Source organism: Amphibalanus amphitrite, unplaced genomic scaffold (assembly GCF_019059575.1).
Source record: "Amphibalanus amphitrite isolate SeventyFive unplaced genomic scaffold, NRLGWU_Aamphi_draft 001490F_arrow, whole genome shotgun sequence".
NCBI classification, from domain to species: domain Eukaryota; kingdom Metazoa; phylum Arthropoda; class Thecostraca; order Balanomorpha; family Balanidae; genus Amphibalanus; species Amphibalanus amphitrite.
The window spans coordinates 95,102-156,158 of record NW_024882983.1 but is presented as its reverse complement, the minus strand read 5'-3'; the positions used below and the strand labels follow the sequence as shown (position 1 = coordinate 156,158).

The 61,057-nt window shown below is 53.4% G+C and overlaps 1 protein-coding gene across 2 annotated transcripts; it reads left to right on the top strand.

The window, feature by feature from the left end:
* The first annotated feature begins 5,123 nt into the window (after positions 1–5,123).
* LOC122373410 (FERM, ARHGEF and pleckstrin domain-containing protein 1-like) lies at positions 5,124–55,474 on the top strand. 2 transcript variants are annotated; one of them, XM_043351430.1, is made up of 19 exons: positions 5,124–5,363; positions 11,315–11,651; positions 25,028–25,132; positions 28,635–28,857; positions 34,743–34,954; positions 35,678–35,833; positions 37,244–37,404; positions 37,829–37,903; positions 38,210–38,334; positions 38,818–39,003; positions 41,824–42,122; positions 42,489–42,622; positions 43,258–43,420; positions 43,840–43,942; positions 44,368–44,630; positions 45,353–45,504; positions 46,316–46,449; positions 47,768–48,039; positions 54,395–55,474. In XM_043351430.1, the coding sequence occupies exons 2-19, from the start codon at positions 11,493–11,495 to the stop codon at positions 54,587–54,589; spliced, it is 3,117 nt and encodes a 1,038-aa protein (XP_043207365.1). In that variant the 5' UTR covers positions 5,124–5,363; positions 11,315–11,492; the 3' UTR covers positions 54,590–55,474. The 2 variants fall into 2 exon arrangements, with proteins under 2 accessions (XP_043207365.1, XP_043207364.1); XM_043351429.1 differs by lacking the exon at positions 5,124–5,363 and adding an exon at positions 8,470–8,598.
* Positions 55,475–61,057: the final 5,583 nt, after the last annotated feature.

The window sequence follows — 61,057 nt, the reverse complement described above, 5'->3', positions numbered from 1 at the left end:
GAGACGAGAGGAGAGAGAGAGGAGAGAGAGAGAGAGAGAGAGCGAGAGAGAGAGAGGAGAGGAGAGAGAGAGAGAGGGAGAGAGAGAGAGAGAGAGAGAGAGAGAGAAGACCAGGGGCCATCGGTGAGGCGGCGTACCCGCGCGGGAGCTCCACGCCAGGTACTGGGAGCGGGCTCGCCTTTTCCTCGTAGTGACCCATCAAGGCTGGGCGGCGGCGGTACTAGTTTCGCAAGGGACAGACATGGAGCGACTCGGGACTCGTCTCAGTCCGGCCGCTACCCAGCCGCCCGCCGCGCCTGGCCGGGCTGCTGCTTCGCCGGCCGGGTGGCGCAGGCGGCCCTCCCGGCTCCCGCCCGTCTGGGATGCGCTCCCCAACCGCAGGGCGTCGGCGGCGCCCAAGAGGCACAAGAATAACGGCGGTGCTGCGGGCGGCTTGTGGGGTGACGGTACCGCGCTCCTTCCCCGGCTCCTCGCCGTCCGTCCCCTCTCCCCGATGCCGTTTTCTTCCAGGGGAGGCGCCCCGGCCGCCGTGCCGGGGCGTAGCGCAGTCTGTGCTTTAAGTACAGCAAGATATTCACCCAGGCTAGATTAAGGTCACAACAACCTAGGATTAAGGGTGGCTACAGACTTTAGACTTAATGCAGACTTAACATGAAGGTATTATATATGCAACTAAATGACACACATGGTATTTGTTCTAACCTTCTCAACAGAAAGTGAACATGTCAGGACAGCACCCCTCGATGACCATTATACTCAAGGGGTGTAGGCACTGATTCCCCAGGGGTGAAGTGATAGGAGCACAAACATGAGTCACTAGTTGGCTCTGTGTCTTTCCTCCTGCAGGAAAAAAATATATGTGTGATGCCCAATGTGAGGTAACTGCATATTATAAAGCTGGAAATATTGTACAAAGTTATGACAACACAAGCAAACTATGCATGTTACTGCTCTTGTTATTGCTATATTGATATGAGACCTCACAAGACACAAAAATATGCATGGTAAAAAAGGGAGCAACAATACATTTCAAATGTAGCTTGTCATTAAAATGATCATGAATTTCACTACATCAAAAGTGAATGAAATTAAGTGATAATCAAAGACTGGAAAAGAAGATCAGCATAACTACATAATATGTCTTGTTTCCAAAGCTAAAGTATGACCCTCAATGTTGCAAAAGTTGGTTGACTTTAACAATAACTTTGAATAAAAAAACAACATATGGTAAACAGTCACACTTCAAGGAAATCGCAAGATCCATCCAACCTTTGACATGCCCTGTTTGGAATGCTGTTAACATGCTATGATCTTCACAGAATAGGTAAAATCAACTCAAAATATTACATTCTTTTATTACAAATCATATCTTCCCATGAACTTCATTATTGTGACTGCAGAGCTCATTCAGTCAATCAGAGACTGTGCAGAGACTTCATCATTCAAACAATCAGAGAATCAATGTGCAGAGACTAACACTTTAAAATCTAGTGACATTTCACAAACATCTTTTATGCTACAAGCTTATGCTTACCAAACACTTTTTCATGACTCAAATATGGTGGTGTTTATTTTAAGTGAAAACATTCATCCAGCACTAAGCAGATTATTTCTAAGCTCCACAAAGTCCCAATTTCTGTTATATTTCGCTTGGAGTCACTTCATAGTTTGAACTCAAAGTGCCTTGTGGATTTACCTCAGTTATGTAGGTAAATCCACAAGGATTGATGGGCTTTACCTCAGTTATGTAGCTGCTCCCTCAATTTAAGTTTCTCGTTAAATTTCATTGAGGCGTTGCAAGATGGGCTGTAGCCAAATTCACTTCCCTGTTTGGCTGATGCTCATAATACCTGGACATTTTTAATTCCAATTTTTGTAGCTGTTAACAATTGATGAAGGCCCAAGTACCTAGACAACAATGACGTTACAGAGGAAACCCCTGGCTGTGTTTCACGGGCGCGCTGGCGCTGCCAGCGCAATCTGTGAGCTAGCGACAACCTCTGGTAGTGTTGGAGGTATAGGCTTGTTGATGTCTCTATGGAAATCAAAAGTGGCTGGCAAGTGTCGCGAAACACCACCCTTATTTTTGCACAATAATGGTGTGATAACTGTTGCTGCAAGAAAATATAAGGTGAAGTGAAGACGTGAAGTAAAATCAGGTCAGACATTAATATATACCCAAAAATAGCAGTGTATGGAGTACCTATATTCACATTACCAATAATATGATGCACAACAGGCCATAGAAAAACAGGTGAATAGGTATGGAATTGTAACCCAATTTCAATATCAACATGGCACTTGGCATTAACAGTAAAACACAAAGTTTTTTATGTTAAATCAACAGAGAAAACTCCTGAACATAAACAAAATGATCAGAATGTATAATAAGGATAAAAGTATAAATAAAAATCGACGAATCAGCCCATCATCACCCTTACACATTCACCACTCCCCATTCCACGCACAGATTGTTTACCCCTTGGCTTACCCCGTGTTCGCAGTCTCCCGGACGACGAAGATTCTAAACGCCGTCCGACCAATCACGTTCAAGATCAGCGGGGCTTGGCCGCGGTTCTCGAACGTCATTGGCCAGATTACGCAGAATCTTAGTCGTCAGCAAAACTTTGAACACGGGGTTATATTTTTCGCTATGGTAACAAAAGCGCCAGAATTGACTACCAGAATTGGATCCGAAGGTCAAATGGGTCACGTGACTGTGCAGTTCAGATGGACAACACCTGGGTTGTAGGTTGAATGTTCGTGGATTTTAGGTTTTAGGTTGGTAGGCTTGTAGATTGTACGTCGGTAGGTTCAAGGTTGGGCATTATCAGAGCAGACATAGCGCAGAGGTTTTCAAACTGAGGAGAGGCGCTGTAGGCTTGTAGGTTTTAGGTTTGTATTAGCAGAGCAGACATCACAAGGCTTTCCAACCAAGGAGGCACTGTAGGTTTGTAGGTCAGTTAGTTTTGTTTAGGTTTTGTTAGAAAGAAGCACCCCCGGGATAGCCCCTCTCCTCAGTTGGAAAACCTTCGTTTGACGTCTGCTCTACTAATACCTAAGGTACCTAGTAGGTCAGTGGGCAAGGTTAGGTCAAGTAAAGGTTACACTATGTTTTCTATTTTCACCATACCTCATCTACACATTTACCCAATTTCATTACCTACTTGCATCAATTTTAAACCCATTTTATTTTTAGTAAAACACAGTTCAGCATTTTAAAATCCTAAAATAAATGCATTTCATTTTGCAAGGTCACGCAGATTATCAATAGGTACTACCTACAGTAAGACTGGCAATAACCTCTTCACACTTCACCATGGCCAAAAGCCTTAACCCGGCGGCCGCTGGGCCTCCGCGCCACCCGCCGGCCGCTGGGGGGGGGGGGCATAAAGTTGCCCCCCTTTACTTCTGCGACGATATCGTCGCAACGCGAAGAGATAGAGAAGCGAAACTTTGCACACATCTTCCTGAATACCTAGCCGAGGTTGTGTCCAAATTTGGTGTCGATCCCATTTGAAATGACGTCACAGTGACGTCATAAGTGAAATTATAGATTTGCGACTCTCATATTCCTCACGATACATCACATATATGGGACCGAATATAAAGGGCCGATAATTGGTCAGAAACTAGATGGAAGTGTAGTAAGATGTTTTAGGATGACAGCAGGTGCTGTCTAGTTCATTTACAGTCGAGTTTCATGCTCAGCGTCATCAGAAACGGTCCATCTCGGAAAACGACAAAACTTTATGACGTCACTGTGACGTCATCTTAGGTGTTACAACCACCAAACTTTCCTCAAACATTGCCTAGGTATTCATTTGAAGCTATGCCAAGTTTCACGTTCGTAGCTCATCAGGTTCCGGAGATATTTCACAAAACGTAAAGGGGGGGCAACTTTATGCCCCCCCCAGCGGCTCGTGGGCTAAAAAACTGTCATAGGCATTCAAAACTAGCCATGCATATAAAGTATACACCTTACAGCGGTACTTCACTTTCATTATTTGCATAGCTCTGCATATCTGCAAATAATTTTTTCTGCATACCAGAAAAAATAATGTCCTATGATGATTTCAACACAAAAACAACAAAGAAAATGCGACAATAGTGGTAAACAAGCCAACATGTGGCTTATGGTTCGCACATGCGACAAATGAAGCGCTGTGAACCGACTACATAATGATCAATTAGCCTAATTTAAGCCGACGTATGGTTCGGCATCCCCTCTAGCAAGCATACAACAAACAAATTAAATGTCACGTGCAAGAAAACCATCAATACATGCATGCAAAATACATAAGAAACTCACATACGGCCAGCGATGTGTCAAGCTGGGATAAGAGAGCTCTACCGCGCATGCGCAAGGCGTTCCCTAGCCAGCTGAGTCACTAACCGGAAATACAATACCAAGTGATGAAATAAGACAATCAATGCTATTTTGGATTTTTAAAAAGATTTCGGACATCTAGCATGGCTAAGTTCTAGGACCAGGAGTGAAAAATATTCATCAGGAAATAGAACTCGAAATAAAACTGATTGAAAACCTGAAATGCTTTCAGAAAATTCACGGTAACGCGGCTATGGCAGGAAGGAAGAATGGAGAAAATAATGAAACAGTTCAAAACATTTATTTTGTTAATTTTACATGCATTTGCCAAGTAACAATTAAGCATTTAAAATTGCCCGATAATTGGCCTATATTTACTGCTCTATCAAATGGAAACTTTTGCGCGCGTTCGACATCCGGATAATCAGGGATACCTCTCTATATACCGTGGGACAACTTTCCCGAATCATCGGGATCATTCGGTGTTTTAGGCTGACACCGCGCACAATGGGCATTTCAATGGGTAAAACAGGTTTTTTTGAAGCAAAAGCAATGTAAAATGTGACAAATTGCATCGATGGTCCCTGCAAAAACAAAAAAATTATCGGTACTCCCGGAAAATTATCTGCGATTGTCCGGATGTCGAACGCTAGGCCAATCGTAGTAGTTTCTTTGTTTGTAATTCACATTAAATTATGTTTTAAAAAATGTGAAAAATACATGCATTAAATTACAGCAAATATACGAAATACTTCGATACACAAACAACATCGCAATTTACAAATATGATTTTATTTATTCACAGCCTTGATAGTTGTTTGTAGACGTTTCCAGCGCACACAATATTTGCCTCACAGAAGTTATTTCATTTTGATTTGTTTATTATTATTGTTTGTATAATGTTTCCTGGTGGGAGGGTTCTCATTATTTGAAAATATACACAGGCTTAATTTGTGAATTATCAGAGACTCACCTTGATGCTCGAGTCTCTTGCCTGGTCATTCAGAGTCATTCAAACAGTTGCTGTGTTACGGTAAGGCTTTTCATTTTTGTGTGGAATGCCAAGTGGTCGTGTTTTTTTTAAGGTTGAATTGTAGAAATTCAATTTCTACAATTGAAATTCAATTTCTACAATAGTCTGTCCATTCAATCCATCCATTCAAGATTCAAGCTAAATCTAATAACAAACAATTGAAAAGAAATTGATCATAAATAGGTATTACACATTTTTTAAAAATATAGTTTGAACCTTTTGATTGGTAGGATTGACAAGGACAGAGCCCCCGCTAGGCGAAGCCTGTTGTGTTGACCCTGCCCTCTGCCTCCCGACCATGCAATTCAACAGAATTTAGAGTCCAAAGGTTAATTTGCTCACATAGCCACGCACGGTCTGTCCCCTCACTGACTGCCTGGCTACAGCCTACCACCAACCGCAACCATACCTGTCGGCCCATAAACGTCAAGCGCTCGTCGCGCAGCGCTCGTCACGCTTCAAACCCAGACTGTTGTAACTGGGAATGCGTGCTTCCACCATGCAGAGTCCAATGCTCTACCGACTGAGCTACGGGACCAGCAAAGGTATGATTTTAGCTAGTAAAAAGACTGAAATAGAAAATGCAGCAATGTGAAACTCCTTTTCCTTGTTTGGTGAATGTTGACATGACCTGTCATCTTCATCTCTGTTATTATTCAATGTCATCATCATTGGGACCTTGCAATCTGGTTCAGACACCCCTTGGCCCTTCCCTCCTGTTATCTCAAGTTTGCCTATTCTTTTATCTATTCATTTGTTCATTTATATTTATTCAATATGGAGATGGAGACAGGAGACAGGAGAGTGAGACAAGGCAGAGGTGGAGACAGAGGCTTCTGTTCGTCCTGGTCCTGCTGGACGATAGTCCATAGCCCAAAGCTCCTCGATCAGGATTAGGTCTGGATGGTAGCTGGCAAGACTTCCTTCCTTCAGAAGTCTGGCAGTTTTGATTCGCACCACCACTGGGCCTTGGCAGAGTGATGAGCTGGCATGCAATCTTGCATGCAAATGTGTGCTGAGCTGTCATAGATCATGCATCGACTAAGAAACGAGCCGCCGGAAGCTCCTGTACGTAACGAGTCTCAGCTCTTTCAAAAGCATCTCATGGTCCTGCCTGGAGATGGGATAGCCCATGCGCATAAGCCGTTTGGCCAACTTGATCACCAACTGGCCCCTCTTCCGGGCCGCCTTCTTCAATGCGATTTCTGTCACTGTCGAAATGTTGTTTGGTCACTGTTGAACTGGTGGGCGAACCCCATCTGCAACCATCAGCAACGGTGCCAGCAGCCGTATGCTTATCCCTTTTACGCTGGACTGTGCAGGCAGATGGCCCAACTGACCAGTAATGACATGCTGTGTCATTTAGACCTGAAGCATGCTGACTGAGATTCAGCTCCCCGAAATATAAAATTCTGACATTCATTTTTCGACTTCATTATCCTTAGAGGAAGAAACGATTAGGAACCGGAAAGTATATATTGCCATAGGTAGAGGTCACTTTTGCCGGACCCTGTAGACCAGGAATTACGCGATCGGAGGGTAGAGGGCAGTGTCAACGCAACAAGCCGTGCTTAGCGGAGGCTCTGTCGTTGTGAATCTTTCCATTTAAAAGGCTCGAAGTAAGCTTATAAAAAGGTATCTATGATACTTTTACACCAAGCAATCTTAAGCAGCACCTGCACCGCCGACAAAGTACACTGTACGTTGGCTACGTCGCTGTGCCTAGCTAGTTGTATAGCCTTTACCATGCATGATTTTAGACCTTGCATGACACTGTTCTTGGTGGACTAGTGGCATGCTGTCTCCCATATGTCTTGGCTCATTGAATATAAAACAACATTAATAATCTCGCTTGCAGTGCAGACACTGCTTATGTGGTGGGGCAAGGCTGCTGGCCATTTAGAAAAAAAAAGTTTTAGTGTGACCATTTGCTATACTAGGCCGCTAAGTAAAAAAGAGAACACAAATCAAGCCCTTATGTTTCAATGGATGAAATACGGATTAACGGAACTGCAGCCCACGCTAAGCCGAGCTTGATTGCTCGGTCCCTAATAGTATGCCTTCCAATCGGGCAATTTCGGGTATCTAGCCAATTTTGATGACCAGTTGAGTGTGCCCGTTCAAAGCCGAACACCGTCCTTTTCAACTGACCTCAACTGGCCACGGCTGCTCCCAGCAACCGCTGACCATCTCAGGCGTGAGTCTCGTGTACCGAGCGGCGGAGTGACTCGAACCTGCGGACTATCACCACCGGGAGTCGTATGCTATACCAAGTGAACTAAGGGAGGACGGATTTTTTTAAAACATTTGTATATGAAGTTAGGGACAGTCACATAATCTTGCTCCAGTTTTTAGTGACCGGGTTAGTGTCAGTTGTAGCGTCTTGTTCCATGTTCCAGTTGTTGCGCTACAAACCAATACGGTAAGCGTCGTTCTTTCTGTCGATAGCCTTCGCTCGGGAGTTGTATCCATGTAGCAGCGGCAGGTGACAAGTGACACGCCCACCTCATCGCCAAGTGCCAACAATACCCCTACCAACATTACCAATAGAGCGCGACACTCCCTTCGATCATGACGCTCATATTGCTCATACGCCAGCCAATCAGGCTATCCGTCGTATCCCATCAGGCATCATCCCGTTCGGCCAGTGGCCCCGTCCTGGCTGGTAGGCAGGGCTGCGGAGTCGATGGATTTTCGGCGACTCCGGCTTTCAAAAACCAGCTCCGACTCCGGCTTTCAAAAACCAGCTCCGACTCCGACTCCGGCCAGAATTGTCGACTCCGACCGACTCCAACTCCCGACTCCGACTCCGCAGACCTAGCAGGGCTGCGGAGTCGACAGATTTTCGGTGACTCCGACTCCGACTCCGGCTCGGGTTTCTAAAATCGACTCCGACTCCGACTCCGGTCACAACTGTCGACTCCGACCGACTCCGACTCCGACTCCGCAGCCCTGCTGGTAGGCGTCGGGCGGAGAGCGCCGCCGGCCTCCGCCTGTCGGCGCGGCCGATCGGGCCTCCGTGCCGCCCCGGCCGGCCAGCGGCGGCGGCGGCGGCGTCTGGGTGACGTCAGCCGCGCCGGTACGGCCGCACGTGCCGTGCCGTGCCGGCCGTAGTCGGCCCGAGTGGCGGCGCGGCGGCGGACGGATCTCGCCGGCGCAGTGGTGGAGTAGATACTAGTGATCTCAGTGTGGAGGGACCGATCGCGGCTGCTGGTAGACTGCTGTCGCTCTACAGGTGGGAAACGACGGTCTGGATGAGAGGGAGCAGCTGCCTTCCTGGTTATGTTGTGTAGGAGAGGAAGAGGGGCGAGACCTGTCGGTCTGTGCTGTGGGTTGTGTTGGAGAGTCCCGCATTTGTTGTTCTGGATGAAAAGCACGCCATGCAGCATATGCTCTTGTGTATGCGGGACGCGGGTGTGGTGCTCAAAGGAAGCTAGCTCTGGGTTGTAGGTTTCTCTTCGCTGAAGGTTTTATGTGGTTTCATCTCCGTTTAAGGATTTGTCCCTCTATCTCCGCTGCCTCCAGTCACTCCGTCCCTGTCGCCTGTTGCTCGATCTCGGCCACCGCCAGCCACTCTGTCTCCGCCTCTGCCGGGGCGCCGTGCGGTGCATTGTGCCTTCCCCGCCTCCGTAAATAGGCACAGCGGCAGGGACCACATGTGGCATCCGCGCCTTCCGCGCCGACTGTCTGCGGGACGGCCTGGGAGTAGTCTGTCGGCAGATTGCCAGCCCGACCCATTCGGACCATCAGCGCAGCATTTGTCTCCGGCTGAACATCATGTAAAGCGTGACACGCGGCCGACACCGCCGGCAGCGATAAATCTCCGCCGCGGCTCATGGTCTCGCCAGATAAAGATGCTTTGCATTATATTTACATAGAATGGTCTCAGAAGTTGAGTCTGTCTCGTACTTTGGACTGGGCTGCACGGTGTTGGGCGTTGTTTGTGGGACCGTGTCTCGGCAGGCGGTGGTTCCGTGTTGGGTGCCAGGGGCGTGCCCGTCGCCCCGGTCCAGGTGGGCAGGTGGGCGCGCCGCCGGCTGGAATCCAGCCCGGTGCAGTGGTCCAGTGACGTCACAGCGGCACCTGTGTGACGTCACAGGGTGGAGTCGGCAGCGGAGGCGAAGCGCCGGCTCCGTCACTCGTCAGACTACATTTGCCGCTGCTGAACGAACGGCCACCTTCGCTCTGAACGAACGGCTGGGCAGCTCACTTCCCGACACTTGAGGTGCAGTGAGGACGTGCAGGAAGTATTTGCAGGAAGTGAACGTTTGGCAATCAATGCAGTGTCGTTGGTATTTTGTGACTTAACGCTGCTTTCTTGGATGAGTCCCGAAGCCCTACTGATCCGCATGTGAGGCCAGTGCAGAGCCCTTGATCTTCAGCTGGTATCAGTACGTAATACCATGTCGCGTCCCGCCCTATTTTGTACGGTGTCATGAACAAGCCAGTGCACCGCGTAGCAGCTCGTCCACCATCGTGAATCCATTCCTCAAGTCAGTCAGCTCGCTGTCGGGTAGTCAGGCGATGGGGTGTCAGCTCGCAGCTGACTTCCGGCAGGTCGTCCCCCTGGATCGATAGGTTATTGGGTGCCGCCCCCCTCCCCGGGCCGCGGAGCGCCGTGCGGTAATGTGACCCTACCTCCCCCCGGTGTTACTCGACGTCTGTTTATTGTTCCTGGTATTGTCGCTGGACCGTAGGCTCCTGTCGGACCCGCCGACGTGCCGTACGCGCCAAATCGATGCCAGTTCGAGTCTTTCCTCGAATATGTAGTGGCGAGTGCCATCGTCCAGCCGACTACGTTCCATGGTCGACAATGAGCTCCGGGCTGTTTGGAAGCTGAGTGGAGTGATCACCGGCTAGGAGTCGACCAGCATCACCTCGCGATTTGCTCAGCGATAGACAGCCCTGGTCTGGTGAGGTGGCGGTGTCGCCTTCATGTCAAAACCATCCAGCACACCTGGCAAGCGCGGCGGCGCAAACTTGCCAGGGTCCTGGGTGCGACCGCGGCGGTTTGTAACGAGCCGAGAGACAACCTCCGACGGATAGCACGAGCCATCCTCTTGTCCACTGTCACCGTTGTCTCGGACAAACGACGGTGCTCCTTGAAACCTCAAGGCCCAGCCCGTGGTGGCACTCACCACTATATGACGGCACGCGCCTCAGAAACACTCCTCCATGCAATGTGCATGTTCTGATGATACTTGCTGAAAGCATGCCAGCTCGCCTGGTTCAGATTACATATAATGCTAATGGTATTCCTGTCAGGCGGCTGGCGACAGCAGCGTGGTATGTAGAGCGATTGTCGAGCGGTGGCCTGGTTTCTGGGAGGTGACATCGCAACACGCTTCCAAGGGGCCCTCCACGCTTTTGAAAAACCCATCCTGACTAAACAGGGAGGAAGTTGTCATCTGTACACCGCATCAGTCCGTGTTCGCTGTCCGGTCTTCGACCGGACAGCGATAGGTCAGATGAAGGTGTGTTGGCGGCAATAGCTGTGTGAATGAGCTCGCGCGCACTGGTCGGTGTTCATGGCCTTTGGCCGACCTGCCCGCTGTCCAGATATGTCGTGAATGCGCTGTTCGCATGATTGGATTCATAGAATCAGGTGCCAGCTTTGTCGGGTGACCTCTGGCGTTCGCCTGATAGGCCTTCTTCGTCCGCCGTGAACACGAATTGCTTGTTCAGCTTCTGACCAGTCGTCTGCTACGTGTCCGTCATACAGTGCGTAGGTATGGATGCCGTTCACCTAGAAGCGCCGGCGAACTGTCGTTGCCTCACCCGGTTGCACGACATTGGTAATCCGACATTCTGTCCAACGTTCCTATCACGACCGTAACCTATCTTTTGACCTTCGCTGTAACATCTCCTCTGACCTTCACTCTTGCCACCATCTGACCTTTGCTCCAGCGTCGTCTCTGACCACCGTTCTGACCTGCGCCCTCTCCCGGCAGGTGATGCTGTGTCTCGCCCGCTCCGGTAACCAGCAGTGACAATTGGTGATCGCGACCGCCCGCCGGTGACCTGTGAGCGCGGTGCTGGTGACCGATGGTGACCGTACGCGATCGGTGGCGACCTGTGTGCACCACTGGTGCTGGTCGGTAGCCGGGGGCCGCTGTTGGTGATAGGATTATGTCTCTACACGGGGAGCCGCCGCCGCCGCCGCCGCCGGCCCCTGCCGCCGGGTCGGCAGGCCGGGAGCGCACGCCGCCTGCCACCCCCGGCTCCAGCAAGCTGATGACGGCGCGGGTGCTGCTGCTGGACGACCTGGTGGTGCCGTTTCACATACAGGTGAGTCGCGACGGAGGATGTCGCCCCGGACCAGTCGGATGATCGGTGGGTGGGGGGCCTTTACCTGTCTGTTTATACTGTGTAGTTTGTGTGGCAGATGGAAGGGGTTATAAGCATCCTTCATTGAGGTCGGACTGAGTGCCATAGCCGGCTGGCAGTGACTGCAACTGGCAGCACCCCGACATCGATCCTTCAACGACCCATTCCGTCCCAATCGACGAACCGGCCGCCACGTGCCCGGCCGGTAGCTCCTATTAATACCTGACACGCCCGGTGCCATGCCGGAGGACGGAAAATTGAACCCTTTCTCGATGGTGGTTCAGGCAGCGGCCAAGCTCGTTCCGGCCGCTCCGCTGCAGCTTGTGTACTCGGGCGCTGCGCCCGTACATTTGCGGAGGATTGACGGTATTAATCCAGCTCGCTGCTGATGGTGTACGCATGGCGTCTTTGGCAGCGTCTCTGATGGTGTCTGCGTGCAGTGAGAGCATCGAACGTTGGCGGCAGACTCGGTGTGCGTGTAGCCTTGGGACCGATGGATTCGGGTTCACTGTCCTATGTTGTCTGAAGACGTGTTCGCGGCCCTGGTGGCGCAGTCGGTTAAAGGGACAGTATCATCGAAAAAAAATCAATGTATGGAGCTGATTTTTTTTTACTAGCATTTCTTATTTTTCTGAATCAGAAAAACATAGTTTGAGGACCGAACTTGGTGAAAAATATTGCAACCACATTTCATTTTCATGATTCATTTTCATGAGCGAACCAACAAGCATGGCCGCCAGTTTGGAAGCATGCAAAATTACTACAGAACTGGCGCAAATAATACATTATTGACGCTACGCTTACGCGGTCGTTCTTCTGATTGAGTTGTCCTTAGGGAGAGGTAGCCTTAGGTATTGCCTATAAAAATATCACGTGACAATTGGAGGGAGTGACAATTGGACGTGACAATTGACTTTGGGATAAAATATCACGTGACAATCACGTGATAAACGTCATACATTGGAGGGAGATTGTGATTCAAGCTGGAGGAATTCCTTTGTTGAGCCGCTAGAATCCGAAGGAAACAGCGGAAATTGCCTACGACTATTTAATGAATTTAACGGTGATGAATAAGTGCGAAAAACGTTTTGGCTTTATAAAATGTGATGAAATGACCAGGGTAAAAGTTTTATTACTGGCGGTCAATTCAAAACGGCGCAAACATTTAAACAGTGAAGATAGTGAAGCACGATTCAAAGTGTAGTACCCCTTTCGTACTTTGAGCGGCGATAGCGGGATAACGGTGTGGAGCTTCGAGGATCGGTCTTCAGTTCCCGGACCAGAAAGGTGGGGCCTATGCAATGTCAAATTTCATCAAAATGGTGATACTGTCCCTTTAAGGCGTCGACCCGCGGTGCGGGCGGTGCCGGGTTCGGGTTCGATTCCCGGTTCCGCCCGTTCCGCGGGCGTCGTCCCCGGCTGTGTCACCAGGTGTGGGGTAGGCTCCCACTTCAGCCGTAGCCTGGGGGGTAGGGGAACAAGGGCCAGGAGGAGGAGGAGGAGCCGTCCTGTAAATGGGATACAAGTGCCCGTTGGAGGGAGGCCTGAATAAAAAAAAAAAAATGCCATGGTGCCCGTGCTGTCCAGGTCATGAGCTACTAGCATGGGAGACCGTCTGTTACGAACCACTGCACGGTAGGCGATCGGGCCGGTCTAGCCTCGCGAAACCTCAAAGACACTTTTTTCCGAAAATTGCAAAACAACGCATACTAGTCGGCAGAAAATTCATCAAAGATTACGATTGGTGCATTTGCATGGCTCAGGAGACATTTTTTCGTGGACAAAAGTATCGTTAAAGACAGCGTTCCGTAACACTTCATAAGGGGGATAATCACAGCCGATGTTTACGCTCTTTGAATGTTTTGCGGAACTATGAAATTGCTAGGTGTTGAGCATCCATTTTGCATGGAAAGTGAAATTTAGATGTTTAGACGATTCCGCCATAGAAAGCAAGTAGACAAAATCAGTTCAAAATGTCTTATAATTAGGTTAACTTTTTATATTTTTTTTTTTTTAACCACTGAACATTACGTTCACTGAATTAACCGAGCCCAGCAAAAAAAGTTTTACGAGGATGAACTGAAAATCATGCTGTATCGCATGCACTAAGACACTATCTATTACGGGAGCCAGTGAAAAGTTGCAGCCACTTGCAGCCCTGGCATCCAGACACTTTTTTCTTCTAAGGGTTGGCCGTGGCTTGGTGCACTTGAGCACAAGTGGTAAATGCCCCAAAGGGTGTTTTCGCGATAGCTAAAAACACCCAGGCAATAGAGAGCTGCAACCTGGCATACCTGACCTTTGATGCACGCTGCATCTTGTGACACCAACCGCACTTTCAAGTCAGGTCAGGTCACTGACCTATGACGTCATAAATGAACCTCTGCACGATCCTCAGATGTCGCAACCTTGCAACGCTCTCAGTGCCAGAGTAACTTTCACAGGAAGGTGAGACTTGCAAGACTTATTGTCCTTCAGAGGTCTTACAACTTGCATATCTCAGATTTTTCATAAATGTCACATAAAGTCAGGTAGTTCACGTGACCTCACCTATAAGTCAATGGGGAAATATGAAAACTGTTATTTTGGCGCCAGGAATGATATTCAATTGTCTCAAGTAGATGGAATCGTTACTTCATGCACTCCTTGCAAGATCTGATGCTGTATTTTTGCATTGTTGACCTTGCATGACGTCATTTATGACGTCACTAGGGTTATATGAGGTTTTCGTCAATAACTCCCGATCAAATTGAGCTAGAGAGTCGACAAGGTCACCAATGGACTTCGGAAGACCTGCCGAATCGAATGATATGCGATATGACCTCCTTCGACCAACTTCGTGATTTGAAGACCTCTGACCTGACCTTGACTCGAGGTCAAGGTCAGGTTGACCTTACGGTGGCCTCACCTGAACAAAAGTATACTATTCGACGCGCCTGAGCAAGGCGAACACGACGATGTCAAAATCGTGGTTCTGCGGCCATTTTTTGCGAAGTTATTTGCCAAAAACCAAACCCGCTGCTTGGGTCACGTTATGAAATGGGGCCTTGCCGGGCGAGATTTACGCTGTGTCATGATATGTATGAATTGGTAGGGCATAATCGTTTGAATAAAAAATTGGTTTGGAAGCAATTTTCCATGGAAGTACACACCATTTCAATGTCCTACCCAGCTCATATCGTCATAAATTTCGACCTACCTTCAAAAGTATTCATGCGTTATTCGAGCAGCAATAAGGCAAATTGCAAGCTCGCCACAGAGCACACATCCTATAAGAGCTAGTCCTTATTTAAAACATATGCTCATTGGATATTCAAGAAGGTTGCTTCTAAATATTGTGGTTCTAGCTTCAAAATCATGGATGTTATGAATGCCGATAGGTTTCGCGAGGCTACACCGGCCGGATCGCCCACTGTGCACTGTGGGCCGGCAGACAGCAGCTGCAACTGTCCCGGATCCTGACATGGCTCTGGGTGACGGTGACAGAGTACATGGTGGCTGTCTTAGACAGGACGGGGGTGGAGCAGTGTGGTAACTGCTGTTTGCCTGTCTGTGATGGAATGAGATGGAATTTCCCTTCCTGTCCCGTTCAGAGGTGTCTCTTAGATTCGCATTCCACCCTTTCCTTGCTGTGTAGATGTCCACCTCCATGCATTTCCCATTTGGAGGTTTTTCACCTATTCCGTTTTATGTTCGTCTCTGTGGCCACTTTTTTTCTGTCTGGTGGTCCGGCTCCCTCGCTATTCTTTCTGTCCAGTAGCCCACCTGCCTCTCTGTTCTTTCTGGATTTCCGCCTCCCTTCCTCGCTCGGTCGGGGCCGGTTTCCACGCCGAGGTCATCGGACGCGGCCCGGAGATGGCCCGGTCGGTGGCCATTACCACTGTCGGAAGTTACCTCGCTGGTCCAGATGAGCGCGGAGCGGTCAGCGGCGCCCCCGGTGCCAGCCCCCGCCCCGCCCGGTGCCAGGGGCGGCTGGCTGGCCGCGTCCCGTGACCGGTCGGCCGACCTGCCAACCGCCGTTCGTCACTGTCTCCTGGCGGCCGGCAATCCGGCCCAACGACCCGCCCGCCGGCGGCCCGGCCAAACGGCTGACCTGTAAGCAATCCGGCCACAGCGCGCCGGCCAACTAGCCCTCCAGACGGGCGGGCGCGACGGTGGAACGACCGGCCGCCGCCGCCCGGAACTCGACTCGGCCGTGGCGTGTTGCGTGTGAATTTCGTACGGTGGGCGGTCGCAGCGGGCCGTCTCGGCCGGTCGCCGTCGCGTCGTATCCGCATTGTGACGCTATCGAGCGGCCCAGCGAGCAGATAGCGTCCCTGGCCGATACCGGCGAGGTAGCGCCGAGAACGGCAGAGCGTGTGTGGTCGGTATTTAACGTCCGATAGCGGCCCGGCTCACTGGGGTGATACAGACGGAATGAAGCTGGTGGTGACAGCGATAGCGCAGGCATCTTGTCCATTTAACTGATGACCTTGTACTTCGCACCTTCTGTTTGCTCAAAGGACGGAATGTTTTGGATGTTTAGAGGGATTAAATCGTGCGGCATAGCTTTAGATCTACTGAAAATTCCTAAAAGTTGAGTACCTCGTGCTATATGTTTTTGTTTAACTAATAGTCCTTTTTCAGCCTCTATTTCTAATGGGTAGGTGTAATTACTGCATGCCTCTCAGCTTCAGAGGGCTTTCACCAAGTTATTCAGCTGCGGCAGTGTTTAACTGGGCGACTCCAGGCGGTATGCCCCGCTGGCCGCTAATCCAAGCGTACTGGGGACCGCCACGATCTAACCCAAGGAGCTTTGATCTCCTCTGAGAGGGGAACGCTCGGCATAAGCGCGATATAGTGGTGGCGCGGCTGGGTGAGTTTCGTGGCGCTCCTGAGATGCCCGTCAGTGCGCCGCTGACGTCATGCACACGTCATCACGTGAGGTCAGACTGATGACTGATCGGCACCTGCCGCATAAGCAAGGCAACCGGGTATGCCAGCCGTGACCTGCCCGTCGTCGGTTATTTGAGCTCTGTCGTCGGTAAGACGCTCGAATTATTTGGGGCAAACACATTCACTCTGGTCTTCAGTTTGGCCTCTTTCGACTACCGTCGACCCTCGTTTGCCTGCTGTTCACATTCCTTCCGTCTATGCTTCCTGGCTGCTGACTGCCTCCCACTCCAGTCCGTCCTCTGCCCACTTTCCCCTTGTCCTCTAGTCGTCGGTCATCTGCCCTTCGTGCTTGCCCGCTTCCCTTTACCGTCTGCCGTCTGTTGTCTCCTATCAATTCAGTGTCTGATCGGGCCGGGGTAAGGTAATTTTATTGATGCTTACAATAGTTTGTAGAAAGCGAACGGGACTTGGGTTGGGCTTGAAAAATGGGTCTCAGAAGAAGCACTTGCAAAACGACCGTTTTAAAGTTTGGAATCTTATTTTAAATTTAAGGTATACCTTACTTGCATCATCGTATTTTTCCCTGGTTTGGAAGCGGATTAAGCCAGTGGAAATGTATGCTCCTTTGCACAGGCTTTCTAGTTTGGCTAGACAGACGTATCTACGCTGAAGAGAGTTGTTCGAATCTGAATTTACCATCAGATCATCGAAGCTGGTCAGTGTTCCGGTCGATGCACTTTTCTCGTCCGACATATGCCGCTCTCCGCCGATCAGCCAACAGTGACGGATGTCATGTCTCAGCGGGCAGCGTCCGTGCCGGTGACCGAACCGGGAGCCGTAGAGCGTGTCGACGCGAGCGTGCAGGGTGCCCATCAGTGACCGGCCGGGACCGCCTCCGGGCCGGACAAGAGTTCCTCCGGGCCGGACAGGAGCTCCTCCGGGGCCGGACAGGAGCTGAGATGAGATGAGATGATGAGAGATGATGCTCCTCCGGGGCTGGACAGGAGCTCCTCCGGGACCGGGCTGGAACTCCTCCGGGCTGGGCTGGAGCTCCTCCGGGATCGGACAGAAGCTCCTCCGGGGCAGGGCTGGAACTCCGGGACCGGGCTGGAGCTCCTCCGGGCCGGACAGGAGCTCCTCTGGGCCGGGCAAGAGGAGCGCCTTCGGGGCTACCCGGCGTTGAAGAGCACGGTACTCACCAAAACTATCCGGAGAGCGCTAATCAAACCTATCCGGAATGTGCTCATCCGGAATGTCCGAATGAGCTGTCCGGACTGGAACTGACCGTTGACAGTTATCTGAGAGCTAACTAAAGCTGCCCGCAGAATGCTGTCTGGGGCAGTCCGAAGAGTGGAATCCCGGGTTACCCACAGCTTCAGAAAGTACGAACTACCGGGTCTGTCCAGGGAGTGACAACCGGTGTTACATTTGTACTGCGAGTTTGCAGACCGGCGCCCTAAGAAGTAAGAACTCTGCACCGCGGCGCCCATGTCTGCTACGCTTTTGGGGCACGCTGTGCAATCGGCTCATAGCACCGTTTTGTGACACGCTCAGGCGGCAGAATGGGTGTCATGCAACCAGTTCGCAGAAGGGTACACCCAGCTACACCTCAAGGAAAAACTGTCTGGGCGGCGAGCGTTTCAGATGTCAGGTCGGCTTTATGTTTTGAACGGTGGGCGGTGGCCGACTAGTGGTACGGGGATACATTTGTGCCGCCCTCGGCTGAGAGGTACTCCCTTCCTCCCACCTGTATGCTGCATTGGCACGGTCCGCCCGGGTCGGAGACCTAAGATCAACACTGCGGCCGCGGCGGCAGTAGTCATTTGTCGTCGAGTCGAGTCGCGAGCCCGTGTCCTACGGACGGAGCGCGTGGGCGGCGGCGGCGGCGGGGGCGGGGGCGGGGGCGGCGAGTGTTGACGTTGGTCCGGCTCCAGCCTACTCCAGCGGCGGCGGCGGCGGCCGGTGTCTGCCAGCGGTGCCCTGTTGACGCACGCCGCCGGTCTGTTACACGCGGCTCGGACTGCTCCGGCCGTGGGGAGGGAGGGAGGCGCCGCGCCGGTGGTGACGCCTGCAGACACCTCGGCTGAGGGAGAGTGACGGATGACGCGCGAGAGTGGCCGCGCGGTATGGCACGGTGTGGGCTATGTGTGGTATTACGGCTTACTCCGGTGTGAGACGGGAAGCGACCCGAGTCGGGTGGCACCGCTCGTCAATGCTGGTGGTGCTTGGCCGCCGCAGGATGGGCTGCCTCCAATGTGCTAGGAAGCAGGGGATCAGCTCGTGGGACTGTGCTCTGTCTATTATGACCTCATGCCCTGAGGACGTTGGTTCCCTAGCCTTCTGGCGCGGGAATTTACCTTTGAATCCTGTCATCGGCAGCCTCCGCTGTCCTGAGGGTGGCTGGCTTTGGCTCTCGGACCAAGCGGTCCTGCCTGGCTCGTTTGTTAGATGACAGCCGGGAATGACGACCCGTCTGTCTTTATCATCCCCTTCCCCTGCCTGGTTCATCTGTCTGTCCCTCCCCTGTCTGCTGACACTACATAGTTCCCAATCCCATATACCGATCGCCCATTCCGCCCGCCAATAGTATCTCCCGTTTATTTGTCTGTCGCTGTGCTGTTTTCTCTGGTTCGCCAGTCCAGTCAGTATCTACTGCTGTTCGCTCGTCCAGCCATCCATAACTCGACTATAGCTCCGTCCCAACCGCCCCTTCACACCCGTCTCGATAAGGTCGACATCATATCCCACATCCGCGAGGTCACGTATCAGAATGACTTGAACTCGACCTTATCAATGGAGCTGCCCAAATGTCCCCTATAACCAGGAGATGACCCTCTGATTTGTCCGCTTCCTGGGCGTTTATTGCTCACTTTCCACTCTCTTTCTTCGTTCTTTGTTCATCTGTTCATCTGCTATGTATGCCCTTATTGTTTGCGCCTTATTAGCGGTCCCTATTGAGTCCCAATATCCGTTCTCGGAGCCCTCTCATTCAGTCATTCTGTCGGCACACTAGTGATGTGTTTATCATTCTTCGCCTCGCTCGTCTGTCAGTTACTCCCGTTCGCATTCCCGTCATGTCCGACATGCCGTATTTTCGCCCCGTCTGCGCCGCCGCCCTAGCCGACGCATCCGCCCGTTGTGGTCTGTGTGTCAGTGGGTATATTTATGTATTACTCGCCTGCTGGGCTGGAGCGGTTGCCACCCCAGGAAGCTGAATTGCGGTGTCATGATGATCCTCCAAGTGGGCGTTGTGTCGCCTGTTGACACTGAGGGCGGCGGCGCCTCCACGGCTGCCTTGTTTGATGCTGGGTTTGGGTAGGATGTGGAGAGATGAGATGTGGTTGTCTCACCAGATGCTTTCGCCGTACGGTGCCACCGTGGACGCCGGCTGCTTTGTTGGATGATTGGTTGGTGTGGGATGTGGAGAAATGTGGCGTTGACCAGATGCTGTCCTTGTATGGTGCTGGTGCCGGCTGCTTTGTGGGATGATTGGTTGGCGTGGGATGTGGAGAAATGTGACGACTATCCCACCGGGTGCTCTCCCCGTATGGTAGTAAGACCGGCGGGAGGTGACGGCCCGTCCCGCTAGGCGCCGCGGCGGCCCTCTGAGCTCCGTCGTCTGTCGCCGCCGCCCACACTCACACCCCGGTCAGGTGATGGATCACCGGCGTGCTCAGAGCGGTGGTGTGACGTGTTGGAGAGGCGGGCGGCCGGCCGGCGCGGGTGTCGTCACCCGCCCCCGCCCCCGCCCCCGCCCCCGCCGGTGATGGCGGCGGGCCGGGGCCGAAGGTGACTCTGACACTGTGACGGTGCCGCGTACAGAGGGCACCCGGGTCATAGAGATGGGCGCCCTCGGCACGATAGATCGGCTTGCGCTCTGTTGGCGTGACATGGACGGACGTAAGGGCCCCGAGGCACTTGGGTTTAAATAGTAAATGCTTTGTTGAAGGATCGCCCCGATCTATCGATCGTTACCGGCCCCTGTGTATTAATCACTGCCTGGAATTTCTGTCCATGACACGTGTCCCGCTTCAGCGGTGATGGGAAACACCTCGCACAAATGTGATGGGCCCGTGCAGAGATTGCCAATCCATTCAAGACGCGTGTTTCTATTTTGCACTGAGCTTTGTAGTGAATACGTTTGGCCGTTTGATGGAATACAGGGGCATTCCACGTCAAATCAAACACCGAAATCCGTCATCCCCTTCGATTTTTCTGAAAATTTGTAGGCAGACTGGGCATGGTTCAAAACTGAGTTACGTATAATATTTTCGAAATTTGATAACGTATCGCCGAGATATAGGTCATCGAATATAGCCAAAAATGCCACACATCATTTTTTTAAAATGCTTATAACTCTGGTTCCTTTTCTGGTATCAAAATGATATTAACAGGGTCTTGTAGGCAATTGATAAGGCTTTGATTTTTAATTATAAAATTAAATTGAAGTGACCTTGAAATGCATTTGACCTTGAATTAAAAAGAAAAAAAAAATAAATAGCAAAAAACACGCCACCTTCGATTTGAGTAATTTTTACATATTATGTCCGTCACAATGTTCCTAACCATCTGTGAAAAAATTGGAGTGGGCCATTCATAACTTTCGCGGCAAACGCCGTTTTCATGCATCAACATCACGCAACCGCGCGTGACCTTGAAAGACAGAGTCAAGACATGCTTGCTTGTGTACACTTTCTGAAATGAATGATTGCTGATTAGTGATATCCCAAACTCTGCGAGAATGGAAATGCATAGTCATCGTAGTCAAGCATTCACGTTCCATTGTAAAAGTGTCTCAGGCAAACGTAATTTTGCGGTGAATTTTGAGCCGTGTGGAAATGCATCATGAAATAAATTCAACGAAAACATTATCACGCAACGATATCTTCACGTCTTTTGATCTTCACTATACGAAAGAACATACATTTTTGAGTATGTATGGGGAATTTCTAGTTAATCCGATAATAAATATGGCAGTTAGAGACTAGAGTCCTGCTAAGAGTAGCATGTCGCCGGCTGAGGCGGGATCGGCCGACGCGGGAAACGCAGCAGTCACAATTTTGTGTTTACACGTTCATATTTCATTTGTTTACCAACCTATTTTCAGAATTCTTTCACCATAAGATTGCCTGTACATTTCTTAGTATTCTCACAAAATTTGACGCGAATCGAACGTAATCAGCGGTAAGGAGCGCGATGTAAAGACGGAACCGTTCCGTTCCGTCCCGGCACAGTCTACAATTCAGGCGGCGCGTAGCGGTCGGCGCCGGCTGCCGAGTCGCCGCGGCGACAGGATGTTCACTTACACCGCTATTACTAGAACAGTTGTGAACCGATTTTCTTATTGCTTGCACGATGAGATGTGCAATTCAATTCTGGACAGGTAGCCATAAGTAATTTCGCATCAATATTATGAGATATTGGCGAAAAACAGGAGGGGTGGGGCGAAATTCACTCTTCCCCCTCCACTGCGCGTGCTAACATACGTTTGCATATGTGCCATTTTCTTCAAAACTTATGAATGGCCCACTCTAATTTTTTCACAGGTTGTTAAGAATATGGTAGGCAATAAACTATATGAAAATGAGCCAAATCGAAGGTGGCGTGTTTTTTGCTATTTCAATTTTTGTGCTTAAGAACAGAGTTAAGCAAATTTCAAGGTCATATATTTAAGTCGATGCAATTCTAAACAAATGCTTAAGAAATTACCTAAACAGTAAGGTTTATTTCATTCAAATCAAACAAGTACAACCAAAGTTATGGTCGTTCAAAAATACAAAGATGCAACATTTTGTAAAAATTTGATGCCCTATATTTAGAAGACCTGTGGTCAGAATGTGCAAAAAACATCAATGTAATGTCCGGGGCGACACAGGAACTCGCTCACAAATTTATAATGAAATCGCTGATGGTAAGGTGCAAAACAGCCGATTTTTGTTCGATTTGACGTGGAATGCCCCTACAGCCACAGTGGTTTTCCGTTTATATTCACTTCGGGTAAAGGCTGAAGCGCTTGCAAAACTAGTTTTGTGCTGACCTTTAAACAATGAGGCTATTCATGCTGCATATTTTGATCGTTTTTCCGTTACTCCTGGTATGAATCGGTTTCTTTGCAGTTTAACCGGTTATTTGCAGTTGGTCGTACTGCTAGCTCCATGGTACTCATTGCCATTGTAACTTGATTATAATCGATAACGATAATATTACGGCGTTTTGCAAATGTTTCTTGCCGTTCCAAATTGCCTGCCGTCTCACGCAGCCGTCCATTGTCGCTCTCAGGACTCTCCGGGCAGGGGAGATGCCCCCTCATCCCACCGCTCTCCGTCACCCCTGCCGCCGACGTCGTTCTGTCACGCCGTCAGTCTGCCGTCGCGGCCGATGTTCAGTTCAGCTGCGTTAATTCGGCCCAAGGCTGCATACTCACCACTCAGCAGCGGACAATTGCGAAACAAGGGGCGGCGGCCGCGTTGTGGCGCCGCCGCTGCTATAAAACTGTGCTCGAGAAACTACAGCGGTCGACTGCAAGGCCCATATGTAAGATCAAAGGCAGGCCGTGGTCTATGCTACTGACCTCTGAGGATCGTGTATTTGCGCGGCATCTCTGGCGTCTCTGTCGAGGCACGTCCGACCTGCCTGTTGTCGACTGGGCCGGATGTGTTAGTGTCTGCCTGACCAGGCCTGCTACCAAACAACTCTGGACGACCATTGATTACTCTGTAGTGCAGTGCTGGAACTCCCGTGTATCCGGGCTCGGGGTCGTGCACTGTGGAGAGTCCGCTCTGTCAGCTCCCGCTCGGCGTCGTCGTCGGCCGTCGGCCGGCTCTCCGGCCGGACGACCTCTGCCGTACCGCCGCAGGCACGTGCCCCCCCCCCCCCCCCCACCCCGACCGACCGACCGACCGACCGCTGACGTCACGCGGCGGGAAATGCCGGTCGGCGGCCGCGGTCGGTCGGAATGTCATCTCACGTGCCCGGACCGCACACACCGGCCGCCGGTCGGCTACTCAGAGATGCGGGGGCACGTCCCGGGTCGCCCCCCCCGCTACTGGTGACACCTTCAGCGACCCCCCAGTGGCACTCCAGAGTTGGAAAGTGACACAGGTCACGGACTGACCCCACGTATCGGTGCACCCCTCTGGCGTGTGCGGTCACGCTCGTCGGTAAGCGGCGGCGGAACTGGGCGCCTGGAGGGCCTCGTACCACCGCAAGCCGTGGCACCGACCAAAAATAATCCGCTAACTTTCCGATGATTGCCGGCAAGTTAAGAATTCAGCGCCTAAGTGCCGGCCGCCGGCTGCGACTGCGACTGCGGTGCGGTGTGGTGCGATAGCGACCCGCTATGATGGGTAGCGCGGTGTCAGGACACATCCCCTTGGTATTAACTAGTCTGGGGAACTCGAAAGGCCATCTCGCCGCGATGGGAACTACCCACCATGATGGGTAGCGCGGTGCCATGACATATTTTATTTATCATTTCATTTAGACAACCTCAAAGAAGTGGGCATTACGTCCTCTTGGGTATCAGTCGGGACTCTGGGCAAAGCTGGATGACCCTTGCGCTCGGTTCAGCCATCGATGAGTCAGCCGTGGCATGGATCAGGGACTTTGACTCCTCAGTGCGGACCGGCGCCGTGACGACAGACAGGAAACCGGCCGTACGGACTTCGGCGGGCCGTGGTGGCATTGGCATTACTTCATTTTCGGGTTTTGGCCGTAAGATCCCAGTGGATTGAGATGATTCTCAATGGAGGAATGATTGGAAGGTGGACCTGCGTCCTGCACCACTGATGACAGCGATGACCTCTGGCGTCCGGGCGCCCAAAACCCCGTCAGAAGCGCGTCAGTGACGGCAGCCTGGCAATGAATCCACGCCCGGTTGACCCGTGGGTACTCTGTGCCCGCGATGCGTTGATTCCCCCGTTTCGTATTGGAATCCTCCCACTCTAGCCCCGCCGCCGACACCTGCCCTCCGCGCCATAACCAGCGCACTCCCTGACCCGGCCCTGCGGTGTCGCTCAATCGCCCTCCGTCCCAGGGGCGTCCTCTGCACCGACCGGCCGCGTTAAATTCAGCCCGCTCTGGTGTGTGAGGTGCGGCGTCACACGGCCGGCCCATATCGGCCCCGTGGTGAGCCTAACTGATGAATATTCACCCGACCGCGCCATTGAGTTTCTGACGCCAGCGGGCCGCGGGAGTGGCCCGGCGCTCCTCCCTCTATACAACGGAAACGGGGCCTGACCTTGACCGGTAACCGGAACCTACCGCATTGCCGTGCTCCGTGAGTGTGACTCGTGGTCGTCACCCGTGATCGTAACTCGTGATCGTGATCCGTTAATGTAACCGTGACGCGCTGCCGTGACCTGTCTTCCACTGTTACGCGTTGCTGTGACCATGATCGTGACCCTTGACCCGTGACCGTTACCATGACCTGTGACCTAACCACGCTTCTTCATCCATTCCAGCTCAAGTCTCCTGGTCGCACTCTCTTCGACATGGTGTGCAAGCACCTGAACCTGCTGGAGACGGACTACTTCGGCCTGGAATACGTCGACACACAGGGCGTCAAGGTGGGCTCCCCTCCCCTTCCTCCCGGGTCGGTCAGTCGGCTCGTGCCGGCCGCTGCAGAGGGGGCCGGCCCGGAAATGAGCGCCGACCGCAGCGGGTCGGCACACAGCTGAGTTATTGCCGCCCACCGGACGGACGGGTAGAGTGGCGGGGGAGAGGGGAGAGTAGCGGAGGAGAGGAGAGGGGCTGAGGAAGGGAGAGTGAGGGATCACGGGAAAATATCGGAGTACAGGGGAGAATATTAAAGACCGGAGGGCGTGGGAGAATATTGAAGGATATTGGAGAGCGCTGAAGGACAGGATAGAGCTCCTACCATGGGTCACTGGAGAACTGCAAAAGGGAAATAACGCAGAGGGGATGAGAAAACTAGGGTACAGAGGAGAGTGTCGAAGCACAGGTGACGAGAATGTATCGCAGTGCGGAAGGGAACACCCAGAAGGCAGGGCTGGTATGTGTCAGTCGCGTATCACTACATCAGGGCCGGGCCGTCGCCAGGCGTCGACTGCGCACCGGTGAATCAGGGCGGACCCGGGGCGGGCTGAGACGGCGCAGGGTTTTTACTCGACCAGTTGGTGGGTCGATCACCGCTCGGCACCAAGTCAAACACGCGGCTCCGCCCGACTGACTGAAACACGCGTCACCGAATCCTATGCAAACATTCAAAACACAGACCCCTCAAACACAACACAGACCCCTCCCTCTCAAACACAACACAGACCCCCCAGACACACATCCCACTCAAAGCGTACACCGTGTCAGTACGGCTGTTGCTGACGGAACGCTTCACTCGGTTAGCGTTGCACTCGTAGACAGCCCAGCCACGGCTGCACCACAGGCTGGTTTGCGGCGCTCGACGGCGGGGTCGTCGCCCGCGCCGGCCCGCCCGGTAGGCGGCACATCTGCCGGTCTCGTCAGGCGACTACCGTTCCATCCGCGGCGCTCGACCGGGCTGTGTCGAGTCACCGCGCTGCGGACGACGGCTGTTTGTTTGTGTGGGCGGCGGCGGGGGCGGCGGCTGTGGCGAGAGGGACGCGTCGCCCGGCTGTCGGAAGACCACACCGGTCCGATCTGTTCCCGAGTTGGTACAGGGTGGCACCTAGAACTGCGTCGTGCGTGTAATGTTAGTTCCCCGAGGGCCCGGTCAGCTGGACGCCATTGCTTAGAAGCTGCATGCGTCAGAGCATGGCAGGGTGGCATGCGAGGGTGAAAGGGGGTCGGGGGATAGGTGTGCGAAACAGCTGATGTGACAGGGTATGGGAAGGTGACATGCGAGGATGACCAAGGGGATGGGAGGGTGAAACAGCTGATATATCAGGGTATGGGAGGGCTGTCGTTGCTTGTTGTGATGCGCTTCCAACGGCTTGGTGTTGCCGGCATTTCAAGGTGGTTCGCTGGGTTCACGTCCCGACAGGCGGGTGCGGTCAGTTTTGCCTTTATTCATGATTAATTACCTTTAGTTATATAAGATTGGAAGTAGAGATGCCCCAAATTTGCAATTTCATTACCCGCCCCGCCCCGCAGCTACCCCTTGCCCAACCACAACTACCCGCAAGCTGATTTTGGCTGAGCCGAACCCGCAAAAAACCCGCAATCTTAAAAACATACTTTTGCAAGAAAAAAATACAGCTGAGTCAATGCTAGAGCTATATAAACCTTACTTGCTTCATTGCTGTGCAGAAAAAGACAGCCAAACAAATAGTAAGGACTTGAAATTGCTATGCTAAGTCCTCAGGAAGTGCACACTGGATAGTGGAAAATGAATAATGCATCAATACATTTGAAATTCCTTTCTGAAGAGTTCAGTAAAATCTTTCTCTCACCTTACCCTTCAGCATTGGCTGAGGATCAAAATTTCACTCTGGCTCCCTCTCAATGTTAGGCCTCTCACTCTGGAATGATATTGTTATCAAAATGAAAGTTGATATAAAAAGATATGCGATTTCCAGTTAAAAATAAATAGTGACACAGTGAATAATGAGTATCCAGTCGATCTACACATCCAGTCGATGTACACATAAAACAAATCTTGCAAAATCCCAGCAAAAACCAACTATAATAACATATATGGCCTTGCAACTAACCACCAATGAACCACGCATTTCTGGAAACATGCGTCAGAAGCGTCACCAACAGCTGATTGCGAGGAATGTTACAGCGACTAAATTATTGCGGCCGTAGTTAGTCGAACTTGTTGCGAAAACACTGTTGTATAATGCATATTCATGTGCCATTCTGATTAAATTATTTTACACAACAGCTAAAGTTTTACAATTCAGAGGTTAATCACCGGTTAAGAAATAAAGAGACAGTAAATGCTAAATTAAATGTAATGATTTTATAGATGGTCTTGGTAATGCTCTCCGGCTGGTCATCTGTCGGCATACAAATGATAAGGACGTAAACAGACAAAAGAAATAAATGCGACCAGCTACGTGGTTTTGTAACATGTATAACTGCTATTTTGAGGCATTCAAAAACCAAGACAGAAAAACTGATTGAAAATTATTGCGTCATCAATGACAGCTTTCCTTCGCCTCAGAGACCAAAATTGACGCAGTCAAATGCCAATCCTTGTCAGAATGTCGGAAGTGCGCCAGTATTGTATTGCGTTATGTTTGGGCCGGCCAGTCCATATTTTGATTTTTTGTAAGGGTAATTGGTGTGTTATTTTCGTAATATAGGGTGGAACAGAACATAGAGTAGGATAGGTAATCAATGAATTTGCATCAAATTTTGTTTAGCTGATAGCTCTTTTTTTATGCCGACCAGACGCAAATAAAGTAACATGTGGCATTTGCTCTGATTTTCAACATCTCATTTAAGTCTGGGTTCTTCCATAATGTATATCTAGTGCACACTGCACAGTGCACATAGACTTCAGTTCAGCTTCCTATAAGTTTGCTTTCAGGGTCTTTTATGTTTTATGGAATGCTTTCATCAGCATTTATTTATGCTTATTAGTAGTTTATTGCTCGTACCCTGGTTTGGTCATTGCCAGACTGTGGATGCTATTGCTGGTTGTTTTCAGTTTTGCATTTGAAATGTGCTTCCTTGGTATATTTTTATATTTGGTTCTGTTTTAAAAGTTGTTTTGATGAATATTGTATTGTTAACCTGAGCAAATGCACTTGGCATTGTGTTTTGCATCTAAAAAAAATAAAAAATTATAGGTTCTTAAGTCTGACCGCCAAATACCCGCCACACGACAAGTTTTGCTTCTCGAACCCGCCAAAAACCCTGCGGGTTTTGAAAACCCGCAGAAAGCGGGTTCGCGGGTTCAAAAAGGGCATCTCTAATTGGAAGTCAGACAAACGGCGTGTCGCTTTATGTGTAAGAAAACCAGCTGTCCGTCTGTTTGACGTCTGCCATCTGCCCATGTCCGTCTGTATACCGCTAGTTCCGTGAGTCGACCGGTATTTGTTATGTGTTCTGTTCGTATGTTATGTTCGTTACAACATGCGAATGCTCGTCTGATATGTTTGACGTCCGCCCTTCCACCCCCAGTACTGGCTGGACCTGGAGCGACCGATGGGACGTCAGGTGGACCTCGCGCCGCACCAGCCCATCCTCTGGTTCTGCGTCAAATTCTACACACCCGACCCAGCACAACTAGAAGATGAATTCACCCGCTACCTGTTCGCACTACAAGTCAAACGCGATCTCGCGCAGGGGCACCTGCAATGCAATGACAACACGGCAGCTCTCATGGCCAGCTACATCTGCCAGGGTGAGTGTGTGTCTCTCGGACCGACGATGACCAGTCCGCCGTCCTCTCGGACGGTTCGCGGAACGGGTCCGGCTCCCCAGAGATCCGCGCACTAAGTGCTCCTCCGGTAATGTCGTTACCTGTGACGGCCGCGAGACACACGCGGCCTCAGCGGACACGCGTCGCAGGAGGGGGCGGACACGACGACGATGAGAGATGACCGCACGAGGCGCAGGTGTTTGTGGACTGAGGTGCTTGGTGAGGCTGAGAAGATGGCTTAGTGAGTTCATGTTTGCCTTCAAATTTGAATTGTAGCTCTAACCTTACGAAGAAACCGCCTGTTTTCAATTCAACCAGTTTTCGACATTGGTCGGGGTGCAACACTTATGTCAGCAACGGACAGATTCTATGCGTCCGCGAGATATTCTGCCCTAGTCTGACTGGCAGCAGCTGACTACATGACGAGTGAGAACTATCCGTCTCGTCTGACGCTCCATCACGTAGCCCCACGGTGACGTCTAAATAAGCAGCGGCCGTCCGCGCCGGTCAGTCAACGCTGCCCACTCGCCAAAACCCACACAGGGCGGCGTTATAGACTGCCCGGCTGACGCACTCCCCAGACTGGAACTACTAGAGCACACTGGCCTCTGTGTGTGAGGTACCCGAGCCAAAACCACCGGTACCGCCGGCGTTAGCGGCGCCCCTCGGCCAGTGCTAGCAAACCCCACCGGCGAGGACCGCGCCGGCGGCGTGCGGGCCGTGCAGCTGCCCAGCGGCGATCGCCGGCCGCGCTGTGATAACCTCAATCAATATGAGCCGTTAATAAACACCGTGATGGATTGACGGAGCGCTTCGTGCTCAAAGGGCGTGCCATCGGCCTCGGGGGCTTCATGGTTTGTTTTTAGACCCAGCGCCCTGTTATGCTTAGCCGACTGGTCTGTCGTTTCTGGCCGGCTTATGGAGCCCCATTGGCCACCCGATTCTCAAAACATAGCAAAGTAGGTGTTCTTGTTACCTGATATGTCTTGGTATTATTTCGCCGGGCTTCCTTCGGCTTAGCTGACTACAAGGCTAGCGTTGCACAGCGCTCACACCGTGTGAGTGGCGGTATTTTGTTGGGAAAGTTTGGCCAGTGGGGTCTGTCTGGTGAGGTTCGGCTGGCTCGGTGTGAGTCGGCCGCTCGGACCGCCCCGGGACGGTCAGCACGCGACGGCCGGCGCCGCGGCGCGCCCCTCTGCACGCCGTGCGCGGCTCTGCACGCCACCCGTCAGCGGCGTCTGCCTGCTGTCGGTGCTCGCTCCGGTCGGCGGCGGCGGTGACAGGCGAGCGTCCAACGCCAGCGGACGGCCGCGCGTCACAGAGCGCCTCTGTGTGCTAGCGCCGCGACTGACTGCGACTGACTGCGACTGGGACTGTGACTGGGTGTCTGAGCGGCGCCAAGGCTGTTCGTCGGGCACAGGCGGCGGCGCTGACAGAGCCGCTCAGTTCTCGTCCTCTCCCGTCCCGCTCTGGTCTGGCGCCGGCTGTGGGCCGGCCGTCCTACCGAGGCCGAGTGCTACTCGGGCGGACCGGGGCGCTTATACGGTCCCTGGCGTGGTCGGCTCGTCCCGGCGTCCCCGGGGGAAATGAGCGCAGATCGTCGGTGGTTCGCGGAGTCCCCCTGTGCCGCGCCGACCGGCAACTGACCGACGGACGCCGGACGCCCACCCTACGTCGGCTGTCGGGTGAGGTCGCATACCAATGGTCAATGGCTACTGACTACTGACAGTGCTGACCACTGACTACCGAATACAGGCCACTGGCCACTGACTACTGACCACGGACTGCCGACTGCAGACCACCGATCACTGACTAGAGGCTACTGACTACTGACTACTTACTACTGACAACCTTCCAACAACCACTGAGACACCTCCTTGTCGACCGGCCATCAACGAGTAACGACTTCCAACAATGGCTAATGCACTATCTAACGACTGCTGTCTATGTATAATTCACTATCTATTGACATATCTACCTAGTTGTGTCGCTTCTTAATGACAGACTCGCCCTGCTGGACTGGGGAAAGCCGCATTCCACTCTGCAGTCGAAAGGACACCCGAACTCGTGGTAGGATCATGAGTGCATGCCACAGCAATCGACGTGCTCGTACAATCCGTCGTTCTCTTTGTTCTGCGCTCTACTCAGGCACTTTTTACATCGTGTTCTTGCTGTTGAAATTTAGACCACTTGTGTGGGTCTACCAGTGGCCCACTCCGTTACGGAACTGGCTCTCTGCCGCCGCCCCGCCGCCCCCGCCCCCGCTGCGGCGTGGTCGGACGGTGACATTATGCCATCAGACGACCAGTCAGCCCAATTACTGGCTAGACGGATGAGCGGCCGCCGCCCCCAGGCCGCCCTTGTCACCCCTCGGCTCGCCGCTCGGGGTGGGGGACATTAGTGGTACGGGAGGACCGAGAGGTACTGTGGCGAGGTAGTGTCATCAGCTGTTGTCATCGGCTAGGTGTCACCGTCTACCTACAGACTTGTGGCATCGGCTAGTGTCATCGGCTAGTGTCATCGGCTGGTGTCATTGACTAGCGTCATCGGTAGTGTCAGCGACTATTGTCACCGCCTGCACTCGGTAGTATGATCGATATCATCAACTGCCAGCAGCAGCACAGCTTACTCTGCCCACACTGCAGTATCGACTCACTAGTTTTGCCGTCGATTTCCTCCGAGACGAATTCCCTCAGGCATTATACGCTGTGCGTTGATGATACTGAGGCTGGTGGAGAGACCGAGTCCCATGCTGGACGGAAGGGACGTCCATGTTAGTAACCGTCGCCGCCGCCGACCGCACCTGGGCCCATGTTTACGGCAGACGGACGCTGCACCAGCTCGCGAATGGGCTGGTGCGCGCTGCGTGGCGATTCGGTGACAGTGAGCCTGGGACAATTGGTGCGCCAGGCCGGTGACTCAGTGTTAGGCGGGCGGGACGGGACGGGACTCCACCCTCGTCATGTCATATGTCGTAGGTACACGTCACCTCTGATGAAGTTGATGACTGATTAGGATTCCACCCACAGCCTCCCTCTGGTCATGATGAGAGGGGTGTAAGGATGACCCCTGGCTCGACTCGCAGCCCGGTGTTCCACGCCCAGGTTTTAGTGTGACGGTACGGGCCCCGCCCACCGTCAGTAACTGCCGGCTCTCGGTGTTCGTCGGAGTCGAGAGGACCGGCCGGGTCGATGGTGCGCCGTCCGTCCGCACACCGTCCTCTGCCCACCGTCTGCCGCTCTCTGTCCGGACCCTCGTCCACCGCTTACCACCCGCTACCCTTCTTTACCTGCCACCGCCCACTGTCATCCGTCCCCGTATGCGCCGTCCACCACCCGCCCTCCTCTGCCCACCGCACACCGTCCTCTGCCCACCGTCTGCCGCTCTCTGTCCAGATCTCCGTCCCTCCGCCCGCCGTCCTCATACGCTGTCCACCTGTCCTCTGCCAACCGTCCGTCGTCCAGGTCTCCGTCCACCTGCTATCGCTGGTCGTCCTTATATGGCGCCCACAGTCCACCGCTCTCGTCTACCGTTATCCGTCCACCGCTCACCGCCTGCTACCATACCTCTCTGTAACCATCCGCTGCCCTCATATACATACACCTCCCACCGCCTGTCGCCCTTTTCCCACCGCCCGCCGCTCGCTTCCCATCGTCCACCGCTATTTCCTGCCACCCACCGCCCTCTACCTGCCTCCCACCACTCTCCACTCTCTCCACTCTCCACCCGCCGGCTTCTATGAGCCGTTGCACGAAGCCCGCGGCGGTAAGCGGACCGGCTGGCGCTTTGTCGGCACGGCGGTATCTTACGCGGTCGGTGGCCTCAGTGCCGGCACTCGGAAACTCCGGTACAGCTGTAAAAGCACAGTGGAGGGGCGGGGTGCGCTAAGAAATAGCCGGAGTCAGCGGGAATGAGCGTTTCTCAGGGATCAAGGACACCCTGCGAGCATATTTGCGTTGATTTTAGATGACTCGGATAATTATCCCGGAATTCGGTACACAACTGTCAACATAGAAATGCTTGTCTGGCTTACAGATATCGCTGATGCTAATGTTCGTACAAAATATCTTGCTCATGTGACAGTGACATGAGTCTCGCCAATCGTATGATGGGGATAATATTTCTTAAATTTGCAGGAAAGGCCTGCAGATCTCGGGAATATATTTTGCCTGATCTGCATCAAGATTACTTTACTCTGCATACCCCTTTACTCTACTCTATGCCGTTGGCCTTGGGGCACCGCCTCGCGCGTGACCTCACCGCCGGCGCCGTCGGCCGCGATATTCGGCGAACAGACAGACAGACGAACGATCTCACAGACCGACGGCCCGACGAGTGGCGTGACGGCCAGTCTGATTAGGTGTGCGTCAGGAGTGGCACCGACGTCGGCCCCAGAGTGCTGATGGACCCCCGCCTCCTCTCCCGGGGGGCCAGCGGCGGGCGCTCGTATGCCGCTGATGGACCCAGCTCTCCTACCGGGGGCAGAGTGCCGAGCGGTGCACTTCGGTACTCTATCTCGCTATCGCGGAATTATGCTGGTGTGGGTCGTTTGGTGGTGGTGTCGGTGATGGTTGTCGGTCGGCTGCTCTCGTAGACTCCCCTCTCCCGCCCTCTGGAGGTGTCGGTCGGTCGGTCGCTCGGTCTGCGGCCCTCTGACGCCGGTGCGTGTCAGACCAGCACCAACACCCCGAAATAGCGCCGGTCGGGGAGCCGCCTGGACCTGGAGTCTCGCCAGACCCATGTATCGACACCGCGCCGGCCGGCTCCGAGCGCCGTGTCGCCGCCGCGGCCGCCCACGGGACGATATTGCACGCGCTACGAACCCCACCCGGGCAGTGACGGATGCTGGTCGGCCGACGACCGGCGGCTCTCACGGCAATAACGGACGAGAGGGGCGATAAAGGCGAGCCGGCGGCATCGTATTGGTGAGATACACCGGCGCGGCGGTGGTCGGCGTTTGTCAACGGACGAATTAAAATGTGAGGACGAGCCGACAGACTGACCCTTGTTGAGCGTCACTGTCTTCCGAGGACGCCCTGGTCCCGTCTTTGAGAGGCGGTGGTTGGATTCCTGCCCGCCGGTAGCATGTCGAGCCGTCTGATGTCGTTCCAGGCCACCTGGTGTGGGTGGGTCACAGACGTCTGTCGGGCGGTGGGTGGGCGGACGGCGGTGACGGTGTCTGAGGGACAGTTTCCTCCGCCGGCCGCTATCGGCCCGCCCGGCCTCTCATGACCGCCGGCCACGGACGGCGACTGTCGCGCCCAGATAACCGCCGAGTTATGGCGTGATAAGTCGGAGCGGGCTGTGACGGCCGGCCCACCGGGACCCGGGGCCGGTGGCACCGCGGTGTGCGGCGTGGTAACACCGCCGGTAATGGAGACGGGGGTAACGAGAAACCCGGAGAAACGTGAGGAACTGGTGACAGCTAGACTTGAAACATCACTCTTTCCTGACTCTCTGCGTTTGTTGCGACATTTTTACATTGCAGGTCGTCCTTGACGGCGACACAACACCGTTACGCGTGAATAATTCTGCCAAATATGGGATATCTGAGGACATTTACTCGTATGCATTTTGAAGAAGGAATGCCTAATGTTTATACTAAGCATGTTTCATGGTTAGAAGGTGAAAGTACCTCATGCTTGTGATATATTACAGGGATAGACGTCTTTCTTTTTAATGTCTCTTTTTAATTTCTTACAATAGTGAGTCGTTACGGTTTCCGAGGGCATGCTGTCATCTGGTAGATGACGTCAAATATGCCAAATTTTACGCAGAATTAGCCGTTTCCCAGAAGCCCACGTGGTACTGTTTTCAGTGACGGTCGTTTCCTTTAATCTGACCTCTGTCCTTTGCTCTGCCGACAGCCGAGTACGGCGACTTCTCTGGCCACGAGTCGGCGGACGCGTCCTACCTGCGGGCGTGTCGCGTGATGCCCGGCCAGGACGCCGACATGGAGCGTCGGATCATGGAGTCGCACCGGCGGCTGGTCGGTCAGACGCCGGCCGAGGCCGACCTCAACCTGCTGGAGACGGCGCGGCGCTGCGAGCTCTACGGCATGAAGATGCACCCGGCCAAGGTGAGAGCTCTACGGCATGAAGATGCACCCCGCCAAGGTGAGAGCTCTGCGGCATGAAAATGCACCCCGCCAAGGTGAGAGCTCTACGGCATGAAGATGCACCCGGCCAAGGTGAGGCGACCCAGGAATGCTTAGTCGATCCATTGCTGCGGGTGGGGATGGGACGGTGGCAGCCATGGAAGGTTTCAGGGTTTAGGCTTCGTGACGCCGTCCGGCCAGCTGCGATCGGGCGCCGGTAGAAGGGGCCACTGTGAGGATCTGTTCAATCACGAGCCCGATGCTCGCGCTATGGGCAGCAGATCAATGGCTGCTCTCTAGCGGAGTGTCGACTTCTTTTACAATGAGTCCAGTTTGGTGTCATAAAGCTGGCGGTTATGACCACATTTCATTAGCTAACATCATTTCGATATGGTGTCATCATAATGCATGATGTCATGCAAATATGCAGGCACTCCAGTAGCTCTTTGATTCGATAGCTTTAACAGCTTACGGAACAAAGAACTGCTGACCCAAGGCCCTTGGACCGCTGACTGCGATTTGCATTGTCAGCATGAGTCTTGTGCACGTTCATAATACCAGTGACTCTACAATCACCGCTTCTTGCTGCTTTTCCAAGCTCCCACATTCACATTGTTTGCGTTACGACGTTCATTCCCGTGTCATCATACGTATTTTATTTTACCGCCGCCATTCTATATCGACAACCGCCTTTTTCCATTGCAGGACCACGAGGGTGTGCCCCTGAACCTGGCCGTGGCGCATATGGGCATCGTTGTGTTCCAGAACTACTACAAGATCAGCACCTTCTCCTGGGCCAAGATCAGGAAGCTGTCCTTCAAGCGGCGCCGGTTCCTCATCAAACTCCATCCTGAGGGACATGTGAGTGACTTGGTGAAGGAGCGGGGAAGTGGTCAGGAGGAGCATGGTTACACCTACGTGTTTCCACCGAGCTTGATGCAATTAGGTGCCATGAGTCCATGAGTTAGTTCGTAAATAGAATAGGTGTAGTTTGATGTAACTATGCTTTGATTAGGACAAAACAATACCAAACGTAGGCTAGTATTCGAGACGTCGGATGTTTTATATTACTAGAAGCCAGCTGCCTGGCATCCGTATAGGTCTGAGTACCGACGAACGGAGAGTTTGAGAAGGCTGTATTAGTGCGGCAGTACTGTCTACGTTAGAGGTAGTCGCGGGGAGGGGCGCGTGCAGACGGCTCCGTACTGATGTCGCTGCCTTGCCGCTGTCTGTCGCTACACTCACCAGCCCGAGGTACGGCGTCATGTACACCCTCGCCTTTTAAAATATTTAGTGGTCGTGTGTCTCTTCAGTATGAATTGGTGGATGTGCGAGGATAGCTGCTACGCATGATGCTGCCACAACAGTCACTTTTTGATGGTGTTTTGCTATAGAAGCTACTCAGATTTGGGCATTTCTTTGTTTCCTGGTAGGAGTTATTTGCTGAAAAAAGCATAATGCTTGACTTTGACCTTTGGTCACATCTTGACGTATTCAGGCACTATTGCCTACCTTTCATCTTGGTCCTGGGCTGCTTGGTTTCTTATAAAATAGTTATATCGCGGACTCTATTTTAAGCGATTTTCCTGGTGGTATGTAATATGCATGGTACAGTCGGTAGTATGATCCGAACTTTGCATGCCTTTCCTGTCAATTCCGGGATTAATTGGTAATGGCTTCTGGCAAAACTAGAACTTCCTCCGAAAATTCTTCCTCTTTTACTGATCACTTTCTACATCATGGTAGTGTCTTTTAAAAACGGTTTTATCATGTGGTCACGTCCTTTATTGTTTTGTGTATGGTTGGCTGTGGTTCATGTTGGCTCGTCTTCAAACTTCCAATGGAAGTGACTTCATATGAATGACATAGCCCCTCGTAATCGCTTATCGTCATCTTCAGTTCATTGCACCACAGCTGCGCCATCTCATCCGTCTTTTCTTCCTTCCTCCTCCCCACATCCCTTCTTTCCCTCCTGACGGTCTTTGCCCTGTCGCTGCGAAGTGACTGCTCTTGACCTTACTTACATTATCATCGTGATTCACCGCACAAACAGCTCACCACTCGCCCTTTGAGTGGACTTTGTGCACTTCAATTCACCACGACGATTCCTCAAGTGTCGCAAACTACAGAGAGTTGTGAATGACTCTCCTCGCTTTGGTCATCGCCCAGGCTACGTGGAGTGGAGAGCGAGGGAGATGACATTGTAAAAGCACTTATACTCTCTGACGTATCTGTTTTGTCCTGCTCTAACAAGTTTGGCTCGCCCGTCAGGGCTACTACAAGGACACGGTGGAGTTCTTCTTCGGTACTCGCAACTACTGCAAGAACTTCTGGAAGAAGTGTGTGGAACACCATGGCTTCTTCCGATGTCTGGATGTGGCGCAAAAGAGCCGCTCCAAGCCGCGCGTCCTGCCGCGGGGCAGCTCGTTCCGGTGAGATAGTGGGAGGGGATGTTGTACCGTGGGTGGAGCGCACTGACTACTGGGGGAAGCTACGGGTATAATAGCTGCCGAGTAAAAAGTATGTAATCGTTAGCTACTTCTGGCAGATTTGCGGTACTACAGGCTACCATGGAGACATATATGCGCAATATGGGGAGGTTTGATGATGCGCAAACAAGTACCTTCTCGAAATATATCTCAAATTGTTGGATACGTCGTGTCGTCACAATTCTTAGCATACCACGGTGCACTAGAATGCTAACATAATATTGAGAATGACAGAATATTGAAGATGTATTGGGAGGCAAAAACAGTGCCATGCATGACTACTGAGCAGTGAACATAGCCAAAGATCATGACTCGCTTGGATTCATGTGACGTCTCTCTAAATGTTTGTTGTGCTCCCCGCTCGCAGGTTCAGCGGCAGGACTCAGAAGCAGATGATCGAGTACGTTCGGGAAAACTACGCCAAACACCAGGGCTTCAACAGGTCCGTGCGGGGCTTACAGACTCGAGTTTCTTCGATCGGTTGAGGCATGGCCCATGGTGTAACCCCAGCTAAACGAGCGGACCAACAATGCTGTTATAGTTATAGACGTTGCAACAATGTAGTAACCAGGTCATTGGGTATCTATGAAAGGCATCTGCGTTGCTAATGAATTTCTTTGCCTATTCTCGTTGCCGATTTATTCTCCATGTCTCTTTTATGACATTCAGTACAGCGTTGTCGTCGGTTCATAACCAACGGCCTTTTCGAATTGTTACTGATATGTGACGGTGCCGCCCGCCGCCGCAGGTCACAGTCGTTCCGTTCGTCGAGCGCTCTACGCGGCACCACCAGCCTGGCGGGCTCCACGGTCGGCCCTTCACTGTCGGCGCACCCGCTCATCCCGGCCGAGCTGCCGACAGACAGGTCCACAGGTCAGTCAGGAGCAGTCTGAGGGTCGTATTCTCACAGACGAAGGCGAACAGTCATTCGTCTGATCGGGTAGTTCAGTCATTGGTGTGTTTAATGTTGGGGTGGTGATGCAGTACCTAACATTTATAGAGGACCAAAGGGCAGTGGAGCTGATGCTTGAGTATCGGTGTGTAACGGACCCGCAGCGCCTGTGTGGCGTTTCACCAAGATGTTGAATCTGTGTCCTTGTGGCGACTGTTTGAGAAGCATTTGGACTTTGAAGAACCTGATACCTACCGCTTCCGCGGCTCTGAATCATGCTTGCATTGACTTGATGTTGATTATCAGGAGAATTTATGTATTTTTGGATGCTGTATGGCCACCGGATCATGCCCCCACCCCCCTTCCTCAGTTGTTGCAGTGGACATGCCTCAGCCCGTCTCGCCAGCACCTTCCATTTAATGCATTGGTTACGCCCTTCTCTTTCACCTCCCCGTCTGTTTCAGTGGGCACACCTGTCTCGCTGTCCTACGGCTCCGTGACGCTGCCGTCCTCGACAGCTCCCCAGTCGCCCCAGTCGGGTACCGAGCGAGATACGGCCGAGCTGGACACCTCGCGCGGAGAGGCGTCCGGCTCGCTGGCCTCGTCTCCGCCGCAGTACGCCGCGCCGCCGCCGCCGCCGGCACTGCCAGGTCAGGAGAGTGAGCCGGACGACAGCGAGCCGCGCTCGTCCTGTGACTCGTGCGGCCGCGGCCCGTCGGCGACCGCTTTCTCTGTCCGCAGCAGTCGCAGTCTGTCCGTCTCCGAGACAGCTGATGAGACTGATGAGCTTGTCGCGGGGGTGAGCGTCGGTAGGCGCCGTGGACAGCTTTCAGCAGCCAGCCACCAGTCGTCCAGTCTGAGCTCCGTCAACGAGATCAACACGGTGATCGACCGACGGCTGAGCGGCGAACCGGCTATCCTACAGGACGACAACGTGTCTCACGACTCGTACGATCTGCTGGAGGACAGCCCGCCGCGCTGCTGGTCCCCAGAGCTCGGCTGGCCACCGGCGCGGCCCGTTCTACTTCCCGGCGCCGAGCGAGAGCCGCTGCTGCTGCCGCCGGAGCCGTTCGCCACGCCGCCGCCTCCGCCGCAGTCTGCCGGCAGTGGTGCGGGTGGAGGCTCCCCGCGGCGGCACCGTGTGCGGGTAGAGGTGGAGCGGCCGCGGCGACCCGATCAGAGTCCGGTGCTGTTTGCGCGAGCGGCGCTGACAGTGCACTCTCCCCGCACACTGCGCCGTGACTACGTGGAGGTTCACCAGCTGCCGTCGGAGCGCGCGTATAGCTCTCAGGATGACTCGCTTGACGACTGGCTGCAGGTACGATCCATCTCCGGTGCCCTAGAGCGGGAGATTCTGCAGCATCTGGCTGAACAGCGCGGCGGCGACGGTGCTGACGATGAGCCCAGCACGCTGTCGTCGAGCTCGAGGCCCGTTGAAGACGACTCGACGCTGCAGTACGACACAGTTCCCGACGAGTCGGACGACCCCAGTCAGGACGAGCGGCTGGTCGGCCGGCGAGTTGGCACCCTGCCGGCCGCGCGCGGTCTGCTCAGTCGTATCAGTGAGCTGAGCTCGGAGTTGGACTCGCGGCGCTCGACGCCGTCGTTCAGCGCACCCTGTGAGGAACTGCCGAGCCAGGGCGGCGGCTGCGCACTGGTTGGTCTCGGCGCCGGCGGCGAGCCGAGCGAGTCGTCCACGGAGGACGGCGGCCGAGACTCGCCGTCCGGCTCGGCCGAGCCCGACTTCCCGTCGCCGCCCAGCTCGCTGCTGGAGGCCGGCTGGCCGGCGCCGCGCCGCGCGGCGGACCGGTGCGCCGGCCGGCCGCGGCGCGCCGCCAACAGCGGCTCCGACACGGACGCCGGCGCCGACCTGGCCGGCCCGCTGGAGACGGCGCCGACCCGCCGGTGTCCGGCCGGCTCCCGCACCGCCGCCCTATGACGGTCCCCGGCAGCCCGCTCCAGGGGCTGAGAGGGCCCCGTCCGGCCGCCGACTGCAATAACGCGGCCCGGGAAACGTTCCGGCCGGCGCCGGCCGAGCTGGCCGCTCGCACAGCGCAGCTTTCACTCGTTATTTATTGCGAAGTAGTGAGTCGTTACGGGCGGCGTGGCGTCTGTTTTCCTGCCGCCGCCGGAGGTCTACTGTTGCCGACCGGCTGACCCGTTACAAAGACGGCCGTTTTATATTGATGACCCAACGTCACCCCACGTGTCCACTCGTCCATCGCAGTCCTCGCCTCACAGCCGCTCGTCACATCATGCCCTCCCTGCCCCTCCCCTGACCCCGCCCACCCTGCAGCTGCTCACTGGCGCCGCGCAGTGCCTTTTTGGTTGTGCGGGCCGCTCCCCGGCCTCCCCTGGCCTCCCCCGGCCTCCCCAGCTGTCCCGCCGCCCTCCCGGCGGATGATACTCGCCCTGTGATAGCTGCGCCGTCGGAGACGGCTCGTCCGCTCCAAAGGCACGGCGGCGTCCCCAGTTTCAATACATACGTGCCGATTCTGAGTGGACGTGAGTTGGACTGGTGTGATGGTGTGCTGTGTGAAGGGTGGGCCGCGAGGGCGAGTATGTATGAGTGTATCAGCTTTCCAAAGCTGCGAGGACACGCACAGTTTGAACTGTCTGAAGGTGAGGCTCCGCTCTATCCATATCGGTGTATGTGGCCTGCCGCACGCTCCATGTACTTTGTTCGATCACGTTTGTGATCGATTTGGCATGACTGCCGGTCGGCGCGCCTGCCTGCTTGTCTTATCTGTGGCGGGGTCAGCCCACGCTACGTCCAGCCGGCGGGCTTCATCTCACGGCGGTCTCGGGAATATCGCCGCTCGCGCCTCCCTTTCGTTCCATTCAGTTCAGTTTTCACGACAAAAGCTGTTACGTTTTGTTACGTAGTGAAGCTGCGGCCCATGCAGCCTACCGAAGGCCCCGCAGACTTGGTTGGCACATATGGGTGCACCGGTTTTGTGCAGCACAGCAAGTGGCTGTTTTTTATCAGTATCTTTATGACTTTCAGTGTTTTTAATCTTTATTTACTGCTCCATATCGTTATTTTTGCGAGTTGATGATAATTTTGTCATAGATGACATCACCATGATGAATGTTTCAAGACTCGACCCGCACGTTTAAACGTGCATTGTTTTGTTTGTTTTTATTTGTTGTACAGCCGTTATAAGATGATTGTTGTATTGCACGTCTCATTCAAACGTTTTTATCTTCACGTGTATGTTTTCATTATTGTTTCTTCTGCAGCAGCATGTCTGATGTTCATTGCTCATGTTACCGTGTTTATCCATATTTGCATGTCACATAATGTTTTCCAGTTCACAACTGCCATAATGCTAGTTAATTACTTGGTTTATTCATCTCCGATTACTTATCAACAGTAAAGGTAATATTTTGTCATTGTATAGCCTACAGAGAACGTGCCCTGTTCTCCCGGTGTATCTGCGCCTTCTGACCTCGGTTTACCCCTACAGACGACGGCACCCTGCCCGTGCTCTCGGTCAACGAGGGCGGCTCGGAACCCGACGAGCCGCCGCCGCCGCCGCCGCCCCCGCCCCCGCCGGCGACCGTCTCCCCGCCGCCGCCGCCGCTCCCCGAGCCGCGTCTGAACGGCACCGGAACCGCACCACTTCCGGTGGAGAACGGCCAGCCGGCGCCGCCGGAAATCCGCCGGAAGCCTCGCCGCATCCCGGCCGACCGGGCCTTCTTCATCGCCAAGGAGATGCTGAGCACCGAGCGCACGTACCGCACCGACCTGCGGATACTGCACGTGGTGAGGAGTGGGGAGGTGATGGCGGGGTTTGGGCTGCCGGGGATGTGGGCTGCGAATGGAGGGAGGCCTTGCTGGGCTGTTGGAGAGGGGTGTGTGGCTGGATTGATGAATCCCGTGGTGGGTGGTTACTTTGGTGGCGTCGGTGAGGCGTTCGAGGCCCAGCCAGGGGAGGGGTGGGAGGGCCCTCAGTTCGCGTCTTGCTGCACTTGTTCTGACCCGTGTATGTGTGCTGGTTGCTGGCTGACGCGTGTCTGTCCCGTTACAGTGGTTCCGTGAGGCGGTCGAGGCCCAGCCGGGGGGAGGGGGAGGGCTCTCGGTCTGTGTCCTAACACAGTGTTACTGACCTGTATATCCGTCCCGTTACAGTGGTTCCGAGAGGCGGTGGAGGCCCAGCCGGGTGTGCCCATCGGTCTGCTGTCGCAGCTGTTTGTCCGTCTAGAGCCCATCTACACGGTACACAGCCAGCTGCTGAGGGACCTCGAGCAGCGCCTCATCGCCTGGTGAGTGGCCGCCTCGCGATACTACAGTCATGGGTCCCGGCCTGTAACCTAGCCTATACCCTTGTGCAGCTGCTGAGGGACCTCGAGCAGCGCCTCATCGCCTGGTGAGTGGCCGTGCGATACTACAGTCATGTACTTAGGCCTGTACCCTAACTTGTATCCCGGTCTGTACCCATGTCCAGCTGCACAGCTGAGGGACCTCGAGCAGCGCCTCATCGCGTGGTGAGTGACAACACTGTGCCCGGGACAGCGCCTCGGTCTGTGCCCGGTCTGTACCCTAAACTATACCCTTTCCAGCTGGTGCGGGACCTTGAACAGGGCCTCACAGCATGGCGAGTGGCCGCACTGTGCCTCGCCCTTCTATCATGTCTTTACCCATCGTAGTTGGAACCCGTGCTTAATGTTGGCTTTAATCCTTTGAATAAAACTTAAGCGTAAACATATAATTATTAGAATATCCTTTTTATCTCCGCGTTCGGTGCAAATAGTTTGTTCCCATTTCTCTGTCTCTTCCCTGCATCGCATAGCATTTGTCTCCGTTTTGTTGTCAGAGAGCAGAGCAGCCCGGCGGACGGCCTGTGATAGTTAAGGTATGATGGTAGTGTGTGACTATATGTCGGTCTCTGCGTTCCCAGGGAGCAGAGCAGCCCGGCGGACGGCCTGTCGCCGCCTCCGCGGCTCTGCGACGTCCTGCTGCAGGCTAACCTGAGCGACGTGTACCTGCCCTACATCGACTGCTACCTGCAGGCCCTGGAGACCATAGAGCGCGAGTACCGCACCAACGAGACGTTCAAACAGGTTAGTTCGACCGAGCAGAGCAGACTGAGGGATCAGGGAGGTATCGCCAGCAGGGTTGTTCGAGTAGGACGGACGTGCTCCCGTGGTCTTTGGTGCCAGGGTGTATAGAGAACGGTTGGTTTAATTTCGATGCCTGCCGTTAATCAGGTGTTGACAAGCTGATGGTGGTTGATTGGTCCTAGAAATGTCTGCTATTTGCAGCTGACATTTGGCTAAAACAAGGGACATAGCTATGGTCCCTTCCCTTGTTGATCTGGCCCTGACTGGCCTGCTCCCTTTTCCTTCCCTATCGTGACCCTGGTGCTATTCTTTTGCTCTCCTGTCATGACCTGTCGCCTCGCTTCTTGCCACGTAGACTGTGTGTGCCCATGATCTGACCGAGTCCCTCTGCTAACCGCTCGTCTGCGTTATGTCGACAGATGTACCGCGACTTTGAGATGCAGAAGGTGTGCTACCTGCCGGTAGCGGCCCTGGTGCTGAAGCCCCTGCAGCGGGTCCTCCATCTACACACCCTCCTCACAAGTCAGTGGTGCTGAATTGGTGATGGCGATATCAGATCTTGAGGCCTATTCGCCAGCTACTATAGGTCTCATTTGGGGATGCTTCTCGTCCTGTTTATTATATATTTTTGCTTATTTGTATTGCGCACTCACAGGAGATTTAGTTTCGGAAATTTTACGTGGTTTGTTCTGATCACTGACTTGACTTGCGGTGACTGCTGGTCTTTCATATAAAGTGGAGTCGCTTTGAGCATGCTCTGGTCTACTAGTTATGTATTGCGGTGGCCCGTGACCTGCCTTTTGTTGTTTTCCGTGATCTTGGCTGTTCCGGTTTGGCTCGTTCTACCGGTCCATGCTGCAGGTCCGTTGTCTGTGGGCCGGTCTGGTGTGCTGTCCTCTCTGTATCACGGTCGCCGCCCTCCCTGACACCCCCCCCCCGTCCGTCAGAGCTGGCGCCTCAGTACAAGCCCGGCGAGCGGGACGCCGGCGAGGCGGCGGCGCTGCTCCAGGAGCTCTCGCAGCTCACCGAGCGGCTCCAGCCGCGCCTCCTGATCTCCGACAACCGCGTCAAGCTGATGGAGCTGCAGCGCGACCTGGTCGGCTGCGACGCGCTGCTGGCAGGCGCAGAGGCCGTCGGCAGGCGCTTCGTGCGCGAGGGCTGTCTGCAGAAACTCAGCAAAAAGGGATACCAGCACCGCATGTTCTTCCTGGTGAGCTGACCGGCAAGGGGAAGGTCGGGCTTGAGGCGCCGTCGTATTCGCTCAGGAAACGAACCAGACATAGGCGGCGGAACGGGGAGGGCACCGGGGCACCGTGCCTCCCTAGTTTGATTTTGGCATTTTAACATCAGCCCTATGGGCGTTGCATGGAAAGAATGGGACCAAAAGTCGGCAGCGCCCCCCTTAATTGAAGGTGTTCCGCCGCTACTGGGACCAGACAATGATCGGGCATGAGTTCGAGTGAAAACTGCCCTTTGCGTCTTCGGTATCATTTCGAGGTTGTTATGAATCAATGTAAAAGCTTTGACCAGCCGTGTTCCAACACTTTTCTATCGCCAGTCATGATTTTCTGGCAGTGTGGTTTACACGCTTTGTAAGCCGCTGTTCTACATCTCTGTTCTGTCCACTGTCTCGCCTTGTCCCCAGTATTTTCCATATCCCTCTTTCCGTCCCTACTCCCTGTTTCCTCTGTGTCTCTCTAACAATCACCCTGTCTCCCCCAGTTCTCAGACGTCCTGGTGTACACCCCTCGCACCACCAGTCCGGTGCCACAGTTCACTTTGTCCGCTGTATATCCTTCTAACCGTCTCTCCCCCCCCCCCCCCCCTCCTCAGTTTTCAGACGTGCTGGTTTACACGTCTCGCACCACCAATCCGGTGCTGCAGTTCACTTTGTCCGCTGTATATCCTTCTAACCGTCTCCCCTCTCCTCAGTTTTCAGACGTGCTGGTGTACACATCTCGCACCACCAGTCCGGTGCCGCAGTTCAAGGTGCACGGCCAGCTGCCTCTGCGGGGCGTGTCTGTTGAACAGACCGACTCGCAGCTGGGTATCGCCAACTGCTTCACCATCTTCGGCGGAAACAGGTTCGTCCTGCTGGACAGTCGAATGCATGGCTAGTTTTGTTTTTGTTTGGTTGGGCTAGGCTCTTTTGGTCTAACGAGACCATTTCAGAGCCGGGAGGATGATAGGATTTAGGGGGAGACATTGATCTGGGCGGGCAGCCCCCGAGCACTCACCTCACCCGGCTACGGGCCTGCTCCTAGGAGAGCTTTCCGCATGGGATAAAGTTGTTCGTCCAGCCCGGAGCAGGAGTTGAGGCATGGAGGAGAAATATTTGACTATACTGAGGATGGAAACGACGGAACGGAGGAATGTGCATGGTTAGGCTGGAGCATGGTTGTGGCCGTGGTTGGAGTGTGGAGTGAAGAGGTTTGGGATTGGTGTGGCCCGTCGGGATTGGAACGGACAGCCGACAGGTGGCGTGGTGTCTCAGGTCGGCCGGTCCTATAAAGCCGAAAGGGTGGGATGGAAACACCGTGCTGGTTGGTCACAGAGTGACTGTAGTGTGGTGTGCTGCGTGTTCATGGTAAGACCGTTTCTTAGTGAATGAATCGCAACTTTATTACTACTGATAGAACTCTTGACTTAGAGGGACTGCACCGGCCGGCGGAACTTTGTTATTTGTAAAACTGCTGTCTCTCGTGGTTGTCATGCACATACAATTACTACTCTGTTTGACAGATTGGCTAGGAAGGATCAATGTAGAGTCGGTTGCTAGGTTTGTAGTGCATAACAAGTTAATTTGTCTGTAAGTTAAGCGCATGATGTATTGCTGGCTGTTGTGCGACGTGTTCCGCCCGCTATGGCTCTGACCCCATGGTACCTCGTTCCCAGGGCGCTGGTGATCGCCGCCAGCTGTGCCGAGGAGCGGGACGCCTGGCTGCGTGACCTGCGGACGTCCATAGAGTCGGCGATGGCCCAGCCGGACACCACAGCGCCGCTCAGCTCCAGCCTGCTGCCCGCCTGCAGTACGTACCGCTCGCGAAGAGACGCGCGCCTGGAACGATTGCATTAGTCTGGTATAGGTTGGGAATTTCCACTAATTAGGGCGTTTACCGGTAGAGTGATTCACCTATTTCAGATCCAACCTACTGCCCGCCTGTATAAGTACCGCACGCATACGATACATCGCGATCAGAGCGTTTTTATCACAGCGTCTGTTCTGACCAGCGACCTTGCGGACTTAGTGTGGAAAATAGGCTCACAGTGACACAGTCTGCCTGCACCAACTAAATTCTTGGTTCGTTTTCAACTGCACTGGGTTACATTGATGTCTATTGGGACATTATTTTCGAGGGTCTTTTGTCACAGATGAGTCAACGTTGAGTTTTTTGTTTTTTTTACTACGATGTTCTACACAATGCCAGTGCTTGTATGCACGCATCCCTTCGGTGCCTGCGCAGTTGGGTAATGTTACATCGTATCACTTCGTAGGCCATAGACAGACACCCGTCAGTATGTTTCCTTCGCTCCCTTATACTGCTGCTGCGTAGTGCGGTAGTGTTATGAACTTATGACACCGTAGACAGAAGTGAGACATCATCACTGTGTTCCCGCTCCTTCCCATTGAAGGTCGCTGCGTAGCACGGTAATGTTATCACATTGTCTATTATATTTTCCTGCCACTGCTGCCCATAGTAGGTCACTACGCAGTGGCGTATGCATGTTATCACAGCATCTCTAACTGACGGCTGCCGTCGGTGGCTCGACGTTGGTCTCGTCACCGCCCGTCTCCGGTTATCACTGCCGCTGCCATCACTGGACGGTGACAGCAGTGAGCGTGTGACCTGACCGACCACCGGCGGATGGGACGGCGTCCGTCCACTGGTCGGCTCTGATTGTTTGTTGGCGTCGGCACTGCGGCTCTCAATGGCACTACGTATGGGACGGTGGTGCTGGCCGCATATGCTGGCCGATAGTGCTGAGCGTACCCGGTCAGGGTTGGACATAAGGGATGGGTAGAGGCTAGAGCTGATCGTTTGTGACGTCCAGACTGACCGCTGGCTGGGACAGAGGCCACGGGCGACCTTGGATAGAGGTTAGAACTGACGTGTGTTGGAGGTGAGGGCTGGCCATGAACTGGGGTCGCTGAACAGCGGATGGTTGTTCGATCTGATCTGACCTACCTGACCCGACAGGCTCCTCTGATGTCCGGTCTAGCTGTGCTGGAGAGCGTCCCTCTAACCTGACCTGCCTCACCCCCAGGCTCCTCTGACGAGATCATGTGCGGTCTCTCGGCGGAGGAGACAGTCCCCCTGACCTGATCTCCCCCCCCCCCCCCCACAGGCTCCTCTGACGAGATCATGTGCGGTCTCTCTGCGGAGGAGGGCGGCACGCCTCTGGGAGCGCCGTCCGAGCGGCAGCCCAACTGGCGCAGTAACCGTAGTCCGCACGTGTGCTGGCACCGCGGTATCTCGGTCAGCATGGCGCACACGGCGGCGGCCGTGCACGGCCAGCTCAGCGGCTACCTGCTCAGGAAGTTCAAAAACTCGGACGGTTGGCAGAAACTGTGGGTGGTGCTCACCAACTTCTGCCTCTACTTCTACAAGACCTTCCAGGTGAGGCGGTGCGGCTGGAGAGAGCCGGGAAAGGTGGGGAGGATAGTGCCGGAGGTCTAAGAGCAAGCTAAAAGATGTGGAGGTAGTATTGGATTTTTTTTACGGTCACACTGAGCCATATCCCCATTCTTTTACTCACCTTACCCGTGCAAAAGAACATGCACAAAGTCCAAAAGCACATACCAGCTCTCAACTGTGCGTACTGCGTACTTACGTTTTTGCTTTGCGACCTACTGTACTTGGTTGTTATCTTTCGGCAAGATGCCTCCCTACGAAAACAAAAAACAAAAACAAACAAACATACAAACCAAAAACAAACAAGAATTGTCATAGAAACTCATGTTGTGTCCTCTTTTCTGTCAGTCACTTGGGTAAATAATGCTGTGTAGGTCGTGTGGGGGCTTGCTGGGTAGTGGGTAGGCCTCCTAGAGAGGTCGGTATGGTATGGTTTCTCCGGACACTGGGGTGCACCGTGCAGTCGTGCCAGAGTTTTTCGTCGAATGCGAAGATGGTAGCGCCACCTGTGCAGTGTACACCGTTCAACTGTTCTGATATTCTGCTATGGTGAACCCTGGCGCCTATTGTGTCTTGTATTCCCTACTATCGCCCCGCTCCAGCTGTATCCCAGAGAAAAACGAACACCCCTGACGCTATCCTCCGTCCTCTGTCTTCACTCCTGCCTTATCCGCTGGTGACGGGCTGTTCCTCCGTCAGCGACGATGCTTTGGAGCTAGGAATTCCCCAGGCTTCTGTGGTGTCGATGGTGACTAATTATTCTAACATACATATATATATATATGTATATTGGTCATGACCGGTAGCTTTGCTGTGATTTACTTAAGTCCAGTTGCATTAATTCACATTTGTTGTCTCCCTGTCGATGACGTAACGTGTTATATTTTACTTCGACTTTGGTTACTCTCCAGATTTTTTTTTTAGGAGAAACGCAAAATGTTTGTTCTGTCTCATCGGAGCTGTATACCCTTCCGACACTGTCCCACTTACTGAGATTATCTGTCCTTGGTTGACATGCTCACCCGTCTTTGCTGGCCTCTCATTACCGCCCCTCGCTGTAGCAGCTATCGCGTTTGAGACGGTGATAAACGTCTTTTCCAGCTCCTCCCCATATTAGTGCCCCCTATCTAGTTGACCCCCGTCTCTGTGTTTTTCACCAGTGAATCCCCTCAACCCTCTGACCACCACGACTATGACCTGCTGTGTCAGACTAGAGGTGGCAAGAGATGAAAATTTTGGGAACCAGACTCGAACCAGACCCGGCTGGACATTTCTGGAACCAGTCGGACCCGGTCTTAGTTGGAATCGGAACCAGTTGGACCCGGTCCCCAAAAGTCAATTAATACAAACTTCTTGTAATCATTAGTTGCATCATGTATAACAGCCTATTTCCCACTGGGAATACTCATGAGCTACTGTGTGCAAAGAAACATTCACTTCATTCACTTCATATTTTGCAATAATGTGTAGTGTGCAAGATGTATAGTTTATGGTAGGACCCGGTTGGACCCGTCAGAAAATTTCCAGGAACCGGTCTGGACCCATATGGGTCCAGACTGGTTCTTTGGACCGGGTCCTCGGGTCCACATTTTGCCACCTCTATGTCAGACCCCACTCTTCCCGGCCCATACACACCGCGGTGTGGCCCGGTGATTTCCACCCGTCCTCCACCCTTTGTTCATCCTCCACCGGTACATATTCAGTGTTTGCATTCCGCTGTGGTACCGTCACCCCGTTCGGATCGGGACGTCCCCTGCCACTGCCCCCGCCGTCTGTATGGTGCAGCTCACCAGTAGTGTACACTTCACACTTGGTGCGTGACTGCGTGGTGGTTGAAGTGGGTGTATGGGGTGGTTCTAATGAATAGAGGTTCCCCTTGCGTGACTGCCGATCGTATAATACGCCCCATGTCACTGATGTAACTCCGTATGAGGTCTCTATGAAACTAAGAACTCGCCATTTGTAGCTGTGAGTACCTGACTCGTCTGTAACTAAGAGGTTTCTGCGTGGTCATCGTTTGTGTAAGCTGACCGGCCGTATGCGACTAACAATCCGATGACTGAGTAGTTCCTTTATGTGTGTCTGCCGATTGTGTAACGCTCCCCCGGCCACACCCTTTATCTATAAACACTGCAATTGACCCTCGCTCCTGCCTTACCGCTTAGATCGGTGACCAGCCCAACGTCGAACTCCCATTCCAGATGTCTCCCTTAGATATCCTCTACTTCCTTTCCTGTCCCACACTCACAAACAATCATGTATCATAATATCCGATGCGACCACTCTTCTCGCCTTCATCCCCACTGCTCCCCACTCGTAAACTGCACATGTCGCTGACTTGCAGGACCGTCTCGTCGCCCGCTCCCGTGATCTACCGCCTCCTACCCGGTACCGACCGGGTGGGTCGGCCAGTTTATTGACACAATGGCGCTGACGCCGGTGATTAGGGCCAGTCTGTCGCCCAGGTTGTTAGCGGTCACTCCACAGTGTTGATGGTGCCCTACCGGCGCCATAGACATTACCGACCTGGGCTGCGCTGGCCATCAGTCACTGCTCAGGCCTCAGAAGGGTGGACTGAATGAATGAATGGGCTGTGAGTGACGTAGAGTTGCGCAGTTTGTGGTGCAGTTCGTCGCCAGGGAAGTTCTTTTTGGGTTCACCGCTGGGTGGTCCACTATGAAAAGTTGTCCGATTGGAATCAAGAATCAAGGTTATTATTGGCTAAAGCGCTTGAACTTCGTTTTTTTCAAACCATGTCGGGTTGCGACACCGTACTACTGAAAGGAAAATGGTACGCGGCAGTCGTGTCCAATGTCCATGGCAGGACGCGAGTTTACAGTTATAGGTGACGTGACGGGGGAGGCGTGACGTGGCGCTGAGTATTGGTCCCAGGGGAGGTGACATAGCCGTCCGTGACGCTGCCCGTGACGCTCTCGTCTCATCCGTCACCGGCTGTGAAGTGACCTGGCGCCTGCGGTGGCACGGTGTGTGACGAGTCCCCCACACCACCACAGGTCCCGGGGGTCTTATCACCGGTACCGGACAGATGAGTACAAACACTGGTCTCGGGCGGCTCGACCCGCCCACACATGCTGACAGCTAGCCGTGTGGTATCGCACGCTGCGGGCATACCCACCCACACAGCGGATGAACTGAGCGGTGCGGCGCCCGGCCGCCGGACCGCTCCTCGCCGTGGTCTGAGGGGTTACTCACCCTCCACAGCTCCGCGCGTGTCTCTCAGCCGTATCCACTCCCCGGCACACCCACACATTGTGGCCACTCCACCCACACATTGCAGTGACGGCACAGACCGACCCCGGGCCGCCGGCTACAGACACTCCCCACAGTGGCGGGGCGCTCCTCAGTTCCGGTGACGTGGTGTCGGTACCGGGCTGGGTGGTTAGCACCGTTAGCACCTCCTCGGGCAGGAGTGAAGGCAGGGCTCGGCTGACCAAGTTGCGGTTGTCTACTGCACCTATCGAACTCTGGCCTAACAGACTCACGGGCAGACCCACCCATGACCCAGACCCGCCCAGTGGTCTACCCGTGTGTCCAGTTCTGCTGATCGGTACTGGTCATCCTTCCGGCGGCTTTGGGTCGGTGAGATCATCTCGCTGGTGTGCGCTCGGTCCGTGCCAGGCGAGGTGAACCCGAGGTCTGTCCGAACCTCTGGAGACGGCTCACTGCGTCACAGCTGTGGTGGGGACGTGCGACGTGGGTGGGTGTCTATGAATGATGCTCTCTAAAGCAGGACTGGTAACCTATGTTGAGCTGAGAGCGTCATCACACGTCTATCCTTATTCAGTACTACTTTCAATACAGGGAGGCGGTTCATTAGCTTAGTGTAGTTCCGACCATCCCCATATGGAGATGTTATGGGTTCTAGAACGTCCCCGAACTCAAACGAGTCTCCAGCCGGCCCGACGCCGACCCGTATTCGCCATAACCTCCCTGTATTACGGACATCTGCACAGTCTCCGGTCCTCTCTGGACCACACATTGTGCGCCGCACTGTGGAGGAAGTCCGCCCCCTCCCCGACCCTTCCTGTCGGTCCCACCGGACGTCCGGACGCTCCGGTGTGTGTGTGTGTGTGTGTGGCCGTGACGCTATCACCGGCGAGTGGACGGACGGTGGCAGCCTGCGCGGCTCCGGCCGACGACATATCCGGTCCGAGATTTTAAACCTCGCTCCGGGGGGACGTCATAGCTTCTCTCTGTTCCGATACCGGCTATTGAGTTTAGTGGCTGTGTGCTTGCCTTGTGCTCACATGACTTACTCTATTCTAACCATGACTACCATGGATATGCACCGTCTTTGCGACGTTTATGAAGAGCCAGCGAGGTGAAGCGATCGTAACGCAACTGACAGCGCAGACCGACAGTGGAAAGTCCCGGCGCTCCCCACTGCGTCGCCCGGTCGCTCTTCTGGCACTCCTTGCTGCGTAGTTCAGTGTGACGAGAACGGTGGGAGAAGTGAGGCACAGACCGATGGCCGACGGCCCGCCGCCGGGCTGTCGCGCTGCGGAGAGGGTGGCAGGGCGCGGCGGCGGTGGTTACTGGTACAGGGTGCTGGTACGGCACGCCGCTGCCTCGTCTTAGGGCAGCTGGGAGCTGCATTGCGCGGTGTTGTGACGCGTGGGACTCGGTTGGTGGGTGGTGGTTGAAACACTGTTGAATGGGGGCGATGCTGTTGGGTGTCAGATGAGGGTGGCGGTGATGTGTCTTTATCGACACACACAGGTAGTGTCCTTTTTTTGCCTCAGTGTTGGAGGAAAATGCCTCCAAAAAAGGGAATGAGAGTGGAAAATCGACGGTCAGATAAGGTCCAAAAAGAGTGGGAAAAAAGATCAATTAATTGCACTGATTTATGCATATACAAAAGTGGAAAATGTAGGATGCGAAACGACCTTCAACGCAAACGCTTTTCTCGGAAAATTAGGAGTGAAAAAAATCCTCTTAAAAATTGGGCATTGAGTATAACATGATTTGCATTTGGATGCTGTTTCCCACCCAACGCAATATATTTTGAGACACTGCACACAGGCTACACTTTATTTAGTCTGAGTAGTTCGTCTTGAGTGTCACAAGATTAGTTAGGTACATATAGTCGCTGAGGTGGCATGAGTCGTATCCTGGGTGGTGTTATTCACATTTACCTCAGAGCTGTGTCACAGTACGCAGTTTCCAGAGTGAGTTTAGGTCATATTCAAGGTCACAGTGCAGTCTGCGGTCGCAATATTCACGATCGATAGGTCATATCTTGGTCGCACTTCGTCATGATGTCACGTTGGTTCAGGAGGGAAGCAAGTGCAGCGGGCCATCACACGCGGTGACCAGCGCAGTGGCGGCACTGGCCGACTGTTTGTTGTCCCAGCTTCGTTTGTGTCACGGTCGGCCACCGTCACTGACGCCGTTTGAGCGGGGAAGGAGCCGGGAGAAGGAATACAGAGGAGAGGAAAACCCCGCGGGAGCCCGAGGGAGGCGAGCTGTGACCCCCACAGTCGTGGCCCTCCACTTTGGGGCTTTTCATCGGGCGTACATTGGCCGGGAAGTATATCGGTCATCCGTAGTGTCCTCTGATAAACAAGGAATTTAAGATCCAACATACAAGTCGCTAGTTATTGCGTACTAGCCCGGATTTGTATTCTGCTGGAGAAAGATTTGTGAGTTGTGCGTCACAATTATCCTATCTTTCATCTCCATGTTCGTCATATCCCGCTGCGTCAGTCTTTGACGTCACTGGCACAATTTAGGCGAGGGACCACTTGCAACACGCAGATGATAGTGCTGCTAGAGAGTAGTGACCAGAACATATGTTGCATTTTTAGTTCGAGAGACGGTATTGAATGACTAACTGAACTCGCTTGAACTGTTTCTAGTCTATTACATGGCTGGCTTCCGTTTGCCAGCCTGTTCATATGTCTGTTCGTGTAACCTGTTTGGCGTTAGTCGTTAACGACCGTTTCATTTCTAGTCTTGTAGATGCGCATACTGAACACAAGTCGAGCTGGTCGACTCGCCTTGACCAGACGTTACCTTACTGCTTCCATCCCCAAGACGGGTCTCCGCTGACATCACTTCACCCAGGGACAAGTGCCGCTGACCTCTGTACCCCTCCCCCAGGTGTACGCTGACCTCTCCCTCCCTCCTCCAAGGACGAGTGCTCGCTGACCTCCCACGATCCCCAGGTCGAGTGCCCGCTGACTTCTCTCCTTCCTCCTCAGGACGAGTGCCCGCTGACTTATTACCCCCTTCCCCAGGATGAGTGCCCGCTGCCTTATTACCCCCTTCCTCAGAACGAGTGTCCGCTGACCTGCCTCGACCCCCCCCCCTCCCTCAGGACGAGTGCCCGTTGACCTCGCTCCCCCTGCTGGGTTACGTCGTCTCGGAGCCGGCGGCCACCGACAACATCCACAAGGAGCACGTGTTCAAGCTGCAGTTCAAGCAGCACATCTACTTCTTCCGCGCTGAGAGCCGCTACACGCTGGAGCGGTGGCTAGAGGTGATCGGTCGCACCGCGTCCACCTACCAGTGACACGCACTGCTCGGAGAAAACCCCCGCCAGACGAGGACCTACCTATGAGAGGTGGCACACCGCCCGCCGGCCCGGCGGCAGGCAGACAGTTCCCAGCCAGGCTGGACCGCGCAGTGGGCGGACGGAACACTCAGCCGTTTTGATAGCGCAGACGGCGACTCGCTGTTCTGTCGGTCCTTATGTGTGTTTGTGTTTGTAAGCGTGTGTATGCGTGTGTGTAACGACCGCGAGTGATGACATACGTTTTACGTGTTCGAGGCCAGAACCGCCGGACACCGCTCGCGAACTGTGTGCCTTTTATCGTGCCTTAGCTTATGAGATTGACGAGGTCGCTGCGGCCAAAGTGCATTAAATATTATTATTAGTGTGTTCGTCGGGGACTGGGCGTGCGTGGGCCCAGTGTGGGAGAGGGGTGTGCCATCCCCGAGCGGGCCCTAGCTGGCCGTCACGGGCAGGTGTTCACTGTTCAGTGTTCAGCGCCGCTAAACTCCCCGCGCCTCTCTCTGTGTCACAAGTGTCACAGACTTGTCACAAGCGCTACAACGTGTCACGGCGTGTCTTTACGGTGTCGCGTCCCCCTCATGGCAGTTACGTGTCGAAGGGAGAGCGGTCAGCGGTCGGTCGAGCCGCCGCCGGAGGCACCTCAGTCCCTGCTCCACCTCTGTCTCGGAGATATGCGAGTTTACTACCGACCGGCGTAAGGTAAACGAGATCGGTGCTTACTCCTACTGTCTGGCGACACGCTTATTTGGTATTTGGTAGCCCGAGCAGCTAATGTGAGGCATAATGGAGAGTGAAGTGCCGGCTGCGCCGAGAAATAACACGAGTCACTGAGAAGGCTGGGGGCGAGCGAACGCAAACAGCAATACATATTTTGTACGTTTAGCGGGCGTTTGGTGTGGTTTGGCGCAGATTTTGTCGAGCCGAACGGGTCGGAGTGGTGGCATTGAACTGTTCAGAGTTCTGCACATGGGAACGAATACTTGGGCCTCCCATATAAAGTATCATGCTTCTGTTATCTCCAGTCGGCAGTCACGTTGCGTACATCGCCAGGGCTGATGTCAGGCTACCGAAAAGAAAAGTCGGATCCAGTGACGCTGCTCTCCCACGTGATTTGGAGGACGTTTTGGTGGCATTTCCAGGCGTTCACATCCTGTTCGTATCTGCACACACACGAATACCGTTCGCAAGGCTGTCGATCGATCGATGTCCATGACTCGTGAGAAAACCTCCAAAATGTGTCCGTAAAAGCCTGCAATCGACCTCATCAGTTATCTGCAGCTGCTCTCTGGACAAGATGGACTCCGGAATGTTTCCCTGCAACTGAGTGCAATTAAACGGACGAAATGTCAGGCGTTCCTGTGTGTAAGGTCAGATGGTTGGGTTCGACCTCAAGTTAAAGTAACGACAAAACGTAAGGTAATGTTGGTGGGTTAAATACATTCCACTTCAACGGTTATAGTCGGCATGCTTTGGCGTCTGTAGCATACCTTTCAGAAATATGGTCATGAAATTTGATGACCATGCATGGCCTCAAATTCATTGTGGTCATATATTTCTGAATTCGCTTGTGCATTTCTAGGTAACCTTTCTTAGAAGGTGACCTATAAACAAGGCATAAGAACTGCTTACATAAAACTGTGCCCACCCATATGAATACGTAGCTGCTTACACGTAGTTCTAAGCTGCACATGCGCACTGTATATGTATATGTCGTAGGCATCGGCTGAAATCCGGCATTTCATGAAATGCCTAACCTTGAACCTGCTTGCACCTACATAGCATATCAGGCCATTAGACCTAGCCTTACGTGTTATGTGAAAGGTAGGTAAATTGGTTAGATAAGATTAGGTTACATTAGGTAAGGTCGGGTTAGGTGTTGTTGTTTAGGTTTGGTGCTGAGCCAGCGCCAAATAATGCAACCCAAACATGGGATGAAATCCGGCATTTCATGAAAAGCCTAGGCTTTCCACGTAAAGCCTGGACATTTCAAGAAATGCCGGATTTCACCTGATGCCTGCGACATATATATGTCGTAGGCATCGGGTGAAATCCGGCATTTCATGAAATGCCTAGGCATTACATGGAATGCCGGCAAAAACTGAAATCTTCGTAGAAATAGGCGCGTTACAGCGAATGCCTGAAAAGTTTAGGCATTTCATGAAATGCCAGGCGGAGGCCAGGCACTCCCTGAAATATGGTCAAAATTAACTGAGTACACTCGTTGCCTAGGCATTACATGGATTGTCCAAAAGACGACCGGCACTCTCTGTAACAAAACTTTTCGTACGCGGACGGTTGTGTGCATATACACGCCGGCGGGCGGGAGGGGGAGGGACGTTATCGTATTGGTGTAAAATGGGCTAGCACTACGATATATTTCACGGATCGTCTCGTCTGCAGCGTACCTACTTTATTGTTAGCTAGTACACAAATATTACACTGTGCAGTTATCGGGTTTCTCTGAAGTGTGGGGTCTGCTGTGTTGGTCCATAGGCAGTAAAATAGAAAATATCGTCTGGAAACTCTCCTACAGAGACCGCATTTTCAAACCAAAGGTTCCAGAACTGTTTTATTATTTGTTGACACATGGGAGCTCCGCGTGGCACCGACTCGTACACATCATTCCAGCCTTACGGCACTTGCACCTCTTGGTGTTGCACTGTTTGGCGCTGGCCCGGCATGCACACTGCTTCATCCCTTGCCCTCCAAAAAGTGACTGCTCTCGGAACGCCTCTCTCAGGCCAAGCGTGGGAAACCACATAGCTGCGGTAATCATTTCAGAAAGTGCCGGCCGTCAGTCGGGCATTTCATGTAATGCCTAGGCGACGAGTGTACTCAATTGGTTTTGACCATATTTCAGGGAGTGCCTGGCCTCCGCCTGGCACTTCATGAAAAGCCTAAAATTTTCAGGCATTCGCTGTAACGCCCGTATTTCTACGAAGATTTCAGTTTTTGCCGGCATTCCATGTAATGCCTAGACATTTCATGAAATGCCGGATTTCACCCGATGCCTACGACATATACGTCATACATGATAGGTATGCATGACGTAGCAATATTATTGCTGTTGATGCTGAGGGACCTCCCGTCACGGAAGGTGGGAGCTGGCGCCGGGTGGCTACGCCGCGCCAGTCAGCAAACAAACGCCGGTGCGCCGATGACTGCCGACTGCGTCGTACACCGTCCGTTTGGTGGTGTATTTATTGTCTTACTACCGACCCCACAGTCAGGAGGCGACGACTCGATACAATGAATGGCAGGCCGGGCCACGTTCATCACTCTGTCACTGGCCTCAGCTCCAGACACAAACTACATACACGGCTGCCTGCGACCACCGCTGAGTGGAGCTATGACAGTCGCGGCTCGCCGTCACCTGTCATCTACCGTCACCTGTCATCTGTCATCTGCAGCCCGTCACCTGACGTCATTTGGAGGCGGACCGGTCAGAGTGACGACCCCCCTCCCCCAGATATGAAAACGCGCGGGAGGGGCGGTGAGCCGACGGTCAATCTCGGCCGAGAGGCATCGAACGGCCGTCCGTCTGTCACCAGAACGGCCGTCCTGGTGACAGACGGAGAGAGGATCCTGAGAACGTATCGAACGGCCGTCCGTCCGTCCGTCTGTCACCAGGCTGGAGTGAGCTCTTACGGCGGTCCCTGTCCGCCCGTCGACCGCGGATAGCCTTGGTCGACGCGCCGGTGACAGTGATAGCTATATGAGCTGCGACGGCCCGACGGCCGGCCGCGGCCAGACGGAGCCCGCAGATCCGGGAGCGGGCGGATCAGTATGCGAGTGACTCCGGCCCGTACACCGCGTAACCAGGCTGTCATCGGTCAGATCGGTGCCCACAGCGACTGACAGACGCGGCCCCGTCAGGCAGGGCCGGGTGGCGCCGGTCACGTGCGTCGTGCAGCCGACAACGTGCTATTGGGGTCGACCGGCGACACACGAAGTCCGGGCCGCTCAATACATAGGGAAGTGGACGAACAATACAGGAGCGAGCATGTAGTAATGATTGAGAGTGTGCTGAATTTTCGAGCACTTACGCAATCTGATATTGTAACCATAAAGCGGACCAAATAAACGGACAGGGCCAGGGGAGCCGGGCATATGAAGATCGAGTTTTGATCTTTTTCGATACCTTGTGCTAAACCCTTCCACTTTCCACCCCAACGCTCGGACTCAAGTGCCATCACCACTGCAATTTGCCGTTTAGGATAGGTATTCACTGCAGCATGCGAAAAATCAATATATGTAGACTTGGGTACCTCATCCTCAGCTGCAAGTAGGGGAAGCGGGGGGAGCACCGCCACCTTAAGCATTTCTGCTCACCGAGCTGATATGCGTAGTAAAAACGAAGCTCTTTTGCATTCATGTGAAAGTAGAAATGTTTTCCTACATGTTGGTATAGTTTCCAGCGCTCCATTATAAAATTTCGCTACTTTACAGACATTGAAAACAAGTCCTGCATTTTCCGTCCTCCAAAAAATGTGCGGGTAGCACCGCCACTGATGGCGATGTTATCCACAGATCGGCCTTACGGTGACAGCCACCTTTAGAAGCGTTACTGCTGTCTGAAATAGTAACTCAAACTCATATAAGACACACAAGAGTTGGTTGTTAGTTTGTCACAGATCAAGACTGTTTGTTGCGGACAATATGCATACAAAGCATGACAAATTCACGTTTATTTCGAAACATCCAGTGAAGTCAAACGTGAGGTTAAAAAACATACGACGTTTGCGGCCTAACTAAAGCTCTTCTCCGAGCTGAGTGATTCATCATTGCGGCTTTATCCATTTTGCCATCCCTTGGGGTAGCACCGCCGAGCATGGCGGTGTTACCCCACACACAGTCATGGACCGACAACGCCCCGACGGGAAAACAAGCCGGGACGCGATTCTTCTGTAATTCCTTTCTAAACGAAGAGCACTTCATGCCCTCAAATCTAACGTATAAAATCAAGGCATTTTGACTTGAAATGACCACTTACTTGCTGCTAAAACATGCCAAATGATTACAACGATGGTTTGAAATTCACAAAATGGGCAATTGCGATCTCAAAATCAAATAAATCTTAGCGAAACCTACCTCACGCGGCGTCCCGTTTCCGTTCGGACACCGAAATGGCGGGTGTTTAGGTACATTTACACTTCAGAGTTTTGCCGATAGAGAGGATGGCGGTGTTTCCCACATGGCGGTGCTACCCCCGCTTCCCCTAGAGTAGTAGCATGGACATAACACCAATGTCGCAGAACCATTAAACCAACCCACCCACGCGGTGCGCCTGTGGGAAACTATCGTAACAGAGCGACCGGACAGTGCCCCTCTGGAGGTGTCCCGCCGACCGTTCTAAGACAGCCCTGAACTGTCACGCGGCGGACAAGGTATAGCGTATAGGTCATATTTCAAACTCCAGCTAATCAGACGAGAGGTCGGGACCTGTCAGCAAGTTTAGGGTCAGCAGTAGTGCGTTTAAATGTCTCGTAGCAGTCAGCTGGAATGTCTGGAACGTCGAGGACGCAAAATTTACGCAACACTGAGACCCGAGTGCAGGTTCTGACCCAGCCAATCCAGTCGATTAAAAATGTTTTTGCGCCCAAGTCACCTCATCACGACTTCTTGGGTCAGGGTGGAATGTTTCAGTGCTTACAAAGTAACTTGCAAAAGCAAGCAAAAATGCTGCAAAAAAGCAAAAATTGGATGTGACATTCGGTCGATTGTGCAACATTCTTTGGTTTTGTTTCGTAGCCACTTTTGCCGCTTGACGCACTCCCACCCAAACACATGAGATGTAACCGCTGCCCTGCACTGAAGAAGAGTCTCACTATTGCTGTGGAATGTTTGTTTGTGTCGTGTTTTGTTGGATTATAATATACCTAATTACGGAGCGAGCGAAGCGAGCGGAGTCTTTCCTTAGATTAACGGAAATTTCTGAGTATGAGCGGCCGGCCGGCCGGCCGGCCGGCCGTGGGGACGCTCTTCAAAAGCTAATATCTTAGGAACGGGACATCCGATTGACAAACGGTCTTCTTTACTGAATGTCACTTGGACGTAAAAGTTCTGTGGTGTGATGGCCACCATGTGTTCTTGCCAACCACCGCACGTGGCGCGTGGTAAAGTTGGACATTTTTTAAGAACCCCCAAAATTGCAACCTCAATAACGGCACAACGGTTGGGCCGATTGAATTGAAACTCGGTACACAGTTAGGTCTCCATCAGATAATTCATCTGCATGTGTTAAGGTTGGGGTGCTGCTGCACGTGCGCACGTGCAGGGGTCGTTTCCAGATCTCGAGAACGGCTGGACCGATGGCGCTCAAATTTGGTACACGGTTAGGGACCAGTTAGTAGGGTGCCGTGCACAAGTCAGTTGGGACCCATTTTGCACGTGCGCACGTGCAGGGTGCCGCTTCCAGATCTCGAGAACGGCTGGGCCGATTGTGCTCAAATTTGGCACATCGCT

What these genes read in the sequence shown, in the direction of transcription:
- LOC122373410 (XM_043351430.1), top strand. Translation starts at nt 11,493, where the DNA reads ATGTCTCTACACGGGGAGCCGCCGCCGCCGCCGCCGCCGGCCCCTGCC. An exon ending in GCCGACAGACAGGTCCACAG is followed by an intron (nt 38,335 to 38,817) that starts GTCAGTCAGGAG and finishes CGTCTGTTTCAG; the next exon opens with TGGGCACACCTGTCTCGCTG. An exon ending in CAGCCTGCTGCCCGCCTGCA is followed by an intron (nt 46,450 to 47,767) that starts GTACGTACCGCT and finishes CCCCCCCCACAG; the next exon opens with GCTCCTCTGACGAGATCATG.